The 70383-nt window shown below is 45.5% G+C and overlaps 3 protein-coding genes and 1 long non-coding RNA gene across 8 annotated transcripts in view; 3 read left to right on the forward strand and 1 right to left on the reverse strand.

Moving 5' to 3' along the window:
* Nucleotides 1-5255, forward strand: part of FUS (FUS RNA binding protein) — a 10924-nt gene extending 5669 nt beyond the window's left edge. For all 4 annotated transcript variants that reach the window (XM_021700352.2, XM_021700351.2, XM_044915689.1 and 1 more), the window contains exons 8-15: nt 1026-1058; nt 2061-2164; nt 2579-2708; nt 3230-3331; nt 3479-3602; nt 3935-4035; nt 4357-4504; nt 4755-5255. In XM_021700352.2, coding sequence (XP_021556027.2) covers nt 1026-1058; nt 2061-2164; nt 2579-2708; nt 3230-3331; nt 3479-3602; nt 3935-4035; nt 4357-4504; nt 4755-4794 — 782 coding nt within the window. In that variant the 3' untranslated portion in view covers nt 4795-5255. The remainder of the gene's footprint in view (nt 1-1025; nt 1059-2060; nt 2165-2578; nt 2709-3229; nt 3332-3478; nt 3603-3934; nt 4036-4356; nt 4505-4754) is intronic.
* An 8796-nt stretch (nt 5256-14051) lies between these two features.
* Nucleotides 14052-15705, reverse strand: LOC110589905 (apoptosis-associated speck-like protein containing a CARD). 2 transcript variants are annotated; one of them, XM_021700561.1, is made up of 3 exons: nt 15382-15705; nt 15057-15110; nt 14052-14522 (listed from the first exon to the last, which is right to left on the reverse strand). In XM_021700561.1, exons 1-3 carry the CDS (start codon nt 15653-15655, stop codon nt 14266-14268), a joined length of 585 nt encoding a protein of 194 aa, XP_021556236.1. In that variant the 5' UTR covers nt 15656-15705; the 3' UTR covers nt 14052-14265. The 2 variants fall into 2 exon arrangements, with proteins under 2 accessions (XP_021556236.1, XP_044771050.1); XM_044915115.1 differs by lacking the exon at nt 15057-15110.
* Nucleotides 15706-26642: 10937 nt separating this feature from the next.
* On the forward strand, nt 26643-33762 carry TRIM72 (tripartite motif containing 72). The gene is made up of 6 exons (XM_021700546.1): nt 26643-27032; nt 30134-30229; nt 30316-30546; nt 31013-31035; nt 32162-32280; nt 33188-33762. Exons 1-6 carry the CDS (start codon nt 26643-26645, stop codon nt 33760-33762), a joined length of 1434 nt encoding a protein of 477 aa, XP_021556221.1.
* Nucleotides 33763-66920: 33158 nt separating this feature from the next.
* LOC110589901 overlaps nt 66921-70383 on the forward strand; it is a 17279-nt gene continuing 13816 nt past the window's right edge. Inside the window, exon 1 of the long non-coding RNA XR_002480911.1 lies at nt 66921-67060. This is a non-coding gene — a long non-coding RNA (uncharacterized LOC110589901). The remainder of the gene's footprint in view (nt 67061-70383) is intronic.

The raw sequence follows: 70383 nt of genomic DNA on the forward strand, positions 1-70383 counted from the left end.
TGGTGAAGTTGGTATATATTTATATATTAAATGCTGAATGGTGTCAATGCAATTCTACATCTACGTACTTAAACTCAACTCAGATGGGCAAATAGAAACTAGCTCTGGGAAGGAAGGTGTGGACTACTACAAGAAAGGTTGGAGCATGTGTGGCTCATGGGAAATAACCAGGTCTTAACAGCACAAACTGAATTCATGGAAAAATGGCAAATTTGAGAAGTCTCCCAGTAAGCTGGAACTTTTCTGGTTTGGTTAACTAACAAAAAGGTTTCTTGATTTGTCTCAACATTTAAAGCCAAAGGTTCGGGTTCATGATTTAGGTGTCATTGAGTGTGGGTACAATATATATGGTGAATTCAGATAAACTTTGGTCACAGATGGTCTCTGGAAAAAAAATAGAGGCTACATTATGGAAATAAGATTTCTGGTCTGTTCCCTGGGACATGCTTTAAAAATAACAATAGTTATTATGTATGTTTTTTTATTTTTATGTGGTTGGGGAAACAACATGGTTTTAAGAATGGTTTGTAAAGATGAAATTAAAAATTGTTCCACAAGGGATAAGTGTCTTTGGTGTTAAAGTTTGGAGAAACTGGATGGATGCATATCACATTGCTGGTGGTGAGCCCATTTCTCTCTGGGGTGAGAGAATAGGGCCAAGCTATGAGTTGGTTTTGTTAACTGCAATGGGTCTCCCTCCTGACCCCCCCCCCCCAATCTGTGCTGAGGACATTTCCCAGCCTGAGCTGGGGGCGGCAGAATTTTCTGAAGTGTGGAGTTGTCCCTGTGGGGACTCAGGTTACATACAGATCTTAAGAAAAGGGGCCTGTGTCTTCCCCAGCCCTGTCTAGGATTTACTCTGGGCAGGCAACCCAGGACAGGGTTTGGATGAGGCTGTGAGCACTTACCTGATAATTTTGCAAGAGTTTGGATTGGTGTTAAATTTTTTCCTTGTTTGTCTCTCCCTGTTGACTAACAGCTTCTCTTTCCTTGTTTGTTTTTTTTTTTTTTTCATGTCACTTAAGGCCCTCGGGACCAGGGATCACGTCATGACTCTGGTGAGTCCACAGCTGGCATGAAAGAACGGCTAATGTGGTATTGGGATTTTTCTTGGCTGTTCTTTGACACTTCAGGGATCTGAAAAAGAGTAGGGGTAGAGGGGCGCCTGGGTGACTCAGTTGTTAAACGTCTGCCTTTTGCTCAGGTCATGATTTCAGGTCCTGGAGTCAGCCCTGCATTGAGCTCCCTGCTCCGGGGGAAGCCTGCTTCGCTCCCCATTTCTGTGTTTTGGCATCTGTGCGCACGCGCGCGCGCTCTCTCTATCAAACAAATACAGTCTTTAAAAAAAAAAAAAGGGGCACCTGGGTGACTCAGTCGGTTAAGCGTCTGCCTTCGGGTCAGGTCATGATCCTGGGGTCCTGGGATGGAGCCCAGCATCAAGCTGCTCAGCAGGGAGTCTGCTTCTCCCTTGCCCTCTGTGTGCTGCTCCCCTTGCTTGTGCTCTTTTTCTGTCAGAGTGAATAAATAAAATCTTAAAGAAAAAAAAAAAGCAAGGGTAGAGAAGAAGGAAAATGAAGGGAAGGGAGTTTAGGTGTAGTTATAATTAGCAATGATCTGTAAATTATCTCCTCAGTGGTTTTTTTACCCAGCAACTTAGTAGGTCTGGGAGCATTCTGATAAGCTGCATTTCTAACAAATCTGAGGAGATGGTGATATATTTCTGTGTAGACATGTTCTGGTACTGCTGATTTAAAGCAGTGGATTTTAAAGATGGGGATCATGACCAAATTAGTAAACGTAAGAGACCCTAAAGGGAAGGATTTAGTCTCTCTTGGTTGTGTGTTGGGTTTGAGTGTAAAAAAGGTTTCTTACCTTGGGTCTTCAGTTGAAAATTGACACACACTGGTGTACTGTGATCTTCGGCAGTGAACTCCTGAGCCCTGGTTTCTTTTATGGATAGTAACACATTTCAAAGGGATTTTTTCTTTGAAAGTTTAACATCCAGTATTGTTTTACCTTTGCTGGTTTTCTTCAAATTCACTTTTTTGTTGTTCAAGCAGAACAGGATAATTCAGACAACAACACCATCTTCGTGCAAGGCTTGGGCGAAAATGTTACAATTGAGTCTGTGGCTGATTACTTCAAGCAGATTGGTATTATTAAGGTACTGTGGAACATAGTGGGTGCTTCCTTTTGTGTCAGTGCTGCAGGCCTTTGGATTTCATACATTAGTAAAAATAAAATGGTTGTCAGCTTAACCTGTTGAGGAAAGAACATTAGATGTTGCTATTTTCTAAAGGAAAGCACATCTTCACACAGAAAGGCACAGTTGATAAGGAAGGGAGTGTCCTAAGCTTTTGAATTTGTAGCTTTAAATTCTTTAGTTTTATGGGTCAACATTGAAGTGAGAGATCATTGTAATGATTTTAATTCAAGTTATACGTGAGATAGGAAACAGTAATTGGGAAGAGAGGAGCTGAAATATGGTTATGGCAAACCTCAGGTTTTTGAGAAGGAAGGTGGAAGGTGGGTAGTGCTATCTTGTAAGACTCACGTTATCTTGTGTTGCTTTTTTCAGACAAATAAGAAAACAGGACAGCCCATGATTAATCTGTACACAGACAGGGAAACGGGCAAGCTGAAGGGAGAGGCAACAGTGTCGTTTGATGACCCACCTTCTGCTAAAGCAGCTATTGACTGGTTTGATGGTACGTATGAGGAGGCTGGTGTGGGGTGGGTGGGATAGGGCAACTAGCCTTGGGAAACAGGTTACATTTTGAAGGTTCCTTCTACGTCTTCCAACACTTTTTATCTGCTACTTTAGTGTATACACTTGACCATTTAACAACACGGGGGTTTAGGGCTGCCCGACCCCTGTGCAGTTACAAATCTGCATATAACTTGACTTCCCCAAAAGTCATTTGCCTACTTTTGACTGGAAGCCTTACTGATAAGTCGATAAACACATATTTTGTATATTGAATGTTATTAAGACAATGTTATTAAGACATTTTTAAGAAAATTCATTTAATGTACTGTGCTGTATTGAAAAAATCTGCATGTAAGTTCTAACCTGTGTTCAAGGGTAAACTGTTGTCTTTGGCTTGTATGTCTTCTGATTACAAACTTTTTCAGGAAGGTGTAGAGTCTTTTCTTGATCGTACCAAACTTGTTTTTGGATCCACAACTCTTAATAAAAGGTCTCTTTATATCTTCTTTATTGCATTAGGTAAAGAATTTTCTGGGAATCCCATCAAGGTCTCATTTGCTACTCGGCGAGCAGACTTCAATAGGGGCGGTGGCAATGGTCGTGGAGGCCGAGGGCGAGGAGGTGAGGAGCTACTTCCTGCTGCTGGTATAAAGAGGTGATGGGTAGAGTAAGGACAGGGAGAGGATGGTAAAGGCTTGTGTAGGAAAAGGTTAGGTTAGGCTGATCACACTTGTAAGGGGAGCAGACCCATATTTCTGTCTTCACTAGGACCCATGGGCCGTGGAGGCTATGGAGGTGGTGGCAGTGGTGGCGGTGGCCGGGGAGGATTCCCCAGTGGAGGAGGTGGTGGTGGCGGCCAGCAGCGAGCTGGTGACTGGAAGTGTCCTAATCCGTGAGTGAAACTTTTTCTTTAGTCCTCTAAATGTGTGCCGTTTGATACAATGGCAGAGTTGGGAGGTTTTCTAGACAGATGTCAAGGTCACACTGATGGGGACAGATTTGGCTGAGGGCTTACCTGATTAAGGTTGTTATAGTGGGAAAGATATTAGACTGGGTTCAATAATCTGTAGTTTTTGTTCCTGGTTCTGCTCCTGAGAAGCCTCTTCTTGCCTTTCTGAGGCCCCTGTTTCCTCACTGTTACCTTTAAGGTCGCTGAAATCTTTTCCTACTTCTTGGTCTTGTTTACGCCCACCCTTCCAAACTAATTTTCTTTCTTTTTCTTAGTATATGTGAGAACATGAATTTCTCTTGGAGGAATGAATGCAACCAGTGTAAGGCCCCTAAACCAGATGGCCCAGGAGGGGGACCAGGAGGTTCTCATATGGGTAAGAAGGGACAGAGCTGATAATAAGGAGTTGGGATCACAAAGCCCCCCCTTTTAGTATTTTACTTATTTATTATAGGTGGGGGAGGGAGGAAGGGGCAGGGACAAGCTGACTCCACACTTGGTGTCCATGATGAGTGTGGAGCTCGAAGCAGGGCTCCATCTCACAACCCTACCTGACCTGAGCCGAAACCAAGAATCAGATGCTTTAACTGACTGAGCCACCCAGGTGCCCCAGAAAGCCCTTAATTTTAAGCAGGGAGGTTAGAGGGAAGGTAGGGATTTGGGGGGTATATGATCTATCATATTTCTTTTGCCCTAGGGGGTAACTATGGAGATGATCGTCGTGGTGGCAGAGGAGGCTATGATCGGGGCGGCTACCGAGGCCGAGGCGGGGACCGTGGGGGCTTCCGAGGGGGCCGGGGTGGTGGGGACAGAGGTGGCTTTGGCCCTGGCAAGATGGACTCCAGGTAAGAGTCTTAAATTGAAATACATTTTGAGGGCTTGATTGGAAAGCTGAGATTATAACCATAGTGTGGGGTATGGAAGGAGGGTGGCAGGATTATCTTGGAGAACTAATCTGTAGATCCACATTTACATTCTATCCTTATGAAGATGAGACCTTTCTTGGGGTTGGGTTAGCAGGGGAAGATAGGATTTTGGGGGTTGGGTGGGCGGAGAGGTTGGCAACTCAGACCTAATAGATCCTCTCTTTTGCAGGGGTGAGCACAGACAGGATCGCAGGGAGAGGCCGTACTAGCTTGGCTCCTGAGGTTCTGCAGCAGCTTTTCTTCTTGTACCCAGTGTTACCCTCATTATTTTGTAACCTTTCAACTCCTGATCACCCACGGGTTTTTTGTGTCGGACTATGTAATTGTAACCATACCTCTGGTTCCCATTAAAAACCATCGTTTTAGGTAAATTTTTTTCCTCTTCCCCCTCTTCACTCCACTGGAGGATTGATATCTGGGTCAGGAATGTGGGGAGTTTTTTTCTTTCAGATCATCCTGCCTAGCAGGAACTGGAATAATGTGTTCCTGCTTAGCAGGAACTGGAATAAAGTGTTTGATACTTGGTCCAGGGGAGAAAAAGTGAAGTGGCATCTTTGAAAGTAGAGATTAAAACTTTTCTGTCATGGCAAAAATTGGATGTATGAATGGGGTAAGTGAAGAACATGTGGTGTCATGACGGTGGCCCCAAATATGTTCAACTATGTGCGAGTTTGTTTTTTACCACGTTTATTTACATGCTGGTCTTAGTTTATTATTATTCTGTCAGTTTTATCCTTTTTAAGATTCTTGGCTCTCTTGACACTTCTCTAAGGGTGGGGCTCAAATAAATTAGACTGGGTTTTGGGGCAGTTTTCAGATTGGCCAGCACATAGCTAGCCAAAGCAGGTCTTTGGGACCTTTAGGAAGGAGTGTGTACCTATTTCATGGCAGAGGTTCTTTGGCCTCACTCATTCACTTTAAAGGCAGAAGATGGAGTGCATGGGTTATTTGGCTCTCAGAATCAGAAAATGGTAGAGCCAAGATTGAGGCCTGCCTAGTCTTAGGACTTAATTTTCATTTCTTAGCATTTTCATTCTGAAATCAGTTTTTTTTTTTTTTTTAAGATTTTATTTATTTATTTGACAGAGAGACTGCGAGAGAGGGAAAACAAGCAGGGGGAGTGGGAGAGGGAGAAGCAGGCTTCCCGCCGAGCAGGGAGCCCGATGCAGGGCTTGATCCCAGGACCCTGGGATCATGACCTGAGCGGAAGGCAGCTGCTAACGACTGAGCCACCCAGGCGTCCCTGAAATCATTGTTCTTAAGGGGACAAACTTCTATCCCAAAACCTTCGTTTGCTTAGGTCTTAACGAGGGTGCTAAGTTTGAGGGAAGAGGGTTGGGAATGAGTTGATGGTAAGAAGAGGGAAAGTTTGCTGGGAAAGGAAGGTAGAGGTAGCTCCTTCTATTTCAAAGTGAGTGCCCCTCCGCCTGTTTTCCTGAAGGTGGGGCTTGGGTAGATAGGTGCTATAAGGAGACAGTGTGTCATTTTCATATCCTGCCTTGACTCGGGGCTGAGGTCATGGTATTTTGAGATTTTAGGCCGGAGCCTTAATTGGTGGTGGATAGCCCTCCATTTTCAAAGGAGGGTGTTGGGAGATAGAGAAAGGGTAGGGCCAATGAGTTAAAACGTTAGTCATTTCTCCTCTACTTCACCATATGCGTTTCCTGACCCCCAAAACTTTTTTTTTTCCCCTTCCCCAGCTCTCAAGTCTGAGTTCAGAAGACTTGCTTTACCTGCCAATAAGTTGTTGAGCATGAATTTTAGTTAACACGGAACTAAAAATCAGAGCTAACAGCAAAAGTATTTTGCTGTCAGAAGCATAGCTTGTGGAGTTCCTGGGACTCCTCTCTGTTGAAAGTTGTCAAGTATGTTGAAGGGTGTTCTTTAGAGAAGGATGCTTAATCAAATCTGGTTATGAGGCAGGTTTTGCCTTGTCAAAAGAAGTAGTTGCTTTACTCTCCCTACTGTGTGGGGGTGCTCAGTAACCAAGAATAGTTGAGAATGGCTGAGGTTCTCCCAGGCAATCCTTTGGTTTGGCTGTTGAGTTTGGTACATGTGAGAAGGCTCTTTTAGAACCGAGGCTGTGGCAGTGGTGTGATCAAGCTGCCTTTATATTTCTTTGATCTGTTCGCTTAAATGATTGGCTTAATAACCTGATCCATGTCTCTGAGAAGTTTGTTTTTGCTTCACCTAATAGAGTTCCAGTGTTAGGGTTCAGTTCTGGCTCCTGGATCCCTGCTGCAAGGGGTGAAGGAGGTTGGAGCTCCTTGTGAGCTTGATTACTGACTTGGGACTGTTAGTATTACAATCTTACATCCTTAAAAGGGCTTAGTGATTGGCCTTGCTCTTTTTTTTTTTTTTTTTAAGATTTTGAGAGCTCCAGGAGAGCCAAGAGCACAAGGGGAGTGGGGGAGGGCAGAGGGAGAGGGAGGCCAGCAGATTCCCCCAGAGTGGGGAATAGGGAAAGGAAATAGGGTCTCAGGTGTCCAGCTAGTGGGTGGATCCAGTTTGGGGGCTTTTCCAGGACAGCAGATGAAGATGGAAATACCAGCAGAGGGAATTGGTTGGTTTGGTTCCGAGCAGTTTGTTCTGGTCGCAAGTGCATTGGTGAGAAAACATGAGACCCACGGGGTTTTGGAATTTGGACCCTCTCTGTTCTTTGTTGCATTCCCTTGTAATAACCTGGCCAGCACTAACTATTCCTGCCCAGTTTTCCCAGAACTCAGATTGTTTCCTTCCTTTGAGCCTTCAGTACTTAGCCTCTTTCCTCTCATCTTTATTATTTTAAAGTTTTATTTTTAAGTAATCTCTGTACCCAATGTGGGGCCTTGAGTCCCCATGCATCAGGAGTCACATGCTCTTTTGACTGAGCCAGCCAGGTGCGCTTCTCATCTCTAGCTTTTTATTTTGAAATAATTTTAGACTTTGAAGAATTACTTACTCATTTTATTATCTTTAAAGATTTTATTTATTTGATGGAGAGAGACACAGAGAGAGAGAGGGAACACAAGCAGGGGGAGAGGGAGAAGCAGGCCTCCTGCCAAGCAGGGAGCCCGATGTGGGGCTCGATCCCAGGACCCTGCGATCATGAGCTGAGCCGAAGGCAGATGCTTAAAGACTGAGCCATCCAGGCGTCCCTTATTTTATTTTTTTTAAGATTTTATTTATTTTTTAGAGAGCGAGCGAGCGAGAAACAGCATGAGAGGGGAGAGGGTCAGAGGGAGAAGCAGGCTCCCCGCTGAGCCGGGAGCCCGATGTGGGACTCGATCCTGGGACTCCAGGATCATGACCTGAGCCGAAGGCAGATGCTTAACCATCTGAGCCACCCAGGCGCCCCCAGGCGTCCCTTATTTTTAAAGATTTTATTTATTTGGGGGAGAGAGAGCATGGCTGGGGGGAGAGGGGAGGGTCAGAGGGAGAGGCAGACTCCATGTTGAGCAGGGAACCTCAAACAGGACTCAATCCCGGGACTCCAGAATCATGACCTGAGCTGAAGGCCGTCGCTTAATCAACTGAGCCACCCAGGCGCTCTGTTAATTAAATTTATTAAAAATTGTCTCATTCACCTCTCTACGAAATACAGTCTTCATGATGCTGACACAGAAGAGCCAAAGAAAGTCAAGGGGACCTGGGTGGCTCAGTCATTAAGTGTCTGCCTTCAACTCAGGTCATGATCCCAGGGTTCTGGGATCGAGCCCCGCATTGGGCTCCCTGCTCTGTGGGGAGCCTGCTTCTCACTCTCCCTCTGCCTGCCTCTCCCCTTGCTTGTTCTCTCTCTCAAAATCTTAAAAAAAAAGTAAAGTCAAGTGGATCTTGCCAGCACACTTCACTTTAGGGCTTGTAGAAATTATTGGGCCACTCAACCCCTGGTGTTCGTAGTTAGAAAAGAAGCTTTTGGAGGGAGTTCAGTCTAAAATTCCTGGTATTGAAGTAGGAATAGACAAAGTACTTATGAGCAGGAGTTTGGGTCTGGAAATAGTGCTCCCTGCTGATGGATGGTGCTGTCTTTGCTCTTTGGACAGTGGCTTTTGTCCTAAATTTTGGGATTGTAGTGCCAGAAGGGCTTTTTTTTTTTTAAGATTATTTTTAGAGCGTGTGCAAGTTTGGGGGGAGGGGCAGAGGGAGAGAGAATCTCATGCAGACCGCTCAGAGCATTGGAGGCCATGACCTTGAGATGGAGACCTCAGCCAAAATCAAGAATTTGACGCTGATGCCCAACTGACAGCCACGTAGGGGCCCAAGAGAGAAGGGCTCCTTTAACAGAACAGTTGAGAGCCACTAGTGCGGGGAGTGGGACAGGAGAGGAGCTCGGACTATCCTTAGGTTAAGGATTTGGGATTCTCTGTCTGCAGTGGGAACCAAATTAGGTGGCTTGAAGTGGAGAAGTCCCAAGGAGGGTGAGTGGGGTGGGTATGGAAAGACATGTTGAGGGAACAGGAGCCAAGCGTCCCAGGTGGCACCCTGCACCCGCCCCTCAGGGTAGCAGTGTTGCACAGCCACATCGATGCCCTGGAGCTTGCTCACCGCGGGGTCCTTAGGGTCCAACTGCAGCCCCTTTAGGGAGTGAGGACCTGTCTGTCAGGTCTAGACTGACAGGGCTTTTATTTTTATTTTTCCAGAGTTTGAGAGAAGGCTGGCCTAGTCTGTGTACTGTTTCCATGAGTAAAAAAGCACATCTACATCCTGGTACAGGAAGGCCTCTGCAAACCTCAGACTGAGATGGTGGAGTTGGATCCTCTCTAGCAGTGTGTCTAAGTTGAACACACGAATCATTGGGGAATTTTGTTAGCATGTGGATTCTAATTCCCTGTGTAGGTCAGGTGCGACACACGTTCTCTGGCAATGTTGATGTTGCTGGTGCAACTGCACACGTAGATCCATACTTTCTAAGTTTTGCAGAGATTCCTTTTCTGCTATTTCCCTCTACATTTCCTGTGAAGGGGAACTTGACTGTAAAACTTTCTGTATAAGTGGTGCTAGCTAGGAGCTAATAAGCTAAATGTCACTTTATGGAAGGTTGGATCCTGCTTCATAGATTTTTCTAATTAGCACAGGCCTAGCCAACACTAGCTTTTGTTGTTGTTCTCTTTTTTTCCCTTTTTCCTCATTATGTTTTTAAAAGATTTTATTTATGGAGCTCCTGGGTGGCTCAGTGGGTTAAGCGTCTGCCTCCGGCTCAGGTCCTGATCTCTGGGTCCTAGGATTGAGCCATGCGTTGGGCTTCCTGCTCTGCAGGGGGTCTGCTGCTCGCTCGCTCTCTCCTGCCCCTCCCCACTGCTTGTTCTCAAAATCTTAAAAAAGATTGTATTTGTCAGAGTGGGAGGCATAAGCAGGGGGAGTGGCAGGCAGAGGGAGAAGTGGTTTTCCTGCTCAGCAGGGAGCCTGATCCCAGGACCCCGGCAGACGCTTAACCAACTGAGCCACCCAGGCGTACCCCCCCCCCCGTTTTTTTTTTTTAAAGATTTTATTTATTTATTTGAGAGAGAATGAGAGAGAGCACATGAGAGGGGGGGAGGGTCAGAGGGAGAAGCAGACGCCCTGCCGAGCAGGGAGCCCGATGTGGGACTCCATCCAGGGACTCCAGGATCATGACCTGAGCCGAAGGCAGTCGCTTAACCAACTGAGCCACCCAGGTGCCCCCCCCCCCCCGTTTTTTAAAAGATCTTATTTTTTAAGTAATTACACCCGACGTGGAGCTCAAACTTAAAGCCGTGAGATCAAGAGGTTCCACCAACTGAGCCAGCCAGGCATTCCTGTTACTTGTTCTTTTTTCAGTCTTGTGATGCTTGGAGATTAGAGCAAAAGTTGATTCAGGTATTACTTACGGCTTTTTATTTATTTTTTTAAGATTTTTTATTTATTTGACAGACACAGAACACAAGTAGGGAGAGCAACAGGCAGAGGGAGAGGGAGAAGCAGGCTCTCGTTGAGCAGGGAGCCCGATGCGGGGCTCAATCCCAGGGCCCTGGGGTCATGACCTGAGCTGAGGGCAGATGCTCAACCGACTGAGCCCCCCCAGGACCCCCCAGGTGTTATTTATGTTAAGTCATCAGGGAGCTCAGGAACGAAATCCTAGTGGAGGTATTTGCTAACACTAATGTGTACTAGCTATGGACCAGTTACTGTTATCCCTACTTTATAGTTGGGATGCTGACGCACAAACTGGCCTTAAGACTCAAAACTGATGTGGAGCGGAGCAGGGATTGGAGTTCATATCCTTTGGCTGTAGAACTTCCATCTTTGACCACTATGTTGTGCTGTGCTTAAAGACTTCAGGCAGAGTTCAGTTGTCCCAGGGTACCTTGGGTGGTGCAGTAGGTTAAGCATCTGACTCTTGCTTTCTGCTCAGGTTGTGTTCTGGGATTGAGCCCCCTGCTGAACCCTGTGTCCGGCTTTGTGCTCAGTGTGGAGTCTGCTTGAGGTTCTCTTTCTCACTCTCCCTCTGTCCCTCCCCCTGCTTGTGCTCTCTAAATAAAATACTACAAAAAAATTCAGTTCTCCTGTGCTTCTCCCCTGCCCCCAATCTCCCCAAGAAGAAAAGGCCCTAAGAAATTTTAACCTAGGGAGCAGTTTCTTAGAACCATTTCTTTTGCTTCAGGCCTGCATTGGTTTTTGTAACTTTTTTTTTTTTTTTTTTTTTGAAGAAGATTTGTCAGAATAAGTAGGGGGAGTGGCAGGCAGAGGGAGAATCAGGCTCCCCACTGAGCAAGGAGCCCAATGTGGGACTCCAATCCCAGGGTCCTGGGATCATGATCCGAGCTGAAGGCAGACGCTTAACCGACTGAGCCACCCAGGTGTCCCTGTAACTGCTCTTTTTAAGGATAACCGTTGTGCAAGAAAGTGTTAGCTATGGCACCATCATCTGAGAATCCGTTTTATGTGGAGTTTTTTTTGTTTTTTTTTAAGATTTTATTAGAATAGCAGGGGAGAGGGCAGAGGGAGGAGAAGCTGCCCCCCCCCCCCCAAGTAGGGAGTCTGAAGCGGGGCTACCTGAGCTGAAGGCAGACGCTTAACTGACTGAATCACCCAGGTGCCCCTTCATGTGGAGTTTTTTATTTAATTTTTTAAAAAGATTTTATTTATTTGAGAGCGAGAATGAGAGACAGCATGAGAGGGAGGAGGGTCAGAGGGAGAAGCAGACTCTGCCAAGCAGGGAGCCCGATGTGGGACTCGATCCCGGGACTCCAGGATCATGACCTGAGCTGAAGGCAGTCACTTAACCAACTGAGCCACCCAGGCGCCCCTCGTGGAGTTTTTTAAAAAAATTGTTAGGACACTGGAGATTCACAGGAGTTACCATTTAGTACTTTTTGCATGCAAGGCACTTGAGAGGTTGAAAGGTTGCCTTTTTATGAGGGCTCAGTCCTATGTAAAAGACTAAAAATAAAAAAGGTTTGCTTTACCATGCGACCCTGGGAAATACCACTGGAGCCCAGATAAAGGCATGCCTGTGGGTGCTCTAGGACAGATTGCAAGGTGTCCAGAGTTAAGGGGACCAGCATGTTCTAGGGAATGGGGTGTGAGCAGATATTGCTGGGATCATGGGATATGTGAAAGGAAGACAGAGGTTGGTTGGAGTCCTTAAAGGTCAGGGTGAAAGAGTTTAGGTGTCCTAATGTTAGAAGTGAGGCTGTCTTTTCCATGATCAGTTTTGATCACTCTAGCCCTTAAAGGTAGACTAGAGGTAGAGAACCTGTTGAAGGTGAGACATTAGGCATAAGCCAGGTGGCAGCAGTGAGGTTGACGCATAGGCAGCATTAGTCTTGAATGTTAGTCTTTTTTTTCTTTTTAAGTAGGCTCCACGCCCAACATGGGGTTTGAACTCAACAACCCTGAGATCAGGAGTCGCATGCTCCACGGATTGAGCTAGCCAGGCACCCTTGATGTTATTCTTGGAAGTTAGTTGGAAGAGCTAGCGTCCACAAGACTGACTAAATTTGTGCTTTGTTGGAACATGTTAGCGTTTACTGTTTTCTAGTTAAGGTGATACCATTTTATGTCAAGATACAGGGATGATGAAAGGAAGACCAGTTTTGGATATGGCAAGGTCCTTGCGGAGCATGTAAGTGACATATAAGAACATATTAACATGTCAGGATTGAGTATGGAATGGGGATCAGCATCATTTTTTTTATGGGATGGCTGGCTAAGGAACGATGAGCCTGTGGTGCCTGGGTGGCTCAGTGAGTTAAGCGTCTGCCTTCGGCTGGGGTTATGATCTCGGGGTCCTGGGATCGAGTCCCACATCAGGTCCCTCTGATGGGGACCTGGGGAGTCTGCTTTTTCCTCTCCCTCTGCCCCTCCCGCACGTGCTTGCTCGCTCTCAAATCTTAAAAAAAAAAAAAAAAAAGAGCCTACAGGAAGCTGGTAGGGCTGATGGCTGCATTTGGAAAGTTCTGCATTCCTCCTGGAGTCCCACCTAGCATTCGGAGCCTTTAGTCCCATGTGATGAGTGGGTGGCCTTGACGGTGGCCATATCTTACCTTGGTGCTTCCTCTTGTAGTAAACTACCTGTTTTCTCCTGTTTCTATGGTGGTCCAGTAGATCAGGATAGGGACATTTTATACAGACTGTCAGAATACTGTGCGCATACCCCTAAGGAAGTGTGTGGGAGGCATAAAGACTACATTTCTAGTTTGTGTCCTCTAGGTGAGGGATTCAAAGTGAAGTCCACAGAGCTTTTGCTCATTGTGAACTAGTGTATCACCGAGTGGCACAGAACCACTCAGGTACCTGCATACCCGGACCCCCTGCGTCTGATGATCTGTCCCTTACGAGTGGAGTGGGACGCTGGGCTGCTGTGCCTGCTTGTTGCTTTGCCTGCCTACCCCTGTCTTGCTTCAAAGCCAGAAAGAATTTGGGTGCAAAGGGTATGCAGGATGTAATCCTAGCATCCTGGTTCCCCAACAGCCTTTGCAAACAGCACTCCTTAAGTGCTGTTTCCTGGTGAAGAATACTTATATTAATAATACCTCTGGAGGCAAAAATTCAATCAAGAGAAGAAATGGCTCCTAGAACTCATTCCCAAAGTTTTGGTTTTGTCGTCGGCCTGTTTTCTGGGCAAAGTATAACCTATAACCCCTTCCTGTAGGGGGCGGCAGGGAGCAGAGGGAGCAATGAAGCCTGCTGAAGTCTGGGCTGGTGCCAGAAGGAACCCTAGAATTCTGCTTGATTGCTTGTGCTCTTCTGTGTTTAGAGGATACTCTGTCTCTCCCCTTGAAGAGTGCTCTAATTTTACATTTTTTTCCCTAAGGAAAAGTGAAAGAGAAGCTATGTAGACTCGTCTGTTGTCACATGCCTCTGAGCTGACCCATTACAGTTCCAGACCTTTTGTACATACGTCTGTTTTCGACCTTGGCCACAGGGCTAACCATGGGTAGCACTGGAGGAGTTACCAAATGGTAAATGAGAGGGGATATTCCACTCTGACTGTGAGGCAGAAAGGATAAAGCGGGGAGCCTGCTGCTCTAGGACCAGGCAGTAAAGTAGAGCTTTATTTGGCCTCTGCGGCATTTACATCTGTAGTTTAGCTCTGCATGTGCTTCTAGGCTGGAAGTAGGAAAAACACACAAGTACAAGTTGGCTTTTCATATATTGAGTATAAAAAGAGATTCAGATTTGGGGTTAGTTGGCTGGAACTGCCAGGGATTCTTTGTGGGACTGCTGCTGGGGAAGACACCTCAGCTTTTCTCCAGGTCGACCACCAGGTAGGGGTGGGTGATCTTCAGGGCCTGAAGGAGCAGATCTTTGCAGGTCTTATTCCAGGCTGGAGCAAAGCTGAGGAGCTTCCTCATCTTCATTGGGTTGGTGGACTCGGCCCGCACTGCCCCGTACTGCTCCTCTGACAGGACCGTACCATACAGGGCGTCCAGCAACCCATCCACGTCTGTGACACGCGTGATGAGGGCTGCCCGGTGCTGGTCCACAAAGTGCGGTGCTGCGGGCAGAATGGAGGCGAGCAGCTGAGCCAGTTCCCAAGGTGGATACTGGGGTCTGTTCCCCCTGAGCTCTGCTTTCTTCAGAAATTGCTCTGTAACCCTAAGGGGTGGGGCTCAAGGTGGGCAGCCCACCCACACTACAGATAGGGTGGGATGAGTATAACTTTGTTTCTCTCTCTCTCCCACCAGCCCCCCCGCCCCCCAACCAGGTGTGCCCCAAGGGGTACGTGTGTGGGTGGGAAGGATAGGCCCAACCTTGCTCCCTTTGTTCCTGGCTGTGGGACACAGCTCCAGGCTGTGCAGGCATGTCGTGGGGTGTGGCTGAGAGGTTGGCAGTGAAGGCCTCACTTGGCTTGGCTGCCATCTCTTAAGAAACCTGGATCTCAGCAGGTGCCCCTCAGGTGTGGCCCAAGTGGTGTGTGGGTGGGTAGGAAGGGTAGGCCCACTCTTGCTTTCCCAGTGTTGCTGGCTGGGGGACACAGCTCCAGGCTATGCTGGGATGTGGCCAGAGAGGTTGGGAGTGAAGGCCTCACCTGGCTTGATTGCAGTCTGGTGATCCTGGATCCCAGCAGGCCCTGGAGCGGGGCCTATAAAGAAATGAGTCAAGTGGTCCCCTTCCCTTCCATTACCATATCTCCAGTCTCTCTGGGGCAGGGGCCCCTTGGTCCGGAAGCCAAGTTCAGGGCCAAGCACAGGACACCCTTCCCAGCAGGAGGAGCATTTGTAATTTTAGAGGGTAGGAGGAACTGAAAGCAAAAGAGCCCAAGGGGCAAACGTTGGGGTGGGGCTGGTGTGGTGAGGGGACATAGGAGGCCCAACAATCTGGGCCCTTGCAGAGTGTGGAGCGGGTGTGCTCACCTTTGCGCACCATCTCCTGCAGCTGCTCCGCTGTTTCCTGCATGCCAATCTCACGCAGCACGACCGCGGTGAGCTCTGCGCTGTACTCTTCCAGATAGAAAGAGACGAGCTTGTCTGTGAGGTCCATGGCATCCATGGACATCAGTGTCCCCCGCGGGATGCGCCCATAGCCTTCGCGCAGCGGCACTGAAAGTAGCTTCAGCTTGAACTTCTTGAACTCGTCTGCAGTCAGGTTCTCCAGCGCGTCCAGGATGGCGTCGCGAGTGCGCCCCATGGCTCTGCCGCTGGTGCTCACCCGGGATGTCTGCAGACCAGGAAGTCTGCTCCGGGGCGGGACCTGGAACTCCCCGCCTTCTCCCGATTCCCGCCTTCGCCCCAGCTCATTGCCGGGTGGCATAGGGTGCCCCGACTACCCCATTGGTTCCCACCCACCAAGGTCTCCAGGCTTACTAACCTGGCCATCAGGGGGCGCCGGGATTGCGTCCTCCAGCTGATGTGTGAGGTGGGACCCGGGAGATGGCAGAGGGGCTCATGGGGTAGTGCCTCCATCTCCAGGCTTGCAGTAACTAGCACAGACCAGAACGTGGTTTATTGGAAGTGCCAAGGTTTAGAATCTTGAAATTCTAGAACACTAAAATGTCCACATTTCCCTGAATCTTAGCGTCCGCTCTCACGTGTCATAGACTCTTAGAATCTTAGAATCCTAACAACCAGAGCCATGTAGCTTACCAAATTGCATGCACAGAGAAGAAAAGATGTAAAAAAAGGGTAGAGGGGCACTGGGTGGCTCAGTTGGTTAAGGGTCTGCCTTCAGCTCAGGTCATGATCCCAGGGTCCTGGGATCGAGCCCCGCATCAGGCTCCCTGCTCAGCAAGGAATCTGCTTATCCCTCTCCCTCCGCTCCTCACTCCTGCTCATGCTCTCTCTCTCAAAACCTTAAAAAAAAAAAAAGTTGTGTACTTTCTCTGTGCCTGTTAACTTATCTGTAAAATGAGATCATAACACTTACCCACTTAGTAAATATTCCAGCGTAACATGGGCTACATGATGGCCTCTGAAACCTTGCCAGATACTTCCTGGGACAGCCAGGATTTGGTCCCAGGAGCTGAATTTCTGGGGAAGTGATGATGAGACACTTGTAATGAACAGTTGAGAAACTTCTCGATGGAGGGAAAGTCATGGGTGCAGAGTCACCCTGGGCCCAGGGGGCTTGATCTAGAAGAGCAAGTGAAAGGTGGCATGAGTAGGCATTGGAGCCCAAGCTGTGCCCAGAATCCTTAACTTGTCTTTAACGTGTCTGGGAAGGCCCTGCTGGTCTGGCCCCCGTGGACCTCACCAGCTTTGTCTTGTGCCACACCCTGTTCTCCCTCTGTCTCTGAGTTTCAACCACACTGGCCTCTCAGTTCCTCAAATGTGCCACACTCCTTTGCTTCTCCAAGGCTTTTTTTTGGTTTTGTTTTTTAAAGGTTTTATTTCAGAGAGAGAGAGAGCATGAGTGGGGGACAGGCAGAGGGAGAAGCAGACTCCCTGCTGAGCAGGGAGCCTGCTATGGGACTCAATCCCAAGACCCTGGGGTCATGACCCCAGCCGAAGGTAGACGCTTAACCGACTGAGCCACGCAGGCGCCCCTCTCTAACCTTTCAACGTGTTCCCTTGATCTGGAAATTTCTTCCCTCACTCTTTGCCTGGTAAATTCTTGAGACTTTAGGTTTCCAGTTTAAATGTCACTTCCTCTGGCCAACCAGGTTTAGAATCCCTCCCAGACTAGTTCATAACACCTGCTTTCATAGCAATTGTGACTGAATTGTAACTATATGGATTTGTTTAGCATCAGTCTTCCCTGCCGGTCTTTAAGTCATGCCTGTCCAGATCCTTGTTGCATCCACAGCATCCAGAACAGTGCTTGGCCTATGGTGGTGGTTCAAGAAATCTTTGTGGAACCAGTAATGAATGAAGGGGCCTTGTGGGAAACGAATCATGAGCGACTCTTAACTATAGAGAACAAACTGAGGGTTGATGGAGGGAGATGGGTATTAAGGAGGGCATATGATGAGCACTGGGCATTATATGTAAATGATGAACCACTGAACTCTACTCCTGAAACCAATATTGAACTATATGTCAACTAACTAGAATCTAAATTAAAAACAACAACAACAACGAAGGCATCCTGTGGTTCAATGGAGGATACCAGAGGCAGCTGCCAGGAGCTGGAAGACTGTGGGCTTGAAGCTGTCCAGTGTCTAGTTTGAATCTGGGCTCTCCTTCCTAGATGGTTATTGGGAATCCTTCATTTTTCCATTTCAGCTGGGTTGTAACAATCACCATTGCTTTTACTGATGTGATCCTGACATACACATTTATTTATTCATCTGTTGAACATCCATCACCCAGCTGTGAGCTCAGTGAAGGCAGGGACCTTGTGTGTCTTGTTCATTGCTGAATCCCCAGCATCAAGACCGTGCTTGATCCCTAGGAGGTGCTCAGTGAAGATTTGGTAAATGAAGGAATAAATGAGGCCGTGTTACCTGCAGCATGTTGTATTCAAGAGCTTCCAGCAAGGGTAGTAGCGGGGCTCACTCCCCATCCTTGTGCATGTTGCCTCATGTGGTCTAGGTATATTATGTGCCAACATCCCCACCATGGGTGGCACCTGTGGTCCAATAACCAGTGTTCCTTGGCTTATGGCTGTTTATTATTGTGCCTCTTCCCTGGTCTTTATCCTTTCACAATCTCCGACTCATTTTGTACACTGTGGCCAAGAGGCTACCGCTTCCTAGTGCACACATTGATCTTACGCCTTCCCTGCTCAGAAACCTAGGACTCTCCAGTGCCCTCAGAGTCAAGTCCAAGCTCCTTGGCTTGGTCTTCAAGATCCTTGCCAACCTCCTCAGCTACACCTTCGACAGTGTTGGCCTCTGGACTTCTCTCCACAAGTGGCACCTTTTCTCTGCTTGGCCTCTTTAAAGTCCCTTCTGGTTGCCTTGATGAGTTAGTGCTTGTCCCAACATCCATCAGGAGTCACTTTTTCAAAGAAATAATAAAAATTTGAGCCCCCTCTTTAGGCTGTGATCTTTTATATGCATTATTTCAAAGCCTGACAACAATCCCTGGGGGACAGGGTCTAGTAGCCCTATTTCACCAACGAGAAGACTGAGGCTCAGAGAGGTTGAGGGACTTGCCGAAGGTCCTATAGCTGAGGGGATCATATAGCTTGTCTGTCTGGATTCTGAATTTGTCTTCTGTCTACTCTTCCCTGTTGACTTTTCTGTCCTCTGTGCAAAATGAATTATTCCTTCACACGTCTGCAGGATGCCTTTACGATGCCTTTATCATACAGTGTGTCCGTTCACTCTGTTTTCCCACCAGACTGAGAGCTCCTTGAGGACCCTCTGTGATCCACAGCACCCACCACAGGGCTTGGCATAACTCCAGCCATTATAAGCCTTTATGGAATGACAAAAGAATCCTAGAATCTAGAATCATAACCTGCTCTTTTCACATTGGTAGAGTCTTACATGCTTTTTTAAAAAAAAAAAAGATTTTAGGGGCACCTGGGTGGCTCAGTTGTTGGGTGTCTGCCTTCGGCTCAGGTCATGATCCCAGAGTCCTAGGATCAAGCCCCACATCAGGCTCCTTGCTCCACGGGAAGCCCGCTTCTCCCTCTCCCACTCCCCCTGCTTGTGTTCCCTCTTTCGCTGTGTCTCTCTGTCAAATAAATACATAAAATCTTTTAAAAAAATTATTTATTTTAGAGGGAGAGAGTGAGTGTGCATGAGCAGGGGTGAGGGGAGGAGCAGAGGGAGAGACGGGGGAAAGAATCTCAAGCAGACTCAAGCTCATGTGGTGCTCCATCCATGATCCTGAGATCATGAGCTGAGCCGAAACCAAGAATTAGATGCTTAACCGACTGAGCCACCCAGGTGCCCCAATGCTTTGGGTTTTTGAGTCATGGAATTTTAAAAATGATTGCCTGACTCAACCCCCACATAGAGCAGGGACCCCTAGCCACATGGCCATATTTCTGTATCTCTTGAGCCCTTGTTTGGATGGGATGGCCTTGGCTTTAAGTAAACTCAATGTAACATATTTCAATGGAACCCATGGGACTGTGGGAAATTGTCCCTGGGAGAATGTGTGTCATCCCTAGGAGGAGAAGGTGGGCTTCTCCTTCCAGCTGGCTTCCTGGGGGCAGTGGGGCTGAAGATTTGTGACATGGCACAAGGGTCATGTGCCCTTCCCTTGTTCCTGCATGTCACCACCCAGGACCCTTCTGGGCCCAGCTTGTCCCTGGCATCCAACCCCAGTCACATTTCTGCTCACACATATTCAGACCGGGACATGGAAGATCCAGGCTGTGATTTTCATACGACACCTCAGAGCACGTGCTGGCCCTTTGGTGTGATGTCATAGGGAGGCAAGGGACAAGGGACGGGAGAACAGCTATTCCTTTCATGGAACCGGAAGCCTCACCAGCCGGTGGTTTTAGGATTCACCTCAGAACAAGTGACACTTTTTGGCAGGTGGATGTGCTCTATGAGCATATTGTAGACTCTGAACTCAGAAGGGAACATAGGTTTTGGAGAATCTATTTTATTCTATTTTTTTAAAGTTAATTTTTTAGAGAGAGAGAGCATGTGAGTGAGGTTGGGAGAGGGACAGAATGAGAGGGAGAGAGAGAGTTTTTTTTTTTTTTAAAGATTTTATTTGACAGAGAGAGACAGAGTGAGAGAGGGAACACAAGCAGGGGGAGTGGGAGAGGGAGAAGCAGGCTTCCTGCCGAGCAGGGAGCCCAATGCGATGTGGGGCTCAATCCCAGGACCCTGGGATCATGACTGAGCCGAAGGCAGATGTTTAATCACTGAGCCATCTAGGCGCCCCCGGAGAGAAAGAATCTTAAGCAGGCTCCATGCCCATCGTGGAGCCTGACACGGGGCTCGATCTCACCATCCTGAGATCATGGCCTGAGCCGAAATCAAGAGTCAGAGGCTTAATGGACTGAGCCACCCAGGCGCCCCTATTTTATTCTAAATAGATGTATTAAGGATCTACTAGACGCCCGCCCACATGATAAGTGCTGGTGGGAGACAGTAATAGTAGTAATAACAGCTTCCATTCTCCAAAATTTACTATGTTCTAGGCACTGTGCTAAGCAGTTAACATGCATAATCTCATTTAAACCTCTCGATATCCCTGTGAGTGTGTGTATTTATCCCACCTTACAGAGGAGAAACCTGAGGCTTTCAGAAATTACTCTGGAAGCCAATAATGGTAGTAAATGAGGAAACACAGATTGAACCATCTGACCCCTAGGCCCAAATTCCAACCACCATCCTAAATGTCCTACTTTCCTTAAAAATTGACAAATGGCTTGAAGAGATTATGTATATGGAAATTTATGCCTCCTCCAGACTGTCCACAAACATCTTAGGAAGCTAGATGTTACGATAGTAGTAATGTTAACGCTAACTTCCTCCTCTTTGCAGAAAGCTCTAGAACTTGCATTCAGAAGATTGTGGAATAGTGGGAAAAGCAGGAGATGAGTAGTGTCAGACCCACTCAGATTCGATTCCCAGATCCTCTTAGCTGTGTGACTTAGGGAGGTCACAGCCCCTCCCTGGGGTCTGCATTCTGTAATATGAATGTGCTCACCTCATCAGCCTGTAGGGAATCAGAACCCCGAGAAGGGCAATGACTTGGCCAAAGTCCCCAGGGAGGTAGAGGCAGAACCTACTTGTTCCTGGACACTGCCAGGGTGATTTCCATCTGGGGAGGTGGGGAATAGGAGCCTTGGGCAGCTCTCCGGGAAGTCATGATAATCCCTTCTCCCTCAACACCTCCTTTTCTGGGGGGAGTGCTCAGAGCTCCTAACTTTGATCCCTGGCAAGGAAAGAACCTTCAGGTCTTACCTCAGGCCCACCTTTGCCCCTGGACTAGAGCCAGAGCTACTGGTGGTGGTAAGATGCCTCCTGGATGTGATTCTCCCCACCCAACCAAAGTAACCCTTGATCACTGGAACCAGATTGCTTCTTCTGCAGCCAAGACCATAGATTGTCAGAACATTGGGCAAGCCACTTAATCTCATTCCTCGTGGCCTCCTTGTAAAATAGGGACAATGTTGGGTTGTTACAAGGTTATAAATGAGGTTATGAGGTTATAAGGTTATAAATGGATTAAGAATGGTGAAATGCTTGGAACAGGCCTGGCATATTGTGGGTGATTTTGTCATTGTTAAAGTTTCTGAGCCTTAGTTTCCCAGTCTCTGAAGTAGGGATGATGTTATTGACTTTACAGGGTTATAGGGAGGATTCCTTGGAATACTTAGTAATAATAATTGTAATAATATCAATAGCCAACATTTATTGAACATTTCCTATGGGCTTGGCATTGTTCTAAGAGTTTTATATGAATTAGCTTGTTGAATCTTCATAACAATCCAAGAATCTGTTTTTTTTTTTTTTAAGATTTATTTATTTATTTGAGAGAGAGTGAGTGAGTGAGCGGGGGCTGGGGTTTGTGGAGGGGCAGAAGGAGATGGAGAGAGAATCTTCAGCAGACTCCTCCCTGAGAGCACAGCCCGATGCGGGGCTTGGTTTCATGACCCCGAGATCATGACCTGAGCTGAAACCAAGAGTTGAACGCTCAACCAACTGAGCCACAAAGGTGCCCCAATCCAAGAGTCTTTTTTTTTCTTTTTAATATTTTATTTATTTATTTGACAGAGAGAGCACAAGCAGGGGGAGTGGCAGGCAGAGGGAGAGGGAGAAGCAGGCTCCCCACTGAGCAAGGACCTTAATGCAGGGCTCGATCCCAGGACGCTGGGATCATGACCTGAGCTGAAGGCAGACCCTTAACCAACTGAGCCACCCAGGCGCCCCCCAATCTAGAGTCTTAATAAAAATCCTTACATGATTCCCATTTTACAAATAAGAAAATCAGGTTAAGTGACTTGCCCAAAGTCACATGAGGAAAGAGCAGAGTCAAGATTTGAGCCTGGTGGTGGCAGTCACTGCCTCCTAAGCCCCTGGGTGCCAACACACTGTCCCTGGTGTTTATTTACTATAATATCTAGTTTAATCCTCATATCAACCTGACAGGGATGGTATTGTTATCCTACTTATCCTCATGTTGTAGCTGAAGATGCTGGAGTCCAGAGAGGTAGGTGATCTTCCTGGGCGTACCCAACACGAGTCTGTGACATCAGCATTCAGGACCTGCTTTTGCTGTGGCCCTGATTGGAGGATTTCTGCCTTCTTTCTGCATTTATCCAATACAAGAGCTCTCACCTTCCATGGCATTTATGACTTCAGCCATTGGGAAGCTCTCCCTTAGGACAAGCCGGAATCTGCTCCCTCTGAGCTCTGGCTGCAGGGACTTCACAGAGCTCCATCGTATTGTAGGGTTAGCATCACAAGTCCTTACTTCCTCCTCCAGATATGTTCCCTCCAACCTGCTGTAGACAATCAATGTCCCTCTCATGGGTCAGAGGTCAGATCTGGCCCATCCACAGAGAGAGATTGAGTTGACTGTCACCTCCTTGTCCTGTGCACCCACTCCTATTGACCAAAATCTTCAGCCTCAGCCTGGCAGTGATGGAAACTCCAGGTGAGATCGACATTCAGGATGTCGACTTTTTGAGTGGAAGTAAAGTGGTTTGTGGTTTCAGAGACCAGCTCCAGATATGCTCTCATCCTCACCCCCTCCTCTTTGGGGAAATCAAACTTCCCTGGATTTCTCAGGGTTCTGGTAAAAAGCCTTAGTAGCTTCCTGAGACTTTTCTTTCTTTTTTTTTTTTTAAAGATTTTATTTATTTGACAGAGAGAGACACAGCAAGAGAGGGAACACAAGCAGGGGGAGTGGGAGGGAGAAGCAGGCTTCCCGCGGAGCAGGGAGCCCGATGTGGGGCTCGATCCCAGGACCCTGGGATCATGACCTGAGCCGAAGGCAGACGCTTAACGACTGAGCCACCCAGGCACCCCTTCCTGAGACTTTTCAATACTGTAGTTATTTGTGTAGTCAATTGCTCTGATCCAAAAGAATAATAAAACTTATCTCTTCCTGAGAGGCGTAAATGATGATAGCCTGTACAAAGTTCCTAGGTTAAGCCCAAAGGTGCCAGGAAGCCTGGGGTAGCTTCCTAAGTGGGCCAGCATGCAACATGGAAGAGCTTCAAGTGTTTTAGAAGAAATGAGCCACAGAACTTGGAGACAAGTCTAAAGATTTGTAATATTTAGGGTTTACTTACGTTTTTGAGATGCAAGTCATTGTTTATCTAGATACTGCTTTGGGATTTAACAAATTATTAAAAGGAATGGGAGGGGGTGGGAGGGATGGGGTGGCTGGGTGATGGACATGGGGAGGGTATGTGTTGTGGTGAGTGCTGTGAATTGTGTAAGACTGATGAATCACAGACCTGTACCCCTGAAACAATACATTATATGTTAACAACAACAACAACAACAAAAAACCAAACCAAACCAAACCAAACCAAAACAAAAAGCAAGCATGGGTTGGGAGGGAGGGTTGGAGAAGGTACCAGAAAAAAAAAAAAAAAAAAAAAGAATGGGAGGTTCAGCTCCTAAATATAACTTTTGTATATAAATACAAGAATACTCTGCTTAAAATAACGGAGTTCTTCCACCCCCCCAAATTCTGCATTTTCCTAGGATTTTGATCAAGCACATGAGAGCAAATCTATATTTAATCAACAAGGCTTAATATGACAATCTTTAATGGTAATCTGTTATAAGATCATGGAGATTATAGAGCTGTGCTGTCCCATTTGATAGCTACTATAAACACGTGGCTCTTGAGCACTTGAAATGAGGTGTCTGAAATGAGATGTGCCCTCAGTGTAATATACACACCTGCTTTCAAAGACTTAGTATGAAAGGAAGAATGTAAAATATTTTGTTAATAATTTAAGTAAGCTCTACGCCCAACATGGGGCTTGAATTCATGACCCCGAGATCAAGAGTTGCATGGTCTACCGACTGAGCCAGTCAGATGCCCCACATTAATAATTTTCATATTGGTTACATGTCAAATGATAATACTTTGGCTACACTTGGTTAAATAAAATATATTTGTGAAATTAAAAAAAAATAAAAACAATAAAACCAAAGACTTGAGCTGAGATGTGTAAGGAGCTATCTGGCTCCTGGGGAGATTTATTTACTTGCCGAGGAGTTGGAGTAAGAAGATCTTTAAGCAGGGGTGAGGGGCAGTTGCTTTCTCCTCCTTGATAATCAGGGAAAGGAATTCTTCCTTGTTGCTCCTCTCTAGGGTGTCTGGCTACTGTCATGGGCCAGTTAACTTGGCTCTCATCCCATCATCCTAGGACACAGGGAGCCAGACATTTACTATTTCCTGGGAGAGATTTAATGAGTCTGTCTCTGATCTAGAACACCTCATGTGCACATTTGGGATAAAATTAATAAAAATGAACATTAAAAATCCAAGAGAGAGGCAAAAAGAGAGTCCAAAGGGTGAGATAAAACTGAAATGTAAGCAGAAACTCAGATTAAGACCAGACAAATCCAGGGAAAGGCTGAGAGAAAGTGTGGCTGAGAGGCCAAAAGAGAAGGATCCAGTGAATTTGTGTGTTTATTCATTCACTGATATTTACTGAGCATCTGCAGTGTGCACACGCTTTATTCTAAATTGGAGACAAGCAGGGTACAAAATTTATATTCTGGTAGGAGGGATCAGTCAAAAAAACCAATAAGTAAAATATTGCTTGTCAGATGGTAATAAATGTTATAGGGAAAAACAGAGAAGTGGGAGGGGAGATATGAGATTTAAAATCGGGGAATTAGGAAAAGCCGCACTGAGAGTAGGATGGAAACCATGTCCGAAAGAGTGTTCCAGGCCGAGGGGCCAGCAAGCCCAAAGACCAAGGCTGGAGTGAGCAGGTGGGGAGGGGTGAGAGGAGAATGAGGTCAGCTTCAGTAGGGCTTTGTAGGCCAGAGTGAGGACTTTGGTTTTCATTCTGAATGCAATTTAAACTGAGTTTTGAAGGCTAAGCATGTAAAAGCCCAAAGCTCTCAGGGCAGAATCAACTTCTGGGCTGCAGGCTGTGGATTCAGTTCCTTCATTTATTCAACTGTCCCTCTATCAGTCATTTTCCAAGCACTTAGGGAGGCCCACTTTGCCCCAGGGCCTGTGCTGGGCACTGGAGAGACCAGCAGGGAAAAGACCTTCCCCTCGACTCTGGAGGAAGAAAACCTTTCAGGGTAGTCTGAGGTCCTGTCCTCCTGCAGATGGAGCTAATACGGTCACTGTGATCTTGGAGAGCCATAAACTTGGGGAATAAGTGGGTGACAAACTGGGGAGGGCCACAGTCAGGGACAGGGGAGGCTGGAGAGTGTGGAATGGCGGGGGGTGGGTGGGGGAGAAAGGAGAGACTCCTCCCAAACGTGTTTCTGTCTTTTCTGTGGTATGAGGGGCCCCGTCTCCCTGCTTTTGTAATTTCTGGCTTCAGGCTGAGCCAGGGAGGGGCCAGTGGATGGACCAGGACAGGTGGCCTTGACATGTGATGCTTGCCCGCTGACAACTCAGTCCTCACTTTTAGAACGGTTTCCAGAAGTGATGGAAGGGGGTGGGCAGGACAACTAAATATAGTCCTGGGGCCAAGACTCAGTCTGGGAGGGTCTGTCTGCGATTCACTGTGTGCCCTCACCCGTGGTGTCGGCTCCCAGCTGTGCCTGTGGGTGCCCTGTCCTTGCTCTGAGCTTGCTGCTTGCCCTTTGCCTGTCTCCAGACACAGCTCTGACACCCACCTAAGGTTAGGCCTGACCTTGAGTGGGCCTCCTGGGAGTCTCTTTTCGCCCAAGATCTCCATCCAGACCTGTGAGTCCTGTGGGTCTTGTGGGCCTGGAGATATGGGGGAGGGGAGGCCTGGGGATCCCGGAGAGGTAGGACGGTAGGGGGTGGGGGCTCTGCGGAATTTGGGGCAGGGGCTGAGGCCTGGGCCTAAGACAGGGGAAGGACTGCAACCTGGACTCCTGTTTAGGACCTGGGATTGAGACAAGGTCCCTGTTAGGGGCTGTTTTGGGGGCTGGGGCTGAGAAATGCAACTGAGACTGCTTTGGGGCTCAAAACCGAGTCCCCCTTCCCCGTTGGCCAGAACCAGAGTCCTTTTCTGTAGGAGACGTGAGGTCTTTATAGGCTGGGGATCCTCCCTGTCTGGGTCTGGGGCCGGCCTGGTTCGCGGCTCCGCTGAGCCTCCCTGACTGAGCCCTCCTCTCCCCAGGTCCGTCATGTCGGCTGCGCCGGGCCTCCTGCACCAGGAGCTGTCCTGCCCGCTCTGCCTGCAGCTGTTCGACGCGCCCGTGACCGCCGAGTGCGGCCACAGCTTCTGCCGCGCCTGCCTGAGCCGCGTGGCTGGGGAGCCGGCGGCGGACGGCACGGTGCCCTGCCCGAGCTGCCAGGCACTCACGCGGCCGCAGGCGCTCAGCACCAACCTGCAGCTGGCGCGCCTGGTGGAGGGGCTGGCGCAGGTGCCGCAGGGCCACTGCCAGGAGCACCTCGACCCGCTCAGCATCTACTGCGAGCAGGACCGAGCGCTCGTGTGCGGCGTGTGCGCCTCGCTCGGTTCGCACCGCGGCCACCGCTTGCTGCCCGCCGCCGAAGCTCATGCGCGCCTCAAGGTGCGGGGATCGGGCGGCCTTCGGCGGCGGGGGGGCCGGGGTGGGACGGGGTTGTTGGCTGGAGCGGGGTCTGGCCGATCTGGAGGTCGCCGCATTGACCTGGATTCTGAGCTTCGGGGCCGGGGGCGCCTGGAGTGGCGGGGGACGCGTGGCGGAGCGAGGCCGCTAGGGAATGGGGACTGACGAGCTGCAGGCGGAGAAGGGAGCCTGGAAGAGGCACTCAGGGGCGGGCCCTGGGGAACGGCTGCGGCCCGAAACCTAGATTTCCCGGGCTTAGCGGCTGGAGCGCGCCCAGAGATGCAGGGGCAGCCGCCACACGGCGGACTTGGCTGAGCAGGGAGGAGAACACGTGTCTGCGGCCCGCGAGCACCGCCCCTTCCGCGGGCGTAGGCGGGGCAGATAGGACTAGCGGGGCGGGGCTTGGGGGCGGGGCTTGGGGGGCGGGCGGCCGGGGGGCGGTGTTAGCCGGGGGGCGGTGTTGGCCGGGGCCGCGGGCCTGCTTCGTGGAGGCCCACGTTCTCCCCCGAGCTGCAGAACTTGTGCGGGCCCGAGGGTCACTACATCCGGCGGCGAGGACAAGGCAGGCCTGGGAAACCCACCTCTGTGCGCAGGCCCGGGTTGGCACCGAGACCTAAATCCGGGCTGTTTTTCTCGATGGAGCTGGAAGTCTTGAACGCTTGTGTACTGAGCCCACACACAGTTGTGCGCACCCCAAGGTTTGCGATTCCCACGGGTGCCCAGAAAAGATACCAAGACATTAGCAAATAGAGACGCGCGCACACACACATACACACACTGGCTCGTCCGTGTCAGACGTGTGGCAAATCACACGCATGTAGTGACAGGAGAGTATGTGTCTACACAGGCCCAGGAAGGTCTGCCATGAAGCATTTGCTGGGCTGTGGAAGAATAAACGACAGATGCGGGAGGGGGACGAGGCGGGTTCTGGAGTCAGGGAGCGGTCCTTAGCCCCGGCAGCGAAGCTGCCATCGTCTTCTTGCGAATGATGAGCGCGGTGAGCTTCTGCGGGTTATCTTTGCCCACAAACATCAGCGTTTCCACTGCACTTCTGCTTGGCCCCCAGACTTCTAAAGAGAGTAGACCACCGTCCTCAGGCGGGTATTCGAGGCCCCCAGACTCCCCCAGGGACCCAGCCTCACCGTCCCTCCCCCTCCTGCCTTGCCCAGTTCTGCCCAGTGCCGACTGGTGGTCTTCTAGACCAGCGCAGGAGCTTCTTCCCGGGAGTCTTCCCAACCCAGGCTCACCTTTGCTGGTAACCCCAGAACTCCCAATCTGGGCCGAAGAGAGAGACCTGCCAAGAGGGAATAGAGTCCCCGACATAAACAGAGCACCAGGGGACCCAGGAGCCTGGAGGGGACAGATGGGGCGGGATACATTCTGCCAGGATCCGCATCAGCCCAGCCCCAAGCCACAGAGAGGGGCTGGCAGGAATTCTGAAGAAGGGACCCAAGAAGGGTCTGACGGAGGAGGGAGACAGGAAGGCTGGGGCGCGCGGCTGGATGCCTGGGTCCTTGGCGACGAAGAGGGGCTGTGTCCAGAGACCATGTACCAGGACTCAAGAGTGGTCGAATGGGATCTGCTGGGAGCGGGAGACTGATGCGACCCCTTGAAACCGAGCTGCCTCCTCCTGCATGCCAATGTCGTGCAGCCTGACTGCCTTGGGCTCGCAGCCGAAGCGCTCACCGCAGAAGGCAACCAGCTTGTGGAGCGTCTAGCTGCCGGAGAGGCCCCGCGGGCTGTTCTGGAAGCCTCGGCGCAGCAGCTCCGCCCCCAGCTTCAGTTTGAACTTCTTGAGCTCATCCGTGGTCAAGTATTCCCCACGCATCCAGGGTGGCGTCACGCTTCTTCCTCATGGCTTAGCCCTGTCGCCACTGAACCTCTGACGACTCCATGCTAAGAGCCACCAGGTCTGCCCTGTCTTGCAGCAGGCCAGAGCATGACCTGAGGCTGGCCAGGGGGGCCATGGGCTAATCCTGGGGCTTCCGCTAAGACGGGGACTCATCCGCAGCCAGAGCCTAGAAGGTCTCTCAGCTTCCCTTCGGCGGAGTGGGGAGGAAGCCACAGATCTGTCACAACCCCGGGTGAAGTGAGGAAGACTGTTCCCATTCTGCAAAAGAGGAAACTGAGGTTGGAAGCCATGGAGGAGGGACTGGGACCGTCTGATTCCAGGGCCATACACTTTCCAGGCAAAAAGTGACTTTGGCAGGGGCTCTTAGGAGTTTCCCTACACCTGCCTTTCAGGACTCACAAACTGGCAGGCCGAGGGGAGGATCCCGCCCACAAATCTGTTTGGTAGACGCAGCAGATAATATATTTTTTTAAAGTAAGCTTCCCCCCACCAGGAGATCTAGAGTCACATGCTGTACCCACTGAAGCAGCCAGGTGCCCCAACACAGCAGACATTTTTTTTTTAAAGATTTTATTTATTTGAGAGACAGAATGAGAGAGAAACCATAAGAGGTGTGAAGGTCAGAGGGAGAAGCAGACTCCCCGCCAAGCAGGGAGCCCGATGCGGGACTCGATCCCAGGACTCCAGGATCATGACCTGAGCCGAAGGCAGTCGTTTAACCAACTGAGCCACCCAGGCACCCCACAGCAGACATTTTTATTAAATTGCCTGCCCCCACAGCCCTTGGCGGGGGGCAGGAAGGCTGATTGGGGTGTTTTGTTATTGTTCTGCTTTTAAGGATGGGGTAAAGCCCAGAGAGAGGAGGAGGTTGAACTTCTTCTTCATACATCCTACACTCACCCCGAGAGGCGGGCTGTGTCAGCGCTGTGCCCCTCTGTTTGTCACCCTCACAAAGACCTATGCTAGGGGTGCTAAAGGCCCAGGGTGTGGGCTCAGGGGAGGGAGGCCAGGGAGGATTTCCCTAACTAGGCAGTGGGAGGGTAAGGCGTTCTCGACATCAGGACCGGGCCGGCGAGGGCCTAGAGATCTGCACACGAGTTCAGGGAATGGTGAGATGCCCACCTGACTGGAGGAGGAGCCGGCACTGACGCTGAGCCAGAGAGCGCAGGTTTAGGGCGGCACGTGGGGGGCGGGGGCAGCCCCTCAACTTCTTTATGCCTCACCCCCTCAGACGCAACTGCCGCAGCAGAAGCTGCAGCTGCAGGAGGCGTGCATGCGCAAGGAGAAGAGTGTGGCTGTGCTGGAACATCAGCTGATGGAGGTGGAGGTGAGAGGCTCAGCACAGCAGGGCCGGGGGACTGGGCATCGGCCTGGGGCTCCCAGCCCAGTGCTTTTGCCTGTTTGCTCCCCCAGGAGACGGTGCGTCAGTTCCGGGGGGCTGTCGGGGAGCAGCTGGGCAAGATGCGGGTGTTCCTGGCGGCACTGGAGGGCTCCTTGGACCGTGAGGCCGAGCGAGTGCGGGGTGAGGCAGGGGTCGCCTTGCGGCGGGAGCTGGGAAGCCTGAACTCTTACCTGGAGCAGCTACGGCAGATGGAGAAGGTCCTGGAGGAGGTGGCCGACAAGCCCCAGACTGAGTTCCTCATGGTGAGCACTGGATGTCCTTCCCTCTCTGCTTCTCAGCCAGGGTTCGGGGCCTAGAGACCTCATCCCATTGTCAGACATGGACTTTGAGGTCCAGAAAGGGACAGGACAAGGCCAGGTCACATATCGGGGGAGGGGGGCAGGACTGCTGTTATGGTTGTTTAGGTTGGACACTGCACAAAGACACTGAATTTAAGTGGGCACCATTCATATCATAGACATTGTAGGTTTGTATGTTTATTTAGATAATCTTCTACCCAGTGGAATTGGTCTCTTGAGGAAAGGGAGTACGTTTTTATAGCTCACACAGAGGTAAAGGGCTAGGGTTGGCTTTAAATTCTGGGTTTCTTTTGGCTTTCCTGTTTCTTCCTGACCCCACACTTAGCATTCCCGGTGGTCCATCCATCCTCAGAAGTCCCCAGCGTCTCCCCTGCCTGTCTCACCTCCATCTCTTTATCTCTCTTTCCAGAAATATTGCCTGGTGACCAGCAGGTGAGATCAACTTGGCCCTGCCCCTTTTCCCAACTTGCCCTAGTCTTCAGGGACACTGGCTGGCTCACCGTCTAATCACAGCAAGCCTGTACACCCCATTCTGTCCACCGCCATCTTCCTGCATTTGTGTTGAGCACAGAAATGACCCTGACCCTGACCTGGTCTTTCTCCTCAGGGACCTCCCAAACTGGTGCTGGGGACGGACCTGGGCGGGGACACAGGCATCCGTAGGGGCTCAGTGCTGCAGTGGCGGGAAGGGGGTGCCGGCGGCAGGCTTCGCAGAGGGGGCGCTGGAGGAATGCCAGGAGTGGGGAGGTGAAGAGCTGGGGGAAGAGGCGGGCCAAGACTGGTAAGAGGGAGAGAAGATGAAGCCGCTGTGGTAGGTGAGGGCAAACTGGAAGGCTGAGGAGCTTGGCCCTTATCCCAACAGAAGGTTCTTCTTAAAAAAAAAAAAAAAATTTTTTTTTTTTTTTTTTTTTTTGTGGGGGTGCCTGGCTGGCTCAGTCGGTGGAACCTGCGACTCCTGATCTCGGGGTCGTGAGTTTGAGCCCCACGTTGGGTGTAGAGATTACCTAAGTAAGTAAATAAACAAAAAAATTGTGATAAAATATACATGATGTAAACTTTGCCATTTTAACCATTTTTTGACGTACACATTTTAAGTTCAGTGACATTAAGTACATTCGTGTTGTGCCACCACCATCCAGCACCATCTCCCTCCAGAACTTTTTTTTTTTTTTAAAGATTTTATTTATTTATTTGAGAGAGAGAATGAGAGAGCACATGAGAGGGGGGGAGGGTCAGAGGGAGAAGCAGGCTCCCTGCCGAGCAGGGAGCCCGATGCGGGACTTGATCCCGGGACTCTAGGATCATGACCTGAGCCGAAGGCAGTCGCTTAACCAACTGAGCCACCCAGGCGCCCCTCTCTCCAGAACTTTTTCATCCTTCCAAACAGAAACTCTGAGAGTTTTAATAAAAGCCCAGGTGTGATGCAGGAGAGATCCTGGAACTCCACCACAGCCCCTGTCCTCCTCTCTTTGGGGTAATGCCTCAGGCCCTGCCCCTGCTCCATGCCTCCTCCAGGAAGTCCCTCCACACACAGCTGCCCCCACCTCCCCGCCCCCAGGCTACAGAAGATCCTGGCAGAATCACCGCCGCCTGCCCGTCTGGACATCCAGCTGCCTGTCATCTCAGATGACTTCAAATTCCAGGTGTGGAGGAAGATGTTCCGGGCTCTGATGCCAGGTACTGGGGAGGGGCTGTCTCCGGGTTTGTGTTTGTAACTGTGTGGTTGAGGGGAGGTCCTGGCTACGCAAGAGAGTCCTCTCAGTCCCAGCTGGGAGGTCATCGAAGAAGGTGCCCATTGCCCCTTTACCTCTGGGGTTTGCCTTGCACCCTTGTAACCTGTGCTCAGAGAAGGACCTTTGGGGGCATGGGGTTTACGGGTGGGGGGCTGACGTGGGGAGGACCCTGCTTACCGTTGGTAAGCCCTGTGTGATCCTGGGTCAGTTCCTGCCCCCTCTGGCCGGCGGAGATGATCATGGCTGCCAGTTGGAGGCTGAGGGTGTGCAGAACAGACACCCTGGGGATGGGCCTAGGCCAGACACTGACTCTGGTGGCCTGTGGCTGGGGAGGCCCCTAAGGGTTCTGCCTCCTGTCCCTGAGAGCTCGGTCACATAGGTGCCATAGGTTACAGAACTCCAGGACATGCACACATGGCTGGAATAGCCCTGACCACCTTGCGGGAGGAGGGGTGGGGGGAGATGCTGTTTTATCCAAGGCAAGACTAAGTAAGGCCCAGAGACGGGCTCGAGACTGACTGAAATCACACAGCTGGGTGAGGCGGGGGCCGGCCTACGACCCAGCTTCTTGACTGTCTCCTGCTTTGGGACCTGGGCCTCAGCTACTGACTTACATGCCTTGTATCCATGGGATCCTCCCTACCTTGGAAAGAGGCAGTTATGGCCTCGTTTTCCAGCCGAGCAGACTGAAGCTCAGACAGGTCCAGTCTTTGGCCCAAGCCAGGAAGCAGAGAGGGACTCACCTCCCAAAGATGTTGGGGGGATTAGAGCAGACCGGCTGGCCCCTAAGTTGGTTGGGAGAAGCTTGCGGGAGGCAGACACGCAGGGCCTGACCGCTCTGACCTTGGCAGTTATGAAGGACCTGACCTTTGACCCGAGCACGGCCCACCCGAGCCTGGTGCTGTCTCCCTCCGGCCGCCGCGTGGAGTGCTCGGAGCAGAAGGCGCCGCCGGCCGGAGAGGACCCGTGCCAGTTCGACAAGGCTGTGGCGGTGGTGGCGCACCAGCTGCTGTCCGACGGCGAGCACTACTGGGAGGTGGAGGTGGGCGATAAGCCGCGCTGGGCCCTCGGCGTGATCGCGGCCCAGGCCAGCCGCCGCGGCCGCCTGCACGCCGTGCCCTCGCAAGGCCTCTGGCTGATCGGGCTGCGAGACGGCAAGATCCTGGAGGCGCACGTCGAAGCCAAGGAGCCGCGCTCACTGCGCACCCCGGAGAGGCGGCCGTGGCGCATTGGGATCTACCTAAGCTTCGGCGACGGAGTCCTCTCCTTTTATGATGCCAGCGACGCCGACGCCCTCGAGCTGCTCTTTGCCTTCCACGAGCGCCTGCCCGGGCCCGTGTACCCCTTCTTCGACGTGTGCTGGCATGACAAGGGCAAAAACGCTCAGCCGCTGCTGCTCGTAGGGGCTGATGGCGAGGAGGCCTGAGCCGCCCAGTGGGTTGGGGAGGGGGCCAGGGTCCTGCAGGCCTGGAAGGAGACTGGGCGCGCAGGGGTTGTCAGGACTGAAGGCAGGGCCACGGTGGGGTGGGGGTGGGGGTTGGGGACGGGAGACTCTAAGAGTTCTGAGAAGTTGGAAGTTTTAGGGGTTGGAGTGGCTGGGGGGAAGGGAGATCTAAAGTTAGGTCAGTAAGGAAATCCCAGTTTGGGAACCAGGAAGCCCAAAATTTCCAGGAAGAAATTGAAGTTGAGGGAAGGAGTGAAAAGGGTCAGGTGTCTGGAGTGGGGGGATCTGAAGAACTCTGTAGAGCAAGGAGCTCCTTCAGCCTCACGTTCCCCTCCTTCTTGGTGGCCTTGGGGCCTTGGGGCAAGGGGTCCAGACCCACCATACAGAAAGGTCTTTCCCTTCATGGTTCTCCAACTTGGGCGTGCATCAAAACCACTTTTTCAAAGCATGTAACAGTGACTTGTTAAAGCAGTTTCTGGTTCACTAGGTCTGGGGGCAGGACAAAATTTTGCTTTTCTAACAAGTTCCCCGGGGCTATGCTGTTCCTGCAGGTTATAAGTGGGATCACCTGGAGAACCCCGGACTTAGACACTGGTCTGTTCAGTAAACTCTCCATTACACAGAATCAGTTATCAGATAGCTATCAGCTCTCAGGAGTAGAAAACACAAACTGTATTCCTCTGGCGATTCAACAGTCATTGAAAAACTGCCAGAGCCCACGCTAAGTGAATAAACTGACCCCCCAACTATTTCCCTTTTGCCTCTGGAGTATGTTTACTGAGTGTCTTGGACACTGAAGAAATCTCTCAAGTTGCCAACCAAGAGAAAGAGCCTGATACCAATCCCAGCCTGGGCCCTGCTGCTTGTGGAGAATAGAAGGCTCCCCCCCCCCCCCCCCCCCCCCCTTCTCCTGGATTGGCCCCCCGCTGCTTACTCACTGGTTCACACCTTCTTTGGTTTTAGCTCAATGGCCCATTTCTTGGGCTCTGGAATTAACCACTGAGGCCCAGAGTGAGAGTTCTTCTTCCTTAGAGGGAAAGGCCTTTGGGGACTCAGGCAGGTGGGATTGCCCCTCCTGTCTTGAGAGAAGATGATGGTGTGGGGCCATTTGTTCTCTGTGTCGGGATGCTGCTGCTGATGTGTGAAAGGGCCTGGGAACTCCTGGAAACAGGTGCCAATATGGGAATTTTCTTGGGGGATAAAGCAAAAGGAAGGTGTGGGTAGGGTAAGAGAGGCCTCAAGATCTGGCTGGGGGGCATCCCGCATTCCTGGCTGTGTCTCCCAGAGGAATAGCTCTCAGACACCGAAGAGGGGATTAATTTGAGAAGCTGTTTCATGCTAGAAAGTAAAGTAAAAGGGTTATTTGGTTGTAAAATTCAGCAGCATTAATAGAGACGATTATATTCAGACTCCTTCCCCATTAAATCTGTGCGAAGGGACAAGTGACCTATTGTTAGGCTTAGTAAACTCCTATTGTCCACCTGGCTTTCAGTCTTGACCCATCTCATCTTTCCAAAAACACAAATGTGGTGGTAGGATCCAGTTGCTCAAAACTTTCAACAACTCCATGTTGCCTGCAGGAGAAAGCCCTAGATCTTTGGCTCAGCATTTGAGATACCCTGCTATTCTCCAGCCACATCTACTCTCTGGCCCTACTGACCTCTTGGGGTCCTTGCACCACCACATCACATAACTCTCTGTTAGGAATGCTTTTTTGCTTCCCATTCATCCTACAGGGATTCCCTGAAACACCACTATTTTCTATCCTCTCCAGACCCAGCTCGTCTTTACAAGGTGCATTCCAGTGCCCTCCCCTGTCACGGGCTGGCGATGTCCAAGATCCCAAAGCCCCTTCCTGAAGAATTAGGTGCTCTGAGAAACAGATGCCAAGACAGCATTAAATGTGCAAGGGTTTTATGAGGGAAGGTGCCAGTGTAGGGGCAAACGGGGCTGTCAGATTATGATGCCAGTCTGACCCTGAGTGAAGGAGAGAGTGAGGAAAGGTTGGGGGAAAGTGTCGTTGATAGCTGTGGGGACTTCTCTACAAGTTGCCTGTGCAGGGAGCCCTGTGTGTCCCCAGTATGGGCTTGCCTTTGCATCCCTGCTATGTTTGCATCATTGCTGGGAGCTGGCTTTGGAGCTGTGCTTGGCACAGATGCAGAAATGGGTTTCACAGCTCTTCAGCTGCTGCCCTCAGTCTTTGCTCCCCTTTGTTGGAGTTCTGTCAGGAAAATGTCTTTTCACAGCCACCGCAGGTTCTTTCTACATAAAGTTACCTTGGCTTGAGCTGTGTGCACTGAGGGAAATGACCCTGTGACCTTGCTTATCTATGGCTGACTGAGAGAGGGGGTCCCCGAGACAAAGGCTGTCATGATGTGACAAGTTTGTGGGAAACTTTTGCCTAGTCAGAGTGTTCCTTGTTGGATGGTGGCCACCTGGCCCATCCAGAATCTTCCTGGTGATGTAGGAAGGTGAAATGGAAGCACAGAGCTGGGTTCCTCCAGCACCCGTGTCTCCAAAGACCAGAATCTTCTCCTTTAGTACTTCCCCCTCATGGAGACTCTGGGAACCCAGAGCAACCAGCTGCTGAGAGGTATGGCCATGAACCCACAGGTGCATGATGCATCTTAGAGTATCAAATTTATACGAGGATTATTATTATTCTTGATGGTGGTGGTGAGAAAGTTGTATAATTTAACCAGTAAGTAAACATTGCAAACATGTTCATATTAAAACAAACATATTATGGAGTACAGAATTGACAGGAATTTTTGAGATTAAACAAGAGATGTCCACGAACTTTTGTATTTGTACTGGCTGTTTGGATCTAGACGTCTAGACCCTCAGGGATATGAATTCCTAAAATTATTTTAAAAAAATTAAAAAAAATGAGGGGCACCTGGGTGGCTCAGTGGTTAAGCATCTGCCTTTGGCTCAGGTCATGATCCCAGGGTCCTGGAATCAAGCCCTGCATTGGGCTCCCTGCTCAGTGGAAAGCCTGCTTCTCCCTCTCCCACCTCCAGCTTGTGTTCCCTCTCTCACTGTATCTCTCTCTCAGTCAAATAAATAAATAAATAAATAAATAAATAAATAAATAAATAAAATCTTTAAAAAAATTTAAAAAGGCACAAATATACTTAATAATATCTTACAGATAAGAGGAAAGTTCTCTGACCATGTTTCCCTCCCCCACCCATTCCTAATCTTCTCTTTTTTCTTCATCAGAAATAATGTCTGTTGTCAGTTTGGGGAGTAGTTTTCCAGGACTTCCTGTACATATATATGTTCCACAGAAAATACATAGTATTATATTTTTCTTTCTATATAAATGATGTCATACTCTACATGAACATGACATATTCTACAACATGATTTTTTCACTTAGTCATATAGTTAGGAGATCTATCCATGTCACTATGTAGAGTGTACCTTCTTCTTTTTAACTGCTGTGTAGTATTCCACTATATGAATGTGCCATTGCTTACTTAATCATTCCCTGATTAATTGGCATTTGTTTCTATTTTTTTATAATTACAAATAGTGCTGCAATGAGCATCCTTGTATCTGCCCCTGTGTACACATGCACAAAGGTTTCTCTAGGGTAGATTCTGAGTGGTGGAGTTACTGTGGCCTAGCATGTATACCTTTAAAATTTGAATAGGTGGGGTACTAAATGAGAAAAATATGCAGCCAAGAATACTATATTATTGAAAATAGAAAGAGTGATAAAAAGCTTCGAGGACAAACAGAAACTAAAAGAATTTGTGATCACCAAAGGAGCCCTATAAGAAATATTGAAAGGGGTCATCTAAGCAAAGAGAGAGCCTAAAAGTAACATAGACCAGAAAGGAACAGAGACAATATACAGTAATAGTCACCTTACAGGCAATACAATGGTACTAAATTCATATCTTTCAATAGTTACCCTGAATGTAAATGGGCTAAATGCCCCATCAAAAGACACAGGCTATCAGATTGGATTAAAAAAGCAAGACCCTTCGATATGCTGTCTGCAAGAGACTCATTTTAGACCCAAAGACACCTCCAGATTGAAAGTGAGGGGGTGGATAACTATTTTTCATGCTAATGGACACCAAAAGAAAGCTGGGGTTGCAATTCTTATATCAGACAAATTAGATTTTAAACCAAAGACTGTAATAAGAGATGGGAAAGGACACTATATCCTACTTAAAGGGTCTATCCAACAAGAAGATCTAACAATTGTAAATATCTATGCCCCTACCATGGGAGCAGCCAATTATATAAGCCAGTTAATAACAAAATCAAAGAAACATATTGGCAATAATACAATAATAGTAGGGAACTTTAACAGCCTCCTCACTGAAATGGACAAATTATCTAGGCATAAGATCAACAAGGAAATAAAGGCTTTAAATGACACACTGGACCAAATGGACTTCACAGATATATTCAGAAAATTACATCCCAAAGCAACGGAATACACATTCTTCTCTAGTGCCCATAGAACACTCCAGAATAGATCACATCTTAGGTCACAAATCAGGTCTCAACCGGTACCAAAAGATTGGGATCATTCCCTGCATATTTTCAGACCACAATGCTTTGAAACTAGAACTCAGTCACAAGAGGAAAGTCGGAAAGAACTCAAATACATGGAGGCTAAAGAGCATCCTACTAAAGAATGAATGGGTCAACCAGGAAATTAAAGAATTTAAAAAATTCATGGAAACAAATGGAAATGAATATGCAACTGTCCAAAATCTTTGGGATACAGCAAAGGCGGTCCTAAGAGGGAAGTATATAGCAATACAAGTCTTTCTCAAGAAACAAGAAAGGTCTCAAATACACAACCGAACCCTGTACCTAAAGGAGCTGGAGAACAGCAAATAAAGCCTAAGCCCAGCAGGAGAAGAGAAATAATAAAGATCAGAGCAGAAATCAATGAAATAGAAACCAAAAGAACAGTAGAGCAGATCAACGAAACTAGGAGGTAGTTTTTGAAAGAATTAATAAGATTGATAAACCCCTGGCCAGACTTATCAAAAAGAAAAGACAAAGGACCCAAATAAATAAAATCATGAATGAAAGAGGAGAGATCACAACCAACACCAAAGAAATCAAACAATTATAAGAACATATTATGAGCAACTATATGCCAACAAATTAGACAATCTGGAAGAAATGGATGCATTCCTAGAGATGTATAAACTACCAAAATTGAACTAGGAAGAAATAGAAAACATGAACAGACCCATAACCTGCAAGGAAATTGAAGCAGTAATCAAAAATCTCCCAACAAACAAGAGCCCAGGGCCAGATGGCTTCCCTGGGGAATTCTACCAAACATTTCAAGAATAATGAATACCTATTCTTCTGAAACTGTTCCAAAAAATAGAAATGGAAGGAAAACTTCCAAACTCGTTTTATGAGGCCAACATTACCTTGACCCCAAAACCAGATGAAGATCCCACCAAAAAGGAGAACTACAGACCAATATCCCCGATGAACATGGATGCAAAAATTCTCACCAAAATACTAGCCAATAAGATCCAACAGTACACTAAAAAGATTATTCACCATGACCAAGTGGGATTTATTCCTGGGCTACAACGTTGGTTCAACATCTGCAAATCAATCAATGTGATACACTACATTAATAAAAGAAAGAACAAGAGCCCTATGATCCTCTCAATAGATGCAGAAAAAGCATTTGACAAAGTATAGCATGCTTTCTTTCTTTCTTTCTTTCTTTCTTTTTTTTTTTTAAAGATTTTATTTAACAGAGAGACATAGTGAGAGAGGGAACACAAGCAGGGGGAGTGGGAAGGGGAGAAGCAGGCTTCTCGCAGAGCAGGGAGCCCAATGCGGGGCTCAATCCCAGGACCCTGGGATCATGACCTGAGCTGAAGGCAGATGCTTAACGACTGAGCCACCCAGGCGCCCCTATAGCATCCTTTCTTGATTAAAACTCTTCACAGGGTAGGGATAGAAGGCACATACCTCAATATCATAAAATCCATCTAAGAAAAACCCACAGTGAATATCATCCTCAACAAGGAAAAACTGAGAGCTTTCCCTCTAAGGTCAGGAACACACAGGGTTGTCCTCTATCACCACTGTTGTTCAACATAGTACTAGAAGTCATAGCCTCAGCAATCAGACAACAAAAAAAAATAAAAGGTATCCGAATCAGCAACAAAGAAGTCAAACTCTCACTCTTTGCAGATGATATGATACTTTATGTGGAAAACCCAAAAGACTCCACATCAAAACTGCTAGAACTCATACAGGAATTCAGTAAAGTGGCAGAATATAAAACCAATGCACAGAAATCAGTTGCATTTCTATACACCAACAACAAGACAGAAGAAAGAGAAATTAAGGAGTCAATCCCATTTATAATTGCACCCAAAACCATAAGATACCTAGGAATAAATCTAACTAAAGAGGCAAAGAATCTGTACTCAGAAAACTATAGAATACTTATGAAAGATATTGAGGAAGACACAAATAAATGGAAAAAGGGTTACATGCTCACGGATTGGAAGAATAAATATTGTTAAAATGTCTATTCTACCTAGAGCAATCTACACATTTAATGCAATCCCTATAAAAATACTATCAACTTTTCCCACAGAAATGGAACAAACAATCCTAAAATTTGTATGGAACCAGAAAATATCCCAAATAGCCAGAGAAATGTTGAAAAAGAAACGCAAAGCTGGCGGCATCACAATTCCAGACTTCCAGCTCTATTACAAAGCTGTAATCAAGAGAGTATGGTACTGGCACAAAAACAGACACATAGATTAATGGAACAGAATAGAGAGCCCAGAAATGGACCGTCAACTCTATGGTCAACTAATCTTTGACAAAGCAGGAAAGAATATCCAATGGAAAAAAGACAGTCTCTTCCTTCTGGGTCTCTAACTAGTCTTTAGCTTAAAATCTAATTTGTCTGATATAAGAATTCCTACCCCAGCTTTCTTTTGAGGTCCGTTGGCATGGAAGATGGATCTCCATCCCTTCACACTATATCATTCTTAAAGGGTCTATCCAACAAGAAGATCTAACAATTGTAAATATCTATGCCCCAACATGGGAGCAGCCATCTACATAAGCCAACTGTTAACCAAAATAAAGAGTCATATTGATAACAATACAGTAATTGTAGGAGACCTCAATACTCCACTCTCAGCAATGGACGGATCATCTTAGCAGAAAATCAACAAAGAAACAAGAGCTTTGAATGACACACTGGACCAGATGGACCTCATAGATATATACAGAACATTCCACCCTAAAACAACAGAATATTCATTCAACTCAATCACAAGAAAAGATTTGGCAGAAATTCAGACACTTGGAAGCTAAAGACCACTCTGCTCAAGAATGTTTGGGTCAACCAGGAAATCAAAGAACTTAATTCATGGAAACTGATGAGAATGAAAACACATCAGTCCAAAATCTATGGGATACTGCAAAGGCATTCCTAAGGGGGAAATACATAGCCATCCAAGCCTCACTCAAAAAAATAGAAAAATCCCGAATTCACCATCTAACTTTACACCTTAAAGAACTGGAGAAAAAGCAACAAACGATGACTAAGCCACACATTAGAAGAGAAATAATTAAGATTAGAGCAGAGATCAATGAATTAGACACCAGAAACACAGTAGGTCAGAGCAACAAAACTAGAAGCTTGTTCTTTGAAAGAATTAATAAGATCAACAAACCACTGGCCAGACTTATCCAAAAAAAGAGAGAAATGACCCAAATTAATAAAATTATGAATGAAAGGGGAGAGATCATGACTAACACCAAGGAAATAGAAACAATTATTAGAAATTAGTGTCAACACTGGGGGAAAAGATGGCAGAGGAGTAGGGGACCCTATTTCAAGGGGTCCCTGGAATTGAGCTGGATATCTACCAGACCACTCTGAGCACCCACGAAACCAGCCTGAGATGTAAGAAGATCTGGATCTCTACAAACAGAATATTGCAGGCGGTTGGTTTTGAGGTACGAAGCGGGGAGCCGTGATTCCATGGGCAGATATCAGAGGATAAATGGCAGCAGGAGGGTGTCTGGCCATGGGGATCCTACACCACTGGTGAGCGACAGCCTCCCGTTCTGGGGATGGGGCCCAGACTTGCAGACTGGTAGTGGCAGGGAAAGGACTTTAGGGCAGCCCCCAGGGTGGAAACCTGGAGTGGCGGGGTTGCACAGGTGAACTGGGAGCAGCTGGTGGTTTTAGAAGCACAAAGGGCAGAGACGAACCCCGACCTGGAGGCAGGACTGGGAGCGCTGCGGAGGGGCGCACAACCCAGGACAGTGCAGTTTATAGCCACACGGACAGAAATGGAGATGGTGTGGCCTGGAGAGCTCACTGAAGAACAGACTGAGATCTCTCTATGCTCTGAGGCAGAGGGTTGGAAACAGTCTCTTGTGCTCTGACTCACGGAAGAGACGCAGAAAGCCGCCAGGGAAAGCCACCAGAGAACAAAAGCCCCAAGACTGATTCCCGCTGAGCCCATCCCCCACCACAGGGGGCAGGGCAACTCCGCCCAAACAGGGTTGCCTGAGTAACGGCGCGTCAGGCCCCTCCTGCAGAAGACAGACTGGGAAAACAAGAGGCCAGCAACCCTAAGGTCCCAAGAAAACAGGTGCATCTTGCTTGGGTTCTGGTCAATAATTTGGACTCTATACATTCCCTCAAACACCCATCAACAGAATGACTAGGAGGAGGAGCCCCCAAAATAGAAAAGACTCAGACATTATGACTTATGCTGCAGATTTACAAATGGATGCAGATATAACCAAGATGTCGGAGATGGAGTTCAGGCTAGCAATTGTGAAGACAATGGCTAGAATGTAGAAATCAATTAATGGCAACATAGAGTCTCTAAGGGAAGAAATGAAAGCTGAATTGGCAGAACTTAAAAATGCTATCAATGATATCCAATCCAATCTAGATAATCTAACAGCTAGGGTAACTGAGACAGAAGAGAGAATAAGCGATCTGGAAGACAGTATAATAGATGAAAAGGGAAAAGAGGAGGCCAGGGAAAACAACTCAGAATCCATGAAAATAGAATCAGAGAAATAAGTGACACCATGAAGCGTTCCAATGTCAGAATAATTGGAATTCCAGAGGGAGTGGAGAGAGAAGACTAGGAGATGTATTTGAGCAAATCGTAGCTGAGAACTTCCCTAATCTGGGGAATGAAACAAACATTCGCGTCCTAGAGGCAGAGAGGACCCCTCCCAAGATCAAGGAAAACAGGCCAACACCCCGGCATGTAATAGTAAAACTTGCAAATCTTAGAACCAAGGAAACCATCTTTTTTTTTTTTTAGATTTTTATTTATTTATTTATTCATGAGAGACAGGGAGAGAGAGAGAGAGAGAGAGGCAGAAGCAGACTCCCTGCTGAGTAGGGAGCCCGATGCGGAACTCGATCCCAGGACCCTGGGATCATGACCTGAGCAGAAAGCAGACGCTTAACCATCTGAGCCACCCAGGCGCCCCCAAGGAAATCATCTTAAGGGCAGTTAGGGGAAGAGATTCCTTACGTACAGAGGGAGGAACATCAGAATAACGTCAGACCTATCCACAGAGACCTGGCAAGCCAGAAAGGGCTGGCAAGACATATTCAGGGTACTAAAGGAGAAGAACATGCAGCCAAGAATACTTTATCCGGCAAGGCTGTCATTTAGAATGGATGGAGAGATGCAGAGCTTCCACGACCAGCAGAAACTGAAAGAATATGTGACCACTAAGCTGGCCCTGCAAGAAATATTAAGGGGGGTTCTATAAAAGGAGAAAGACCCCAAGAGTGATATACAACAGAAATTTACAGGGACAATCTATAAAAACAAGGTCTTCACAGGCAACATGATGACAATTAATTCATATCTTTCAATAATCACTCTCAACGTGAATGGCCTAAATGCTCCCATAAAACGGCACAGGGTAGCAGATTGGATAAAAAGACAGGACCCATCCATATGCTGTCTACAAGAGACTCATTTTGGACCTAAAGATACATCCAGACTGAAAGTGAAGGGATGGAGATCCATCTTCCATGCCAGCAGGCCTCAAAAGAAAGCTGGGGTAGCAATTCTTATATCAGACAAATTAGATGTTAAGCTAAAGTCTGTAGTTAGAGACACAGAAGGACACTATATCATTCTTAAAGGGTCTATCCAACAAGAAGATATAACAATTGTAAATATCTATGCCCCCAACATGGGAGCAGCCATCTACATAAGCCAACTGTTAACCAAAACAAAGAGTCATATTGATAACAATATGTTAATTGTAGGAGACCTCAATACTCCACTCTCAGCAATGGACAGATCATCTCAGCAGAAAATCAACAGGAAACAAGAGCTTTGAATGATATACTGGACCAGATGGACCTCATAGAAAAAGAAAAAGAAACCAAGGAAATAGAAACAATTATTAGAAATTAGTGTCAACTAATAAGATCAACAAACCACTGGCCAGACTTATCCAAAAAAAAAAAAAGAGAAAGGACCCAATTAATAAAATTATCAATGAAAGGGGAGAGATCAGGACTAACACCAAGGAAAGAGAAACAATTATTAGAAATTATTACCAACAACTATATGCCAATAAACTGAGCAATCTGGATGAAATGGATGCCTTCCTGGAAACCTATAAGCTGCCAAGATTGAAACAGGAAGAAATTGAAAACCTGAATAGGCCAATAACCAGTAATGGGATTGAAGCAGTGACCAAAAACCTCCCAAAAAACAAGAGTCCAGGGCCTGATGGATTCCCTGGGGAATTCTACCAAACACTCAAAGAAGAAATAATACCTATTCTGCTGAAGCTGTTTCAAAAAATAGAAACAGAAGGAAAACTTCCAGACTCATTCTATGAGGACAGCATTACTTGATCCCCAAACCAGGCAAATAACCCATCAAAAAAGGAAAATTTCAGACCAATATCCCTGATGAATATGGATTCCAAAATCCTCAACAAAATCCTAGCTAATAGGATCCAACAATACATTAAAAGGATCATCCACCACGACCAAGTGGGATTTATCCCTGGGATGCAAGGGTGGTTTAACATTCGCAAATCAATCAATGTGATAGAACACATTAATAAGAGGAGGGAGAAGAACCCTATGGTCCTCTCAATTGATGCAGAAAAAGCATTTGACAAAATACAACATCCTTTCCTGATTAAAACTCTTCAGATTATAGGGATAGAGAGAACATTCCTCAAGTTCATAAAATCCATCTATGAAAAACCCACAGCGAATATCATCCTCAATGGGGAAAAGCTGAGAGCCTTTCCCTTAAGATCAGGAACACGTCAAGGATGCCCACTCTCGCCACTGTTGTTCAACATAGTACAGGAAGTCCTAGCAACAGCAATCAGACAAAAAAAAAAAAAAAGAAAGAAATAAAAGGTATTCAAATTGGCAAAGAAGAAGTCAAACTCTCTCTTTTCACAGACGACATGATACTTTATGTGGAAAACCCAAAGACTCCACCCCCAAATTACTAGAACTCATACAGCAATTCAGCAATGTGGCAGGATACAAAATCAATGCACAGAAATCAGTTGCTTTCTTATACACTAACAACGCAACTGTAGAAAGAGAAATTAGAGAAATGATTCCATTTACAATAGCACCAAAACCCATAAGATACCTCGGAATAAACCTAACCAAAGAGGTAAAGGATTGATACTCTAGGAACTACAGAACACTCATGAAAGAAATTGAAGAAGACACAAAAAGATGGAAAAACATACCATGCTCATGGATTGGAAGAATAAACATTGTTAAAATGTCTATGCTACCCAGAGCCATCTATGCCTTCAATGCCATCCTGATCAAAATTCCAATGACATTTTTCAAAGTGCTGGAACAAACAATCCTAAAATTTGTATGGAATCAGAAAAGACCCCAAATCGCCAAGGAAATGTTGAAAAAGAAAAACAAAGCTGGGGGCATCACATTGCCCAATTTCAAGCTATATTACAAAGCTATGATCACCAAGGCAGCATGGTATTGGCACAAAAACAGACATATAGACCAATGGAACAGAAGAGAGAACCCAGATATGGACCCTCAACTGTATGGTCAAATAATTTTTGACAAAGCAGGAAAAAACATGCAATGGAAAAAAGACAGTCTCTTCAATAAATGGTGCTGGAAAAATTGGACAGCCACATGCAGAAGAATGAAACTCAACCATTCTCTAATACCATTCACAATGATAAACTCAAAGTGGATGAAAGACCTCAATGTGAGGCAGGAATCCATCAAAATCCTAGAGGAGAACATAGGTAGTAACCTCTTTGACATCAGCCACAGTAACTTCTTTCAAGATACATCTCCAAAAGCTAGTGAAACAAAAGCAAAGATGAACTTTTGAGACTTCCTCAAGGTAAAAAGCTTCTGCACAGCAAAGGAAACAGTCAACAAAACAAAGAGGCAACCCACAGAATGGGAGAAGATATTTGCAAATGACACTACAGACAAAGGGCTGATGTCCAAGATCTGTAAAGAACTTCTCAAACTCAACACCCAAAAAACAAATAATCAAGTCAAAAAATGGGCAGAAGACATGAAGACACTTCTCCAAAGAAGAGATAGAAATGGCTAAGAAACATATGAAAAAATGTTCATCATCATAGCCATCAGGGAAATTCAAATCAAAACCACATAGAGATGGGGGGAAAAGATGGCGGAGGAGTAGGGGGCCCTATTCCAACTGGTCCCTGGGATTGAGCTGGATATCTACGAGACCACTCTGAGCACCCACGAAATCAGCCTGAGATGTAAGAAAATCTGGATCTCTACCAACAGAACATCACATGCGGTTGGTTTTGAGGTGTGAAACAGGGAGCTGTGATTCCTCGGGAAGATATTGGAGGATAAACAGCAGCAGGAGGGAGCCTGGCCATGGGGATCCTTCCCGCAGGTGAGCAATAGCCTCCCGTGCTGGGGACGGGGCACAGACTCGCAGATTGGTAGCGGTGGGGAAAGAACTTAGGGCAGCTCCCTGGCGGAAACCGGAGTGGCAGGGTCGCATGTGCGAACTGGGAGCAGCTGGCGGTTTTAGAAGCACAAAGAGCAGAGATGAGCCCCGACCTGGAGGCAGGACTGGGAGTGCTGCAGAGGGGCACACAACCTAGGATGCTGCATTTTATGGCAGCACAGACAGAAATGGAGATAGTGTGGCCTGGAGAGTTCACTGAAGAACAGACTACGATCTCTCTATGCTCTGAGGCAGAGGGTTGATAACAGTCTCTTCTGTTCTGACTCTTGGAAGAGACGTGGAAACCTGCCAGGGAAAGGCGCCAGAGAACAAAAGCCCCAAAAAACTGGTTCCCACTGAGCCTATCCCCCACCACAGGGGGGCAGGGCAACTCTGCCCAAACAGGGTTGCCTGAATAACAGCACGGCAGGCACCTCCCCCAGAAGACAGTCTGGGAGAACAAGCGGTCAGCAACCTTAAGGTCCCTACAAAACAGGTGCATCTTGCTTGGGTTCTGGTCAATAATTTGGACTCTGTACATTCCCTCAACCACTCATCAACAGAATGACTAGGAGGAGGAACCCCCAAAATAGGAAAGACTCAGACATTATGACTTATGCTGCAGATTTACAAATGGATGCAGATATAACCAAGATGTCGGAGATGGAATTCAGGCTAGCAATTGTGAAGACAATAGCTTGACTGGAGAAATCAATAAATGGCAACATAGAGTCTGTAAGGGCAGAAATGAAAGCTGAATTGGCAGAACTTAAAAATGCTATCAGTGAGATCCAATCTAATCTACATAATATAACAGCTAGGGTAACTAAGGCAAAAGAACAAATAAGTGACCTGGAAGACAATATAATAGATATAAAGGGAAAAGAGGAGGCTGGGGGGAAAACAACTCAGAATCCATGAAAATAGAATCAGAGAAATAAGTGACACCATGAAGCATTCCAATGTCAGAATTATTGGAATCCCGGAGGGAGTGGAGAGAGAGAGAGGACTAGAAGATGTATTTGAGCAAATCGTAGCTGAGAACTTCCCTAATCTGGGGAATGAAAGAAACATTTGCGTCCTAGAGGCAGAGAGGACCCCTCCCAAGATCAAGGAAAACAGGCCAACACCCTGGCATGTAATAGTAAAACTTGCAAATCTTAGAACCAAAGAAACCATCTTAAGGGCAGTTAGGGGAAGAGATTCCTTACGTACAGAGGGAGGAACATCAGAATAACATCAGACCTATCCACAGAGACCTGGCAAGCCAGAAAGGCCTGGCAAGACATATTCAGGGTACTAAAGGAGAAGAACATGCAGCCAAGAATACTTTATCTGGCAAGGCTGTCATTTAGAATGGATGGAGAGATGCAGAGCTTCCACGACCAGCAGAAACTGAAAGAATATGTGACCACTAAGCTGGCCCTGCAAGAAATATTAAGGGGGGTTCTATAAAAGGAGAAAGACCCCAAGAGTGATATACAACAGAAATTTACAGGGACAATCTATAAAAACAAGGTCTTCACAGGCAACATGATGACAATTAATTCAAAGCTTTCAATAATCACTCTCAACGTGAACCGCCTAAACGCTCCCATAAAACGGCATAGGGTTGCAGATTGGATAAAAAGACAGGACCCATCCATATGCTGTCTACAAGAGACTCATTTTGAACCTAAAGATACATCCAGACTGAAAGTGAAGGGATGGAGATCCATCTTCCATGCCAGCGGACCTCAAAAGAAAGCTGGGGTAGCAATTCTTATATCAGACAAATTAGATTTTATTTTATTTATTTATTTTTAAATTTATTATGTTATGTTAGTCACCATACAATACATCATTGGTTTTTGATGTGGTGATGACAAATTAGATTTTAAACTAAAGTCTGTAGTTAGAGACACAGAAGGACACTATATCATTCTTAAAGGGTCTATCCAACAAGAAGATCTAACAATTGTAAATATCTATGCCCCCAACATGGGAGCAGCCATCTACATAAGCCAACTGTTAACCAAAATAAAGAGTCATATTGATAACAATATGTTAATTGTAGGAGACCTCAGTACTCCACTCTCAGCAATAGACAGATCATCTAAGCAGAAAATCAACAAAGAAACAAAAGCTTTGAATGACACACTGGTCCAGATGGACCTCATAGATATATACAGAATATTCCACCCTAAAACAATAGAGTACTCATTCTTCTTGAGTGTACATGGAACTTTCTCCAGAATAGACCACATACTGGGTCACAAATCAGGTCTCAACCAATACCAAAAGATTGAGATTATTCCCTGCATATTCTCAGAGCACAATGCTTTAAAACTGGAACTCAATCACAAGAAAATTTTGGTAGAAATTCAAGCACTTGGAAGCTAAAGACTACTCTGCTCAAGAATGTTTGGGTCAACCAGGAAATCAAAGGGAAGAACTTTAACAATTCATGGAAACCAGGGAGAATGAAAACACATCGGTCCAAAACCTATGGGATACTGCAAAGGCATTCCTAAGGGGGAAATACATAGCCATCCAAACATCACTCAAAAAAATAGAAAAATCCTGAATTCACCAACTAACTTTATACCTTAAAGAACTAGAGAAAAGCAACAAATGACACCTTAGCCACGCATTAGAAGAGAAATAATTAAGATTAGAGCAGAGATCAATGAATTAGAAACCAGAAACACAGTAGATCAGATCAACAAAATTAGAAGTTGGTTCTTTGAAAGAATTAATAAGATCAATAAACCACTGACCAGACTTATCCAAAAGAAAAGAGAAAGGACCCAAATTAATAGAATTATGAATGAAAGGGGGAGAGATCATGACTATCGCCAGGAAATAGAAACAATTATTAGAAATTATCTACAACTATATACCAATAAACTGAGCAATCTGGATGAAATGGATGCCTTCCTGGAAACCTATAAGCTGCCAAGACTGAAACAGGAAGAAATTGACAACCTGAATAGGCCAATAACCAGTAACGAGATTGAAGCAGTGATCAAAAACCTCCCAAAAAACAAGAGTCCAGGGCCTGATGGATTCCCTGGGGAATTCTACCAAACATTCAAAGAAGAAATAATACCTATTCTGCTGAAGCTGTTTCAAAAAATAGAAACAGAAGGAAAACTTCCAGACTCATTCTATGAGGACAGCATTACCTAAATCCCCCAACCAGGCAAATAACCCATCAAAAAGGAGAATTTCAGACAGATATCCCTGATGAGTATGGATTCCAAAATCCTCAACAAAATCCTAGCTAATAGGATCCAACAATACATTAAAAGGAACATCCACCACGACCAAGTGGGATTTATCCCTGGGATGCAAGGGTTGTTCAACATTCGCAAATCAATCAATGTGATAGAACACATTAATAAGAGGAGAGAGAAGAACCATATGGTCCTCTCAATTGATGCAGAAAAAGCATTTGACAAAATACAACATCCTTTCCTGATTAAAACTCTTCAGAGTATAGGGATAGAGGGAACATTCCTCAAGTTCATAAAATCCATCTATGAAAAACCCACAGCAAATATCATCCTCAGTGGGGAAAAGCTGACTCTTTCCCTTAAGATCAGGAACACGTCACGGATGCCCACTCTCCCCACCACTGTTCAACATAGTACTAGAAGTCCTAGCAACAGCAATCAGACAACAAAAAGAAAATGTATTCAAATTGGCAAAGAAGTCAAACTTTTTTTTGCAGATGACATGATACTTTATGTGGAAAACCCAAAAGACTCCAACCCCAAATTACTAGAACTCATACAGCAATTCAGTAATGTGGCAGGATACAAAATTGATGCACAGAAATCAGTTGCTTTCTTATACACTAACAACGCAACTGTAGAAAGAGAAATTAGAGAAACGATTCCATTTACAGATGAATGGATAAAGAAGATGTGATATATATATACACAATGGAATATTGTGCAGCCATCAGAAAATGAAATCTTGCCATTTGCAATGACATAGATGGAACTATAGAGTATTATGCTAAGTAAAATAAGTCAATCAGAGAAAGGCAATTATCATATGATCTCACTGATATGTGGAATTTGAGATACAAGGCAGAGGATTGTAGGGGAAGAGAGGAATAAATGAAACAAGATGAAACCAGAGAGGGAGACAAACCATTAATTTCAGTAAATAAAATGAGGCTCTCTGGAGTGGAGGGGGTTGGGAGGGATGGGGTGGCTGGGTGATGGACACTGGGGAGGGTGTGTGTTGTGGTGAGCGCTGTGTATAGTGTAAGATTGATGAATCACAGACCTGTACCCCTGAAACAAATAATACATTATATGTTAATAATAAAAAAATTGAATAGGTTTTTCCATTAAATTGTGGGCTTGAAAAAGTGGTGGGCTTGAAAAAGTGGTGGACTTGAAGGATTACATCAGGAAACTATCTTTTACCACTGGTTTCAGCCACGCTTTGGCGGATTACACAGCTTTTTGGTCATTTTCAGCTTTAAGAACAGTCTCATTTTCAGATATAAACAAGTCCAGTCCAGAATAATTCAAGATTTCAACATCACACCCTTTTAAAGTGACCTGAAGTGGAAAAGGGAGGGGAATCTATCTTTCACTCTCCTCTCAATCACTCTTCTTCTCCACTTCTGCTTTGCTAGCTTCTCAAGGTAAGGTTACTTAGAGGAAAAGAAGCAGAGTACCACATGATTGGTGTGGCTATAATTTGGGACCCCAGTCATGACAGGACAGGCATCCCAATACTGCTGCTTTCATGGGAGGTGTTGTTGGGTTCCCCAGAGATGATGTAGGCAGACACTCTTGGGCTTATCTCTTGTGACAATCCCTCAGCTCCTGCTCTGTAGCTCCCCCTCTCCCAATTATGCTATTGAAGTAGTTATACTACTGCCATGTCCCTTCACCAAGGCAGGTGGCTGTCTTAGGCAGGGGCCGATCACAGCAGTTTGGGCCCAAATACCTTAGTGGCATTCACGTGGCCTAGGGTGTCTCATATAAGTCAAGGGCATATTTCTATCTCTCTCCTTGCCTGGCCATCTTGGAATGCTCTTGTATACTCTGTTCTTCCTCTGGAACCCTCCAGGTGAGAAGCCAGGACTAGTCTCCATGCTCTTGTAGCTCTCCAAACTCTTTGGGACATGTGTCAGGTTCTCCTGAGAACGCACTAAGCTTCATCTGGGCCTTCAGTTCTTGCAGTCCAGGGAAGAAGAGTTACATCTAATATCCATGAGGGGTTCTTTTGGAGCAACACTCTCACTTGCTTTGAGGCTGGGGAAATACCATGACTCTCTCTTCCATTAAGGTGCGTGATGATGATGGAATTTGCTGGGCTGGACCTGCCTCTCACCAGGAAGTCTCAAAAGGTGTGTCTGCAGCTTATTTTTTAGAATGTGGGGCATTGTTTCAGTCACATGCTGTCCTTAGCTTTGGGACTTTAAACAAAAACTCTATCAATTTACAGTCCAAACAGCACCATTTGAGAATGTAGTTTCCCTAAAATTTCTCCAGCACTCAATATTATCAAACTCAAATTCTTTTTTCTTTTTGCCAATGTGATGGGAAATAAAGAAATAAATAGTATCCCATTGTTCTTTTATTTTAATTTACATGTTTCTCATTGCATCTATTTATTGACCAGTTATATTTTCTCTTCACAAAATTGCCTTTTCATGGATGCCTGGGTGGCTCAGTCAGTTAAGCATCTGCCTTTGGCTTGGGTCATGATCTCAGGGTCCTGAGATTGAGTCCTGTGTTGGGCTCCTTGCTCAGTGGGGAGCCTGCTTCTTCCTCTGCCTGCCGCTCCCCCTGCTTGTGTTCTCTTTGTCTCTCTCTCAAATAAATATATAAAATCTTAAAAAAAAATGCTTGTTCATATCACTTACTCATTTTTCTTAATGAGTTATAGTGGCTCTTTATATATTCCGCATACTTATCCTTTGTCTATTACAGATATTTTTTTTTTTTTTTTTTAATATTTTATTTATTTATTTATTTGAGAGAGAGAGAATGAGAGACAGAGAGCATGAGAGGGAGGAGGGTCAGAGGGAGAAGCAGACTCCCTGCCGAGCAGGGAGCCCGATGTGGGACTCGATCCCGGGACTCCAGGATCATGACCTGAGCCGAAGGCAGTCGCTTAACCAACTGAGCCACCCAGGCGCCCTCTATTACAGATATTTATAGCAAGTATTTTTTCCTAATTTGACAGCTTATCCTTTAACTTTATGGAGTTCTTTTTCTTGTGGTTTTTAGAGGAAGAGTTTAAAAATCTCTGGCCTAAGTGTCATCTGAACAGGGCATTTTTTTTTTGTCCTCAAAGTGCCTGAATGATGACACACGCTTCTCTCTATACTATGAGTTCTTCTAGCAGGACAGGACTTCTGGATCCTAAGCATGCACTCTTTGTAATACCACTACTGTTCTGTCTGGTAGAAAAATTCCTGTCCCTAAAATATTTCTAACTGGAGTTTGAAATTTGATACTTAACTTATTTAGAGCATCCTAATTCCTAATTTTTGTTATAAAAGGAGTTCATTAGAATTTATGTTTAATTTATTAAATTTATTTACTTAATTACAGAGTGCTTTCAAATATATATTATCTGAACCTCTTGGAGGGTTGGAATTATGTCTCCATTTTGAGAAAACTGAGGTTCTCAGTAGTTCCTAATGGCAATTGAATCATGCTGTCAGACCTGGAGCCCAAGTCTGTTCCTCCCAAACTGTGGCCTCTTTTGGCAAGGTCTCCCATACAGTCATTATTTCATATCCATCTTTTTTTTATTGTGTTATGTTAATCACCAGACATTACATCATTAGTTTTTGATGTAGTGTTTCATGATTCATTGTTGCATATAACACCCAGGGCTCCATGCAGAACGTGCCCTCTTTAATACCCATCACCAGGCTAACCCATCCTCCCACCCCCCCTCCCCTCTAGAACCCTCAGTTTGTTTTTCAGAGTCCATCATCTCTCATGGTTCATCTCCCCGTCCGATTTCTCCCCCTCATTCTTCCCCTCTTCCTATCTTCTTTTTCTTCTTCTTTTTTTTAAACATATAATGTATTATTTGCTTCAGAGGTACAGGTCTGTGATTCAACAGTCTTGCACACTTCACAGCGCTCACCATAGCACATATCCTCCCCAATGTCTATCACCCAGCCACCCCATCTCTCCCACCCCACACCACTCCAGCAACCCTCAGTTTGTTTCCTGAGATTAAGAATTCCTCATATCAGTGAGGTCATATGATACATGTCTTTCTCTGATGACTTATTTCACTCAGCATAATACCCTCCAGTTCTATCCACGTCGTTGCAAATGGCAAGATTTCATTCCTTTTGTTGGCTGCATAATATTCCATTGTATATATATACCACATCTTCTTTATCCATTCATCTGTCGATAGACATCTTGGCTCTTTCCACAGTTTGGCTATTGTGGACATTGCTGCTATAAACATCGGGGTGCACATACACCTTCAGATCCCTACATTTGTATCTTTGGGGTAATTGCCCAGTAGAGCAATTGCTGGATCATATGGTACCTTTATTTTCAACTTTTGAAGAACCTCCATACTGTTTTTCATAGTGGCTGCACCAGCTTGCATTCCTACCAACAGTGTAGGAGGGTTCCCCTTTCTCCGCATCCCCACCAACATCTGTCATTTCCTGACTTGTTAATTTTAGCCATTCTGACTGGTGTGAGGTGGTATCTCATTGAGGTTTTGATTTGGATTTCCCTGATGCCGAGCGATGTTGAGCACTTTTTCATGTGTCTGTTGGCCATTTGGATGTCTTCTTTGGAAAAATGTCTGTTCATGTCTTCTGCCCATTTCTTGATTGGATCATTTGTTCTTTGGGTGTTGAGTTTAAAAAGTTCTTTATAAATTTTGGATAGCCCATTATCTGATATGTCATTTGCAAATATCTTCTCCCCTTCTGTCGGTTGTCTTTTGGTTTTGTTGACTGTTTCTTTTGCTGTGCAAAAGCTTTTTATCTTGATGAAGTCCCAATAGTTCATTTTTGCCCTTGCTTCCCTTGCCTTTGGCGATGTTTCTAGGAAGAAGTTGCTGCGGCTGAGGTCAAAGAGGTTGCTGCCTGTGTTCTCCTTTAGGATGTTGATGGACTCCTGTCTCACATTTAGGTCTTTCAACCATTTTGAGTCTATTTTTGTGTGTGGTGTAAGGAAATGGTCCAGTTTCATTCTTCTGCATGTGGCTGTCCAATATTCCCAACACCATTTGTTGAAGAGACTATCTTTTTTCTGTTGGACATTCTTTCCTGCTTTGTCGAAGATTAGTTGACCATAGAGTTGAGGGTCCATTTCTGGGCTCTCTATTCTGTTCCATTGATCTATGTGTCTGTTTTTGTGCCAATACCATACTGTCTTGATGATGACAGCTTTGTAATAGAGCTTGAAGTCTGGAATTGTGATGCCGCCAGCTTTGCTTTTCTTTTTCAACATTCTTCTGGCTATTCGGGGTCTTTTCTGTTTCCATAAAAATTTTAGGATTATTTGTTCCATTTCTTTGAAGAAAGTGGATGGTATTTTGATGGGGATTGCATTGAATGTGTAGATTGCTCTAGGTAGCATTGACATCTTCACCATATTTGTTCTTCCAATCCATGAGCATGGAAAGTTTTTCCATTTCTTTGTGTCTTCCTCAATTTCTTTCATGAGTATTTTACAGTTTTCTGAGTACAGATTCTTTGCCTCTTTGGTTAGACTTATTCCTAGGTATCTTATGGTTTTGGTTGTAATTGTAAATGGGATCGACTTCTTAATTTCTCTTTCTTCTGTCATGTTGTTGGTGTATAGGAATGCCACTGATTTCTGTGCATTGATTTTATATCCTGCTACTTGACTGAATTCCTGTATGAGTTCTAGCAGTTTTGGGGTTGAGTCTTTTGGGTTTTCCACATAAAGTATCATATCATCTGCAAAGAGTGAGAGTTTGACTTCTTCTTTGCCAATTTGGATGCCTTTTCTTTCTTTTTGTTGTCTGATTGCTGTGGCTACAACTTCTACTACTATGTTGAATAGCAATGGTGATAGTGGACATCCCTGCCGTGTTCCTGACTTAGGGGGAAAGCTCTCAGTTGTTCCCCATTGAGAATGATATTCACTGTGGGTTTTTCATAGATGGCTTTTATGATATTGAGGTATGTACCCTCTATCTCTATACTCTGAAGAGTTTTGATCAAGAAAGGATGCTGTACTTTGTCAAATGCTTTTTCTGCATCTACTGAGGGGATCATAGGGTTCTTGTTCTTTCTTTTATTAATGTATTGTATCACACTAATTTGTGGATGTTGTAGCCCAGGGATAAATCCCACTTGGTCATGGTGAATAATCCTTTTATTCCAATAGGCTGTTGGATCCTATTAGCTAGTATTTTGGTGAGAATTTTTGCATCCATGTTCATCAAGGATATTGGTCTGTAATTCTCCTTTTTGATGGGGTCTTTGTGTGGTTTGGGGATCAAGGTAATGTGGACTCATAAAATGAGTTTGGAAGTTTTCCTTCCATTTCTATTTTTTGGAAGAGTTTCAGAAGAATAGGTATTAATTCTTCTTGAAATGTTTGGTAGAATTCCCCTGGGAAGCCATCTGATCCTGGGCTTTTGTTTGTTGGGAGACTTTTGATGACTGCTTCAATTTCCTTAGTGGTTGTAGGTCTGTTCAGGTTTTCTATTTCTTCCTGGTTCAGTTTTGGTAGTTGATACATCTCTAGGAATGCATCCATTTCTTCCAGATTATCTAATTTGCTGCCATATAGTTGCTCACAATATGTTCTTTTTTTTTTTTTTAAAGATTTTATTTATTTATTTGACAGAGAGAGAGACAGCGAGAGCAGGAACACAAGCAGGGGGAGGGGGAGAGGGAGAAGCAGGCTTCTTGCCAAGCAGGGAGCCCGATGTGGGACTCGATCCCAGGACCCTGGGATCATGACCTGAGCCGAAGGCAGACGCTTAATGACTGAGCCACCCAGGCGCCCCATCACAATATGTTCTTATAATTGTTTGTATTTCTTTGGTGTTGGTTGTGATCTCTCCTCTTTCATTCATGATTTTGTTGATTTGGGTCATTTCTCTTTTCTTTTTGATAAGTCTGGCCAGGGGTTTATCAATCTTGTTAATTCTTTCAAAGAACCAGCTCCTTGTTTCGTTGATCTGTTCTACTGTTCTTTTGGTTTCTATTTCATTGATTTCTGCTCTGATCTTTATTATTTCTCTTCTCCTGCTGGGCTTAGGCTTTATTTGCTGTTCTCTCTCCAGCTCCTTTAGGTGTAGGGTTAGGTTGTGTATTTGAGACCTTTCTTGTTTCTTGAGAAAGGCTTGTATTGCTATATACTTTCCTCTTAGGACTGCCTTTGCTGTATCCCAAAGATTTTGAACAGTTGTATTTTCATTTTCATTGGTTTCCATGAATTTTTAAAATTCTTTAATTTTCTGGTTGACCCATTCATTCTTTAGTAGGATGCTCTTTAGCCTCCATGTATTTGAGTTCTTTCCGACTTTCCTCTTGTGATTGAGTTCTAGTTTCAAAGCATTGTGGTCTGAAAATATGCAGGGAATGATCCCAATCTTTTGGTACTGGTTGAGACCTGATTTGTGACCTAGGATGTGATCTTTCTGGAGAATGTTCCATGGGCACTAGAGAAAAATGTGTATTCTTTTGCTTTAGAATGCTATGTTCTGAATATATCTGTGAAGTCCATTTGGTCCAGTGTGTCATTTAAAGTCTTTATTTCCTTGTTGATCTTTTGCTTAGATGATCTGTTCATTTCAGTGAGGGGGGTGTTAAAGTCCCCCACTATTATTGTATTGTTGTTGATGTGTTTCTTTGCTTTTGTTATTAATTGGCTTATATAATTGGCTGCTGCCATGTTAGGGGCATAGATATTTACAAGTGTTAGATCTTCTTGTTGGATAGACCCTTTAAGTAGGATATAGTGTCCCTCCTCATCTCTTATTACAGTCTTTGGTTTAAAATCTAATTTGTCTGATATAAGGATTGCCACCCCAGCTTTCTTTTGGTGTCCAATAGCATGGTAAATGGTTTTCCACCCCTTCACTTTCAATATGGTGGTGTCTTTGGGTCTAAAATGAGTCTCTTGCAGACAGCATATCAATAGGTCTTGTTTTTTAATCCAATCTGATAGCCTGTGTCTTTTGATTGGGGCATTTAGCCCATTTACTTTCAGGGTAACTATTGAAAGATAGGAATTTAGTGCCATTGTATTGCCTGTAAGGCGACTGTTACTGTATATTGTGTGTGTTCCTTTCTGGTCTATGTTGCTTTTAGGCTCTCTCTTTGCTTAGAGGACCCCTTTCAATATTTCTTGTAGGGCTGGTTTTGTGTTTGCAAATTCCTTTAGCTTTTGTTTGTCCTGGAAGCTTTTTATCTCTCCTTCTATTTTCAATGACAGCCTAGATGGATATAGCATTCTTGGCTGCATTTTTTTCTCATTTAGTGCTCTGAATATATCATGCCAGTCATTTCTGGCCTGCCAGGTCTCTGTGGATAGGTCTGTTGCCAATCTAATGTTTCTACCCTTGTAGGTTACATATCTCTTCTCCCGAGCTGCTTTCAGGATTTTCTCTTTGTCTCTGAGACTCGTAAGTTTTACTATTAGATGTCAGGGTGTTGACCTATTTTTATTGATTTTGAGAGGGGTTCTCTGTGCCTCCTGGATTTTGATGCCTGTTCCCTTCCCCAAATTAGGGAAGTTCTCTGCTATAATTTGCTCCAATATACCTTCTGCCCCTCTCTCTTTCATCTTCTTCTGGGATCCCAATTATTCTAATGTTGTTTCATCTTATGGTATCGCTTATCTCTCGAATTCTGCCCTCGTGATCCAGTAGTTGTTTATCTTTCTTTTTCTCAGCTTCTTTATTTTCCATCATTTGGTCTTCTATATCGCTAATTCTCTCTTCTGCCTCATTTGTCCTAGCAGTTAGAGCCCCCATTTTTGATTGCACCTCATTAATAGCCTTTTTGATTTCAACTTGGTTAGATTTCATTCTTTTATTTCTCCAGAAAGTGTTTCTCTAATAACTTCCATGCTTTTTTCAAGCCCAGCTAGTATCTTTAAAATCATCATTCTGAACTCTAGTTCCAACACTGTACTAATGTCCATATGGAGTAGGTCCCTGGCAGTCAGTACTGCCTCTTGTTCTTTTTGTTGAGGTGATTTTTTCCATCTTGTCATTTTGTCCAGAGGAGAATAGATGAATGAAGGAACAAAATGCTAGCAGGGTAACAACGTCCCCAGAAGATATACTCTAAACAAATCAGAAAAGCCCTGAAACCAGGGGAAAAGAAAGGGAAATAAAGAAAAAAGAAAAAGAAAAAGAAAAAGTTAAAAACAAAAACAGAACAAAACAAAACAAAAAACAGAATATGATCAAATATGATCAGGCTGGTGCATAGATCGGTTCCATATACTAGATTTTGGGTGTATTTTGGTCTGTTAGAAGAAAGTGCCTTCCAAAATTTTAAAGAAAGAAAAACTTATATTTGTACAAAAATAAGGGTTAATATGATGAAGGGATGGAATATGACTGTAAAGATGACAATTATAAAAGATTTTATAATAGGAATTGATAAGAAGTTGTTTGAAAAAAGAAAGAAGAGGATTTAAAAAAAAAAGAAAAAAAAGGGAGAGAATGTGATCAGGCAGGAGACTAGAACAAAGCCATACACTAGAGATTTAGGGTATATTTTGATCTGTTAGAAGAAACTGTCTCTCAAAATTTTAAAGAGAGAACAACGTATATATATATATATATATATATATATATATATATATATATATATACCATATATATATTTATGCCAAAAATAAGGGTAACTAGTATGAAGGGATAGAATATGACTCTAAAAATGAAACATAAAAATGTTTTTTAAAAAAGGGATTGATAAGATGTTGGTTGAAAAAGGGAAAAAGAAAAATTAAAAAAAAAAGATAGTTAAAAAAGTTAACTTTGAAAGACTAAAGAATCATGGTAAAAAAGCCATGAATTCTATGTGCAGTATTCCCCTAGCGCTGGAGTTCTGCCATTCTCATTGATCAGTAAACTTGGTCTTGGCTGGCTGTTCTTGCTGATCTTCTGGGGGAGGGGCCTGTTGCCGTGGTTCCCAAATGTCTTTGCCAGAGGTGGAATTGCCCCGCCTTTGCCAGTCCAGGCTAAGTAATCTGCTCGGGTTTGCTCTCGGGAGCTTTTGTTCCCTGCAAGCTTTCGGTAGAGCTTTGGAGGATGAGAGTGAAAGTTGCGGCCTCCCAATCTCCACCCAGGAGGAGCCGAGAACTCAGGCCGTGCTCCTCAGTGTGCCCTCAGAGAAAAGCAGTCAGTCACTCCCGTCTCCCCGGTTTCCGGTTGCACTCCATGCTCACCTGGCCTGTGACGGAGCATTTCTATCTCTGGCACCCGACCCTGTGTGGAGTCTCCAAACCCAGCAGATCCCTGTGGTGTGCTCCTGCGCTGCTCCTCCCAGGGGAGGAAGGAGAGTCTCCCCAGATCTGCCGCTTGTTGGGTCCCTACTGGAGGAGCAGTGGCCCGACTGTGCTGCGAACCCCGAGCTGAGAGCCCGCGCCTCGGCTCCGCCTCTGCAGCCAGCTTCCCCACTCTGATCCCTGGGAGCTCTGCCACACTCAGGCACCCCTGGTCTTCCTGTGACCCTGAGGGTCCTGAGACCACATTGTTCCCGTGAGGGTTCCACCCCCTGGTTAGCCACTGGAGCGACGGCCCTCAGTGGAGCAGCTTCTAAACGTTCCGATTTTGTGCTCTGGGGCTCTATCACTTGCCAGAAGTGGAGGAGGGAGGCCCCCTCCCCCGCCATCTATCCTGAATATCGCCTGGGATTCACTTCTCCGCACATCCTACCTTCCAGAAAGTGGTCGCTTTTCTGTTCAGAGAGTTGCTGCTATTCTCTTCTTCGATCTCCTGTTGAGTTTGTAGGTGTTCAGAATGGTTTGATCCCTATCCAGATGAATTCCTGAGACCAGAGGAAAGCCAGGTCTCCTACTCCTCTGCCATCTTCCTCTGCCTGTGTCTATTTCATATCCATCTTAAAATAATTCTGAAGAATTTGCCAGGAGGATGTGACAGGTACTCTGAGATCCTCAGAAGGAATGCTGCGTTAGTAAAATGGAAGGTAATCATAGACACTCTAAGTTGTTGCTATTGTTTTTCTGGGTTTTTCCTGAGAGGAGACGCTAAGTAGAGAATTTAGCAAGACTGTCGGAGCCAGCAGTTTCAGGAAACATCCCTTGTTTAGTTGTCCAAAGCCTAGCTGGATAGAAACAGCTCCATCATATAAATATATTTCCTTTTTCTTTAAATCATTATGAAACTTTGTGAACCAAATAGTATGAGATATAGTATCATGGAGTTATTTAGTTATTTATTTAAATATTTTATTTATTTATTTGAGAGAGAGAGAGAGCACGAGAGGGGAGAGGGTCAGAGGGAGGAGCAGACTCCCCCCTGAGCAAGGAGTCTGATGTAGGCCTTGATCCTGGGACTCCAGGATCATGACCTGAGCCAAAGGCAGTCACTCAACCAACTGAGCCACCCAGGTGCCCGAGTTATTTATTTATTTATTTAAATTAAAATAAAGATTTTATTTATTTATTTGAGAGCAAGAGCAAGATAGAGTGGGAGGAGGGTCAGAGGGAGAGGGAGAGACAGAATCCTTAAGTAGATTCCCTACTGAGTGTGATGCCTGACACGAGTCTCTATCACAGGACGCTGGGATCATGATATGAGCCAAAATCAAGAGTTGGCCACTCAACCGACTGAGCCACCCAGGTATCCCTGTTGTTTTCTTCAAACCAATACTGAGTATACTGATACTCATTGGTAGGAAGTGGCAAAGCTGATTCTAATTCAGAGCTAGTTTACAGCTAAAGGACATGAAGTAAGTTCTGTCTCTGGGAGGAATGTTCTACCAATTTTAAGTTGGTTTTACTGGGACAAACTTGGCATTCATTAGTGACTGACACATGAGAATGTTATTTTCTTTTTGGTGCTTCCGTAATTCTGCTGATTCAGTTCAGGAGAAAGTCTCCATTTGGGACTTAGCACCTCTCTGACACTTTCTCATTTTTGTAACAGAGAAAGAGCATATCTCCAGCTCAGACCCTTTAATAAGCAAAGTTTTCTAGGAATTAATTTTGTTTTGTATTTATTAATTTATGTTTTGCCATTACCTTCTATTCAGAAACAAATGCTACTGGTTTTTTAATTATAGTTTTGGCATATTAACCTTTAAAATATATGTATTAGAGGGGCACCTGACTGGTTCAGTCAGTTGAGCATGTGACTCTTGATCTTGGGTTGTAAGTTTAAGATTACTTAAAAATAAATTTTTTTTCTGACAAAACAGGAAAGAATATTCAATGGAAAAAACAGTCTCTTCAACAGATGGTATTGAAAAAATTGGACAGCCACATGCAGAAGAATGAAACCAGACCACTTTCTTACACCATACACAAAAATAAACTCAAAACGGATGAAAGGGGCGCCTGGGTGGCTCAGTTGGTTAGGCGACTGCCTTCGGCTCAGGTCATGATCCTGGAGTCTCTGGATCGAGTCCCGCATCGGGCTCCCTGCTCAGCGGGGAGTCTGCTTCTCCCTCTGACCCTCCCCCCTCTCATGTGCTCTCTCTCTCAGTCTCTCTCTCTCAAATAAATAAATAAAATCTTTAAAAAAAAAAAAAAAAAAAAAAAAAAAAAAACGGATGAAAGACCTAAATGTGAGACAGGAATCCATCAAAATCCTAGAGGAGAACATCAGCAACCTCTTTGACCTCGCTGCAGCAACATCTTGCAAGACAAATCTCCAAAGGCAAACAAAATCAAAAATGAACTATTGGGACTTCAACAAGATAAAAAATCTTTTGCACAGCAAAGGAAACAGTCAACAAAACCAAAGGGTTAATATCCAAAATCTATAAAGAACTTATCAAACTGAACACCAAAAAACAAATAATCCAGTCAAGAAACGGGCAGAACAGGGGCACCTGGGTGGCTCAGCTGGTTGAGTGTTTGCCTTGGGCTCAGGTCATGATCCTGGAGTCCTAAGATTGAGCCCCATGGCAGGCTCCCTACTCAGTGGGGAGTCTGCTTCTCCCTCTCCCTCTGCTCCTCCCCCCCCCACTTGTGCTCATGTGCTCTCTCTCTCAAATAAATAAGTAAAATCCCTAAAAAAATGCAGAAGACATGAAGAGACATTCTTCCAAATAAGACATACAAATGGCCAACAGAGACTGAAAAAATGCTCTACATCACTGGGCATCAGGGAAATACAGATCAAAAGTACAATGAGATACCACCTCACACTAGTCAGAATGGCTAAAATTAACAAATCAGGAAACAACAGACGTTGGTGAGGGTGTGGAGAAAGGGGAACCCTCCTACACTGTTGGTGGGAATGCAAACTGGTATAGCTACTCTGGAAAAGAGTATGGAGGTTCCTCAACAAGTTAAAAATAGAGCTATCCTACAACCCAGCAATTGCACTCCTGGTATTTACCCAAGGATACAAACATCATGATTCAAAGGGGCACATGCACCCCAATGTTTATAACAGCAGTGTCTACAACAGCCAAAATATGGAAAGAGCCCAGATGTCCAGTGACAGATGAATGGATAAAGAAGATGTGGTCCAGGGCGCCTGGGTGGCTCAGTTGGTTAAGCGACTGCCTTCGGCTCAGGTCATGATCCTGGAGTCCCAGGATCGAGTCCCGCATCGGGCTCCCTGCTCAGCGGGGGGTCTGCTTCTCCCTCTAACCCTCTTCCCTCTCGTGCTCTCATTCTCTCTCTCTCAAATAAATAAATAAAACCTTAAAAAAAAAAAAAGCCAAGAAGATGTGGTCCATATATACAATGGAATATTACTCAGCCATCAGAAAGGATGAATACCCAACTTCTACATCAACATGGATGGGACTGGAGGAGATTATGCTAAGTGAAATAAGTCAAGCAGAGAAAGTCAATTATCATATGGTTTCACTTAATTTGTGGAACATAAGGAATAGCATGGAGGACATTAGGAGAAGGAAGGGAAAAATGAAGGGGGGCAAATCGGAAGGAGAGATGAACCATGAGAGACTATGGACTCTGAGAAATAAACTGAGGGTTTTAGAGGTGAGGGGGATGGGGGGATGGGTTAGGCCGGTGATGGGTATTAAGGAGGGCATATACTGCATGGAACACTGGGTGTTATATGAAAACAATGAATCATGGATCACTACATCAAAAACTAATGATGTATTGTATGGTAACTAACATAATAAAATAAAATAAAAAAAGAAGATGTAGTATACACATACACACACACACAATGGAATATTACTCAGCCATTGAGAAGAATGAAACCTTGCTATTTGCAATGATGTGGATGGATGTAGAGGGTATTATGTAGAGGGTATCTTAGTCAGAGAAAGACAAATACCATATGATTTCACTCCTATGTGGAATTTAAGAAACCAAACAGATGAACATAGGGGAAGGAAGGGAAAAATAAAATAAGATGAAATCAGCAAACCCCAAGAGATGCTGAACTTGAGGAAACAAACTCAGGGTTGCTGGAGGGGAGGTGGGTGGGAGGATGGGGTAATTAGGTGATGAGCACTGGGTGTTATATGCAACTGATGAATCACTAAATTCTACCTCTGAAACTAAAAAAAAGAAAGAAAGAAAGATGCTTTCAAAAAAAAAAAATCTGGGGCGCCTGGGTGGCTCAGTTGGTTAAGCGACTGCCTTCGGCTCAGGTCATGATCCTGGAGTCCCGGGATCGAGTCCCGCATCGTGCTCCCTGCTCGGCAGGGAGTCTGCTTCGTCCTCTGACCCTATCCCCTCTCATGTGTTCTCTCTCTCTCATATAAATAAATAAAATCTTTAAAAAAAAAATCTTTAGGGGCACCTGGGTGGCTCAGTAGGTTGAAGTGTCTAACTCTTGATCTCAGCTCAGGTCTTGATCTCAGGGTCATGAGTTCAAGCCCTGCACTGGGATCCATGCTGGGAGTGGTCTACTTAAAAAAAAATCTTAGAAAAATAAAAATAAAAAGGGTACATGTATTAGAGAAAACATACACATGAACACGTGTATAGTCCTAGATTATCTTGAGAAAGAAATATGAGAAACTGGTACAATGATTCTGGGAGGACAAGGAGAGAAACTTTTCACTGTATCCATTGTTGTACCTTTTGAATCTTGAATCATATGTATATATTATGTATTAAAATATAAATTTTATTTTATTTTTATTATTATTATTTTAAAAGATTTTATTTTTATTTATTTGACAGAGAGAAACACAGCGAGAGAGGGAACACAAGCAGGGGGAGGGGGAGAGGGAGAAGCAGGACTCCCGCCAAGCAGGGAGCCCGATGCGGGGCTCGATCCCAGGACCCCGGGATCATGACCTGAGCTGAAGGCAGACGCTTAATGACTGAGCCACCCAGGTGCCCCTTATTATTATTTTTTTAAGATTTTGTTTATTTATTTGAGAGAGAGAGAGTGCATGCACATGATTGGTGGGGCGGAGGGGCAGAGGGAGAGGGGGAAGCAAACTCCCCATTGACCAGGGAGCCCAGGACCCCAAGATCATGACCTGAGCTGAAGTCAGACCCTTAACCAACTGAGCCACCCAGGTGTCCCTATAATTTTTATTTTAAAAACAGAAGTTAACATGGAAAAAGGAAATTTAATTAAAAAAGAGTCCATTAAAGTATATTAATTTACACTTATCATGATGAACACTGAGTAATGTATGGAATTGTTGAATCATTATATTGCAAACCTGATATAAATATAACACTATATGATAATTATACTTGAATTAAAAAAGTAAATTAAAAGTGTATTAATTAAATACTACAGGTGGTAATTTGGCAATGACAAATAAAACAGGGCATATGGCTTGTGGCAAAATTGTGAAGGCGGTATGTGAATAAATGAAGTCTGGAAACACTACTTAAAGGATTTGAGATATTTTGCCAGGTTCTTTTTCAAGTAGAGGTGGCCATGTGGGTGGAGGGGTCAGTGGTGATGACCAGGTGTTGGGGGAACAGGTCATCTTTCCTCTCCAGGTTTCATTCTCATCTGTAGTGGGAAGGGGCTGGCCTAAAGTTTTCTCTGAGAACTACTGTCTTCATTTGTGTTCTCCCCAGAAGCAGACCTTAAGGCAAAGATCCCAGTGAAAGCAGACTTATTTATGAAGTGCAAGAAACACCCATGGGTTATGGGGAAGCAATCCAAGGAGCCAGGGAAGGTGCATTATGAGTCAGGTTAACATTGTGGGGAATGGCACTTCCTCCCACTGAGAAACAGCAAAAAGCACTCCCCTCACCCCACATGAGGTTAAAGAATCTGGGCACTTAGACACTGACTTCTATCTGCCCCTGGCAGTGGGTGACCCCAAGGGAGGATATTTCCTCTGCACTTGTAGCCTGCTTTTCACAAGGGCAAGTCACCTTCTGAGACTTGGGAGAAAGTCCTCAAGCTGGGAGAAGCAGCTATGGTGGTGACCATATTGGGGGGGAGGGGCAGAGGGAAAGGGAGGGAATCTCAAGCAGACTCCCCGCTGAGTGTGGAGCCCAAGTGGGGCTTGATCTCATGACACTGAGATCATGACTTGAGCCAAAATTAAGAGTTGGACACTTAACTGACTGAGCGACCTGGGCACCTCCAACTCTGACTGGCTTAGAGTCTCTATGCTTGCAGTCTTCTTGAGAAAGATGGAGGCAGTGAGAGCGCTGGATGTGGGCTTAGTTCCTGGATATGAGCAAGACAGAAGAGGAGAAGCAGGAGGACACGTGGAACTGGTCTAGGAGGAACCCAGTAGCAAAACAAGTCCCTTGGGTGTTTCCTGTTTTGGCTGAGTCACCCCTGTTGTGAAGACCTAGTTACACTCTCTGGCCCTGCCTGCCCCTGCGTGTCAGGGAGCAAACATTCTGGGCCTGGAGAAGGGAGTGTGTAGGTGGCTTCACGAACTACCAGGCCTTGCACTGTTTCTTCAGGTACTAAAGGGAGAATGGATTTCCCAAGAATAATTAGGGGCTAGGCCAGGATGTCTGTGTTTCTGGGTGGGGAGCACACATGGAGGAGGGAGGAGGTTGAAGGGGCAGATGTTGGGTTTGGGGATATCAGGAAATGGGCTCAGCACTGGTTCTACAAGAGAGAGGAACCAGGGAAGAATGAAGGCCAGACCCAGGGTCCTGGAAGCAAGAAGTGAGGCCCTGGTGGAGGTTGTGAGCCATGAGGTAACTCTGCTGTGGGGAGGAGCTGGAAGGCTGATGCCAGAGATGCTTGTTGTGTTTTGCCCCTCAGCCCAGTATCCAACATTCTTCTTGTCTTTTTAATTTTTTTGTTAATTTTTATTTTTTAAAGATTTTATTCATTTGAGAGAGAGAGAGGGAGAAAGAGAATGAGTGGGGGAGGGGGAGGGACATGAGGAGAGGGAGAAGAAGCTGTTGTGAGGCTTGATCCCAGGACCCCAAGATCATGACCTAAGCCGAAGTCAGGCGCTTAACAATGAGCCCCCAGGTGCCCCTCATTCTTCCTGTCTTAATAGGAACTTCAGCAATGATATGGCCAAATTGCTTGCTCATTCTATAGGTGAGGAAACTGAGCTAGCCACAAGAATTTAGTTTCCCAAACCAATGTGGCAAGTTAGTGGCAGAACAAAGGCCAGGAGCTCTCTTTCCCAACTCCTGGTTCAGAAATCTTTTTGAGATATTACTCCCACTTTTGGAAGTGTAAGATCCCTGGTAGAGAAACCATATACTGTGCTTTTTTGTTAAACTTCAAGTGCGCAAAATTGAATTATGTGTAATGCTTCATTTGTACACTACCATTAATTGGCCTATGAATGCCCCTCTTGTATTCTGTTACCATTTATTATAAAATCTGAGCAACCATGAATTCAGTATTTAACCCAGCAAGTAGATTATTTCAAAGAACTTACTCATGGATGGACTTCTCCCCTAACCCCAGAAGTGACCATTTACCTGGATTTGACTTTTTCATTTTTCCTGCTCCTTCTTTTAATTATCACACATATTGTTAGTTTCATTTTACTTGTTTTTGAACTATATGAATGTGGCATGAAAATATTCTATCTTCTGGGAACTGGCTTGTTTGTTAAAATTTTTCTTATTGTGAAAATTTCAAACCCACAAAACAGAGAGAAGAGGAATATTATGAACCTCAATATGCCCATCACTCAGCTTCAACAATTAACAAGGTTTTGCCACTCTTGCTTCACCTATCACAGTTTTCTTTCTTTTTTTCCTGGAATACTTTATTTATTTATTTTAAATATACACAATGTGGGGCTTGAACTCACAACCCCAAGATCAAGAGTCACATGCTCTATCAACTGAGCCAGTCAGGGACCCCTCCCTGGAATACTTACTTACGTACTGTTTATTCATTCATTCATTCATTCATTCATTCATTTATTTTTTCATGTTGCAATTTGTTTATTTATTTATTTATTTATTATGTTATGTTAGTCACCATACAGTACTTCATTAGTTTTTGATGTAGTGTTCCATGATTCATTATTTGCGTATAACACCCAGTGCTCATTGCAATACATGCCCTCCTTACTACCCGTCACTGGGCTAACCCATCCCCCCACTCCTCTCACCTCTGAAACCCTCAATTTGTTTCCCGGAGTCCATAGTCTCTCATGGTTCATCTCCCCCTCTGATTTCACCCCTTCGTTTTTCCCTTCCTTCTCCTAATATCCTCCATGCTATTCCTTATGTTCCACATATAAGTGAAACCATATGATAATTATTTTTCCTTACTTGACTTATTTCACTTAGCATAATCTCCCCCAGTCCCATCCATGTTGATGCAAATGGTGGGTATTCATCCTTTCTGATGGCTGAGTAACATTCCATTGTATATATGAACCACAACCTCCCTGGAATACTTTAAAGCAAATCTGACATCTTATCATTTCACCAAAGCCCTTCCTATTGGGGATGTAAATTTGCAAAGCACGTGTTAAAGTAAAAAGCCGGCCTTTCCATATTAGGAGATACAAATTTGTAAAAATAATCTTAATAAAGGCTGTAATTCAGTTGTCAAAAACTGTACTTGTTGTGGGTAGGGGTATGGGTGAAATAGGTGAAGGAGATTAAGAGTACACTTATTGTGATGAGCACTGAGTAATGTATAGAATTGTTGAATCATTATATTTTATACCTGAAACTAATATAACACTGTATGTTAGTTATACTTGAATTAAAAAAATAAATTAAAAATTTACTTGTACAGTCACTTATACATACTTCAGTACTCATTTCTAAAAACTGTTGACTTTTTTTTATGTAATCATATTACTATCATCACACCTGACAAAATCAACCATTATTCTTTAGCATGCAATACCAGGGACCTGCTAATTTGACTTAACATTGTGTTGCTAGGATTCATCCATGGTGTTCCATTTGGCTGTATAATATTCTATTTATGTATTGTGTCTGTTTGTTCTCTTATCACAGACATTGGATTATTTCCAGTTTTTAGTCATTATGGACAGTGTGAATACGAATATTATTGCATGTGTCTCCTGGTGCATATGTGCTAAATTTACTTTAACAAATATGTAAAAGTAGACTTGTTGGGCAGGATATGCAGTGTTTGAACCTGTGTTTCAGAAGTAGTTCTTTCAGTTTTCACACTAACCAGCAGTGTATTAGAGATCCCACCAGTTCACAAACCCTCTAATATTCACATGTATGGACTGGGTTTTAAAGTAAAATTTTTTTTTTTTTTTTTTTTTTTTTAACTGTGGTTACATTCAGAAATGTTTGAAGAACCTTGGTTTAAGAGCCAAATGCTTAGGCGGTGCCTAGGTGGCTGAGTCAGTTAAGGGTCTGCTTTCAGCTTAGGTCATGATCTCTGGGTCCTGGGATTGAGCCTGCTCAGCAGGGAGCCTGCTTCTCCCTTGCCCACCCAACCACCCCCGACTTGTGCGCGTGCTCTGTCTCTCTCATAAATAAATAAAATCTTAAAAAAAAAAAAAGAGCCAAATGATTCTACAAAGTTTGTACAAAAACCTACAGTCCCTTGGTCCCCTCTCTGCCTACCCCAGGCTATCACTTTTGCTAATTTTGGCATTTATTTTCCTAACTGTAAGCAACACACATATAATGTGACTTCTCAACTTTTAGGCATGATCTATCAGGCTTTCTTGCTATGGAAGGTGGGCTTTCTCTTGTTTTACCACTCCTCCCTTCTTCCATCCTCCCAATACAATTAAAGTTTTATTTTTGATTAAATTGATGTTCTGGGGTGCCTGGGTAGCTCAGTTGGTTAAGCATCTGCCTTCAGCTCAGGTCATCATCCCAGGGTCCTGGGACTGAGTTCCACATTGGGCTCCCTGCCCCTCTCCCCTGCTTGTGCACATGCTCTCTCTCTCTCAAATAAATAAATAAAATCTTAAAAAAAATAAATTGATGTTCTGACTTTACATTATTATGACTATGTAAATGCTATTCATGGCCAAGCAATGTAATATATTCTGATTAGTTTTTCTCTCTTGTGTAACTTTTTGTTTTCTCTATAG

Source organism: Neomonachus schauinslandi, chromosome 5 (genome assembly GCF_002201575.2).
Source record: "Neomonachus schauinslandi chromosome 5, ASM220157v2, whole genome shotgun sequence".
Classification (NCBI taxonomy): domain Eukaryota; kingdom Metazoa; phylum Chordata; class Mammalia; order Carnivora; family Phocidae; genus Neomonachus; species Neomonachus schauinslandi.

Excerpts from the sequence above, each read along its gene's own strand:
- LOC110589905 (XM_021700561.1), bottom strand. The coding sequence starts at position 15,655 with ATGGGGCGCACTCGCGACGCCATCCTGGACGCGCTGGAGAACCTGACT. Across the intron at positions 15,111-15,381 it reads GCAGGAGATGGTGCGCAAAG|GCCCCGCTCCAGGGCCTGCT; the intron begins GTGAGCACACCC and ends ATTTCTTTATAG. Across the intron at positions 14,523-15,056 it reads CCAGACTGCAATCAAGCCAG|CACCGCACTTTGTGGACCAG; the intron begins GTGAGGCCTTCA and ends TTCTGCCCGCAG.
- TRIM72 (XM_021700546.1), top strand. The coding sequence starts at position 26,643 with ATGTCGGCTGCGCCGGGCCTCCTGCACCAGGAGCTGTCCTGCCCGCTC. Across the intron at positions 27,033-30,133 it reads AAGCTCATGCGCGCCTCAAG|ACGCAACTGCCGCAGCAGAA; the intron begins GTGCGGGGATCG and ends TCACCCCCTCAG. Across the intron at positions 31,036-32,161 it reads TATTGCCTGGTGACCAGCAG|GCTACAGAAGATCCTGGCAG; the intron begins GTGAGATCAACT and ends CCCCGCCCCCAG.